At 37.7% G+C, this 72089-nt stretch overlaps 1 pseudogene; it reads left to right on the top strand.

The window, feature by feature from the left end:
- Window positions 1-27941: 27941 nt before the first annotated feature.
- LOC149748984 (ferritin light chain pseudogene) lies at window positions 27942-42907 on the top strand (annotated as a pseudogene).
- Window positions 42908-72089: the final 29182 nt, after the last annotated feature.

Here is a 72089-nt window from a genome sequence, read left to right as displayed (position 1 = left end):
AACCATTAGCCAGACTCATCAAGAATAAAAGGGAAAAGACTCAAGTCAACAGAATTAGAAATGAAAAAGAAATAACAACTGACACTGTAGAAATACAAAGGATCATGAGAGATTATTACAAGCAATGATATGGCAATAAAATGGACCAACTGGACGAAATGGACAAATCCTTAGAAAAGCACAACCTTCCAAGACTGAACCAGGAAGAAATAGAAAATATAAACAGACCAATCACAAGCACTGAAATTGAAACTGTGATTAAAACTCTTCCAACAAACAAAAGCCCAGGACCAGATGGCTTCACAGGTGAATTCTATCAAACATTTAGAGAACAGCTAACAGCTATCCTTCTCAAACTCTTCCGGAATATAGCAGAGGGAGGAACACTCCCAAACTCATACTATGAGGCCACCATCACCCTGACACCAAAACCAGACAAAGATGTCACAAAAAAAGAAAACTTCAGGCCAATATCACTGAAAACATAGATGCAAAAATCCTCAACAAAATACTAGCAAACAGAATCCAACAGCACACTAAAAGGATCATACACCATGATCAAGTGGGGTTTATCCGAGGAAGACAAGGATTCTTCAAGATACACAAAACAATCAATGTGATGCACCATGTTAACAAATTGAAGGAGAAAAACCATATGATCATCTCAATAGATGCAGAGAAAGCTTTCGTCAAAATCAACACCCATGCATGGTAAAAACCCTCCAGAAAGTAGGCATAGAGAGAACTTACTGCAACAAAATAAAGGCCATATATGACAAATCCACAGCCAACATCATCCTCAATGGTGAAAAACTGAAACCATTTCCTCTATGATCAGGAACAAGACAAGGGTGTCCACTCTCAGCACTACTATTCAACATAGTTTTGGAAGTTTTAGCTACAGCAATCAGAGAAAAAAAGAAATAAAAGGAATCCAAATCAGAAAAGGAGTAAAACTCTCACTGTTTGCAGAAGACATGACGCTATACATAGAGAACCCTAAAGATGCTACCAGAAAACTACTAGAGCTAATCAATGAATTTGGTAAAGTAGCAGGATACAAAATTCATGCACAGAAATCTCTGGCATTCCTATACACTAATGATGAAAAATCTGAAAGTGAAATCAAGAAAACACTCCCATTTACCATTGCAACAAAAAGAATAAAATATCTAGGAATAAACCTACCTAAGGAGACAAAAGACCTGTATGCAGAAAATTATAAGACACTGATGAAAGAAATTGAAGATGATACCAACAGATGGAGAGATATAACATGTTCTTGGATTGGAAGAACCCACATTGGGAAAATGACTATACTACCCAAAGCAATCTACAGAGTCAATGCAATCCGTAACAAATTACCAATGGCATTTTTCACAGAACTAGAACAAAAAGTTTCACAATTTGTATGGAAACACAGAAGACCATGAATAGCCAAAGCAGTCTTGAGAAAGAAAAATGGAGCTGGAGGAATCAGGCTCCCTGACTTCAGTAAGCTACAGTAATCAAGACAGTATGGTACAAAAGCAGAAATGGCACAAAACTGGCACAAAATCAGAAATATAGATCACAGAACAGGATAGAAAGCCCAGAGATAAACCCACAGACATATGGTCACCTTATTTTTGATAAAGGAGGCAAGAATATACAATGGAGAAAAGATAGCCTCTTCAGTAAGTGGTGCTGGGAAAACTGGACAGCTACATGTAAAAGAATGAAATTAGAACACTCCCTAACACCATACAGAAAAATACACTCAAAATGGGTTAAAGACCTAAATGTAAGGCCAGACACTATAAAACTCTTAGAGGAAAACATAGAACACTCTATGACATAAATCACAGCCAGATCCCTTTTGACACACCTCCTAGAGAAATGGAAATAAAAACAAAAATAAACAAATGGGACCTAATGAAACTTAAAAACTTCTGCACAGCAAAGGAAACCATAAACAAGATGAAAAGACAACCCTCAGAATGGGAGAAAATATTTGCAAACAAGCAACTGACAAAGGATTAATATCCAAAATTTACAAGCAGTTCATGCAGGTCAATATCAAAAAAAGAAACCACCCAATCCAAAAATGGACAGAAGACCTAAATAGACATTTCTCCAAACAAGATATACAGATTGCCAACAAACACATGAAAGGATGCTCAACATCACTAATCATTAGAGAAATGCAAATCAAATCTACAATGAGGTATCACCTCACACCAGTCAGAATGGCCATCATCAAAAAATCTACAAACAACAAATGCTGGAGAGGGCGTGGAGAAAAGGGAACCCTCTTGCACTGTTGGTGGGAATGTAAATTGTTACAGCCACTATGGAGAACAGTATGGAGTTTCCTTAAAAAACTAAAAATTAAACTACCATATGACCCAGCAATCCCACTACTGGGCATATACCCTGAGAAAACCATAAATGAAAAACAGCCATGTATCACAATGTTCATTGCAGCTCTATTTACAATAGCCAGGACATGGAAGCAACCTAAGTATCCATCGACGGATGAATGGATAAAGAAGATATGGCACATATATACAATGGAATATTAGTCAGCCATAAAAAGAAACAAAATTGAGTTATTTGTAGTGAGGTAGATGGACCTAGAATCTGTCATACAGAGTGAAATAAGTCAGAAAGAGAAAAACAAATACTGTATGCTAACACATATATATATATAGAATCTAAAAAAAAATGGTTCTGAAGAACCATCTTTATTGGTTCTTTATTCCAATAAAGAACAGACGTAGAATAAAGAATAAACATGCAGACATAGAGAATGGGCTTGAGGACACGGGGAAGTGTAAGCTGGGACAAAGTGAGAGAGTGGCATGGAAGTATATACACTACAAATGTAAAATAGATAGCTAGTGGGAAGCAGCCACATAGCACAGGGAGATCAGCTGGTTGCTTTGTGACCACCTAGAGGTGCAGGATAGGGAGGGTGGTAGGGAGATGCAAGAAGTAGGAGATATGGGGATATATGTATATGTATAGCTAATCCACTTTGTTATGAAGCAGAAACTAAGACACCATTGTAAAGCAATTATACTCCAATAAAGATGTTTTAATAAAGAAAGAAAGAAAAACATGGGACTCAGAACTGCCTCTGATTATTTCTAAGTCCCAAAGTGAAAACTACCACATGCCCATGAGCAGCAGAATGGATTAATAGATTGTGATTTTTACAAACAAGAAGGTAACACACAGCAATGAAAAGGTATCATCTTCAACTACACACAACAATGTGAATTTCTTAAATACAATATGTAGCAAAAAAGCCAGACACAAAAGAATGCATACTATATTGTCAAATTTATATAAAATGGAATGCAGTCAAACTAGTCTTTAGGTTAAAAGTCAGAGGCTGGAAATGGTCACACTTGAAGGGAATTTGTAACTGGGAGTATGGAGGACTATGTTTTTATCTGCATGCTGGGTACCTAGTTGTGCTTAATTTGTGATAATCTTTGAGTGAAACATTTATGATATTTGTACTTCTCTGTACATATAATATACTTCAATAAAACCTTTGAAGGGAGAATGCAGCTGGACCTCAAGATTGCATCTGTATCCATCATGGATACCTTGGAGCAACTAACTCTAGGCTTTTTCAAGCAGAAGAGCATTGGAAAAGTGTGGGCTTTCGATCCATTTGCCTGAGTTGGAAGTCTCCACTGCACTGTGACATTCATTCGCAGTGTGTCCTAAGGGAAGTTTCCTAAGCCTGTTTCTCCAGTAAATTTTTTTATGAATTTGCACCCCTCAATTACTTGATAGGGTTTTGTAAAGCACAAATGCAAACCCTGTAAACTGAGAGACCACAAACAAATTTATGGCGTTATTCTTCAACAGCCCTTAAGTATCCTGAGTTAGTACTATCATTGGCAAAAAAAAAGTCAAATTCTGTATTAGGAAGGTTAAGCAATATTTCAGTATGGCCAGCAATTCTCCATAATTCAGTGGCTTCACACAATAAATAATAGTTCTGAATCCTGTAAAGTCCAGTTGGGGTTTCCTGGTTTAATGGCCTTCAGGAATCCTGTCCTTGGCTAGGTCTTTGAGATCCCCTCATTTTTTATTTGGAAAAAGGGACCACAGGAAAGGTACATCTATTTCCTAGCTGCTTTGTTCCTGAAGATATATGCATTATTCTCATTTCACATTCATTTTGGGGGGGAAGTGGCCACATGGTCCCAACTCGTCCCAAACAACCTCAGGAAAGTATGAAACTTTATTAGTCCATTAGTCTGCCGCTTTGCCCTTATGTTCTCCTGCATAAACCACAGATAATTTTTGAGACTCTATCAGGTAAGCATTTCACACCAAATTCATAAAAATATGAAGATCATTTGATCTACAAACATATGTAACTCTCTGGAATATATCCTCCAAGTGGTTGACTTTAAACTCAATCTGAATACCATGGATTTGCTCACACTTCTGTGAGACAGTTTACATTCATGAACAAACGTTATGCCTAAGTCACAATTCCTAGGTGTCCGTTCATATAAATCTGAATTTAACACACTTTACTCTTTTCATCTTTAAGGTGAGAGGTATCTTGGTGTAGGAGAAAGCACCCAGCACTGATAACTGGGGTCATGGTCCACCTTCTAAATTTGTCATCAAATGTCAATACTTCAAACTAGAGAAAATTCTTATATAGGACTTATTTAACCTTCATAAACTTAATTACCAAAACCCATTGTTAAATATTGTCCTCTAAAACTCTGGAAATGAAAGCTTTACTTTTACAATAGAAGGCTTACATAAGATATGGGACTTATTCCAAATCACAAATTGGGACCAAACTTAAGGCTCTGTATTACCAGTCTGATACATCATTTACTTCTCAGTAAAGCAGGAAAATATCAAAAATAAAAATGTAATAATGTTTGCATGTAGGATACTCTAATGATCAAGTTTCAGAAAAGATTTGATAAATCTGGTAGAACTGTTTTACTGGTAAAATTCTCTCTGCTCCTTGATAATTGACCTAAGTAGTACCAGGAATTTTAATTATATCAATAATCACCATAAATTGTATTTATCCCTCATTTTTCGATCTTTTTTGTATTTGCAGACTTAGGATCACAAAACATAAGGCAAACGGTATCACTCTGGAGAGTTTTCATCATACAGACTTTTGCTCCCAGGAAGTGGTTATTTCATTTTAATAGTCCTGTATCTATCTATATATATATATGTAGGTCTCTCATGCCTGAAATGAATTTTCAAGACTCAATGTCTTTATGCTAAGTATTCAGCACTCCAAAAACTACTGCTTCTGAAAATATGTATAGGCCAGGAATGAAGTGTTCTATTTTTACAATGAGATGCAGATTTCCTATTAAAAAGTAAAGCTTTCATTTTTAAGGTTATAAAGGATAGTATTTGAGTTTTGGTGAATTAATTCAGGAGGCTAAAGAAGTCCTACACAAGAATTTTCTCTAGTCTAAGTATTTACCTTGATTATAAATTTGAACATTATTATTAGTGTCCAGCCCTTGACTCTGAATATTTGGGTCAAATAAATATCGGCAGCTGGTACTTATTCACTTTCTGTTGCACTGTTTTCAGTTAAATTTGATCTCAAAGCTATTTACACAGTCTCAGGCATCAATTATCAGAATGTATTGATATTATTTTTTCATTTGTCTCTATGTCTCAGAAATACTTTTTTTAGTTCCCTTTCTTCCTTAAAGCAAAAACCAGGAGGGACACGTAAGAAAATGAGGACATACTTCAGGGTTGAGGTAAGATGTAAAGAATTGTTCCTCTCTCTCCTCCAGTTTTAAAGTGTTTCAAACTCTATCAAGTAAGAATAGATGACTGTTATGCAATGTAGGGCATTGTGGGCCTCGAGTCTTCAATATTTCTCTGATCAGTTTGTAGATTCCATGGTCACAAGTAAGTACAGGTAGATAGTAAGCTCCATGCACCATCTTCACTAACCCTACACACCTATCAACCAGCACAACGCTTAGCACATAACTGATTAAATATTAATGACGTATGGTTGGTAGCAGTTCCCCCACCTCTTGGCCAGTCCTGACCTGTAACGTCGTACACACTTCTCTCAATGTTATAGGTAAGCCAAGTAGACAATCACCCTGAAAGTTCTTTAAATGGTCAAGAAAACTCCTAATGTCCCAAACTATACTCTGTCACCTGAAATTCCACTTTTGAGTTTCATTCATTTAGCTAAAAATGTCATTCTTGTTATAATCCAAAGCAAAGAAATATAAAACTGGAGAGTTAATAACATTTGAATCCATTTTAATTATTTACACACATGACAAATGAGTATCAGATTTTTTCCCCAGTGCCGTTTGGTTGGAGGAAGAAGTCATTCTGTGGTCTTGGAAGTAGGTTGAGAAAAACCCAAGTTAGTAAGATGAGTTTAGATGAGTTAGAATCAAGAAAACCTCTCCTTAACTCACACTCTTGTCTATGGATTACATAATACTAAAAGCATAGAGATTATCTGGTTATCACCAGTACCTGTATTATACATAATGAAAATGAGATCCACAGATGTGAACTGGTTCAACAGCTAATCACTGGTAGGGCCAAGCTTAGTTTTTAAGAGAACTGACCTTTAGTTTGGTGCTCCTCCTTTCAGAACTTTGATTTCTTACTTACAAAAGCTAATCCTACTTCAAAGTAAACTAAATCTTATAAAATATTTTAGAAATTCAAAAGAACCTTAAAGGAATATCAACAAATTTCCTGTCTCTGTAATTTTGTACAGTATATATAAATAACTACTTAGGCTCCTTTAGAGTCATTTAATTTTCCAAACATGTAAACTGATTAAGTGTGAAGATTTATGATTATGTAGTTAGAAAAACTGAGTTTAAAAAATATTCTCCATCATTTTCATCAATACTAAATCAGCTCATTGAAATAATCATTGGGATCTATGGCTATGGTGAAAAAACTTGTATTGCTGTACGTATAAAGAAAATATCTTTGGGATTTCCCTGGCAGTCTAGTGGTTAAGACTTCACCTTAGAACCAAAGAACCAAAACAGAAGCAATACTGTAACAAATTCAATAAAGACTAAAAATGGTCCACATCAAAAAAAGTCTTAAAAAAAAAAAGATAGTATCTTTCCCTCTATTTCAAAAATGTATTCAATAAATAAATTATGGTTATGCAAAAAATATGTATACCATGTGCAGTAGTGGAGTGCTGAGGTTAACAGAGTCAAAACTAAGTATATCAGGCAGTATATTAGAGTCCTCCAGAGAAGTAGGACCAATAGGATATGTATATATGTGTGTGTATACAGATATATGTATATATTTATATATAAAGATATTCATTACAGGGAATTAGCTCACACGATTATACAAGTGCAGAAGTCCCAATATCTACAGGATGAGTAAGCAAGCTGAAGACTCAAGACTCAAGTCTGAGTCCAAAATCCTGAGAATCAGGAAAGCCAATGATGTTCCATTCTGAAAATTAGCAGGCTTGAGATCCAGGAAGAGCAAATGTTTTAGTTTGAGTCCAAAGGCAGGAGAAAAGTCAATGTCCCAGTTCAAAGGACATCAGGTGGCAGAATTCCCTCTTATTCAGGGGAAGGTCAGCTTTTCTGTTCTATTCAGACCTTCAGCTGATGAGATGAGGCCTACCCACATTACAGGGGGCTGATTTACTCAATATACAGATTTAAATTTTAATCTCATCCAAAAACACCCTTAGAGAAATAGTGTCTTAATCCATTTGGGCTGCTATAAGAAAATACTATAGATTGGGCAACTTAACAAACAACAGAAATTTCTCAGTTCTGGAGGCTGTACATCAAAAGATCAGAGTGCCAACACGTTCGGATGCAGACTTTTCTGGACTGCAGACTTCCTGTTTTATCTTCAAGTAGCATAAGGGACAAGGGATCTCTGTGGGGTCTCTCTTATAAGAACACTAATCTCATTCATAAGGGTTCTAGTCTCATGACCCTTTGGTCAGCTTCCAAGGGCCCTAACGCCTAATACTATCACTCTTGGGGCATTAGAATTTCAACATATGAACTTTGGGGAGACACAGGCATTCAGACTGTAGAACCCAGAATAATGTTTAACCAAACATCTGGGCACTCCGTGGCCCAGTCAAGTTAACACATAAGATTAACCTTCACAGGCAGGCAGGTCTCATTAACTCATCACAGGCAAGCTACTCTTTCCAAATATCTTTCTGTATCACATTCTTTAATAGAAACACAAGAATTTCTTGGAAAAAAGGTTGAAACAATTCTACAGTTGGGATTAAGACATATGTAGGCATATATGGCAACTGAATATTCTGGGACAGATGATAGAATCAGACTTCAAAGATGTTAGACAGAGCTGCTAAGAAAGACATATCCTAAATGTAGACCAAGTCAAGCAACAACATTATTATCAGAGAGATGTGGCTTACTAGATACAGATTAGTGACTCTTTTACAAAATGGCCTGGGCCCAGCCACCCTAGCATCTAGTCCCACAGAACAGAAGGACTACATGTGAAACTAAAGCAGTTGTTCCGTTCAATCTGTGCTATTCCAGAGCTAGGCAACTTGGCTCTAGGACATCTTTTACAGAGCACAATAGAGAGAAAAGAGCTAACTCTGAAGATGATCCCCAAGTCCCATAGAATTGAAAAAGCTTTGGATAGCAGCAGAATTGGAGGGTACCAGAGGATGATGGGAGCCAAGCTTGCTATGTCACAGAAAGGGCAGCTGTGTCAATGGTAGCTGCCATCTACATTAACTAGAGAGCACTGTAAGTGAGGCCTCTGTGATACCCTGAAATGGTTGGGTGGAAAAGGAACATTTTTCATAGTGGGGTGACTTAGTGAAAATTTTATGTAGCCAAATACTCTACTGATAAATTTTCATTTTGTGTTTTGCTGCTCTAGACTCATAAAAACATATAAAAATGAGCTTCCCAACAATCCTCCATCCCCAATTCTCTTCCCTCCAGAGACATAGTCCCAAAAGTGTAGTTCTCAGCTCTACATATATGAAGGGGCATAGTAAACAGGCTTCTTTTTGCATTTCTTTGAAAGAAGACATACCGTGGACTGTGGGCCATGATAAGGACAATCCTTAAATGGCTCTTTGTGTTTGGAGGTTGAGGCAACTCAGAGAATCTAAGAAGAGAAGGACAAACAATAGTGTGCTAAATACAGCTCATACTCTCTCGCAAGAACCAGTTGTTTTCTTTTCAGGAATTTTCGGTTGTTAAACATAGCCATTATTAAAATTTAGATTATATAAACTTACTGTGAAATAAATTTTTTTAAAAACAATGTTAATGAATACTCAAAACTCATCACTTCCTTAGTTTACTACATTTTATTATTATCTATGCTCTTTCTTGAGGTTGTTTACCTGTTTTGAATTTGTATGGTGGAAATTGGTAACCTGAAACTGGCCATGGTGGGAGCATTCACACTACAGAAATTGTCAAACACTACAATTGTGACTTCATTTTTACAGTGAGCCAGTTGGGAAACATTTACTGGCACATCAGTGGGTTGACACTGTGAGTGTCAAGGTCCAATAATGCTGATCTGATCCTAAGTTATTGTGAGGTCACTGAGGATGAAGAAGAGGAATGTGGTTACAACTTCAATATGGCACCCATGCGGAGCAGGATTTCTAACTATGCTGTGTCTACGGAGAGTGTATTCTAAATCATGATATTCTGGAATGCCTCCTACCTTCGAAGGGATCATTCCTTTCTGATCAAAGAATATTGGCAGGAATGACCTTTGCCAACGAGGACCAAGTCTCTCTCCACTTTTTCTGGTGTAGTAGAAGCCTCAGATTTCTTCTACAAAATAATGGAAGGGTTTTCCACTATTGGATGGTATTGTACATTTGCAAAACTTGGTGGTTTGTGTCTGGATTCGAAATACAATTTATTTATATGAAAAAAATATCTTGAAATCTATGATATTACTGGTATCCCTAGTATTGTGTAATGATTCATACTTGTTATATCATGGGGAAAAATGCCTTGTTAGTAAAAATTGAATGTGGTAGTAGCATATCTCACAGGGATGATGATTATAAACTGTATTTGTTACCAGGTTTCATACAGACCATACATTTGAAATATTTATATTGTCATAGAACAAATAGTAGTGTGATTGATGCTTTAAATGTATGCGTCTAATTCCAGAAACTATGTCCCATAGTTATAATCCCCCTCCATGTCTCAGATTTTGTGAGGTTAAAAAATGATTTTACATGTGACATTGGGAGGAGAATTTATGAAGTTGTTAGAGAAGTCATATGACCCCTCTCAAGATCCCCCAAATCATGCTACCTTAGAGATACTCTAAGGATGGCTGAGATATTACAGTCAATGCAGCTAATAATCTAGTAAAATTAGGGTATTAATGTTACTGGGCATTTGTTGATATTCACTGATTAGTGAGTTAGTCATGAGAAAAACTGCCCTATCCATTGTATCCCAGGATCTAACCAGGGAAACAAAACCATTTTTCAAGCAAGAATAAAGGGAATTTAGTACAGGGGATTGGTTACATAGGTTATGGGAGAGCCATGAGACCAAACAAGGGATGTAAGACAATCCAGAGATTATCACCAGCAGAAGACTGCTACCTACCCTCTTAGGCTGGAGGGCCAAAGGAAGCAGGTGATATCACAAAAGTCCAGACAACATCCAGGTTCACCTGTCTGACAGGCTTTTTAGGACTTGGAGCCCCGTAGTTGAAGACACAGCTGCCAGAGATGCCATCAAGATAGAGAGGGAGACAGAAGAATACTCTGGTTTCCCCCTTCCTCCTGCTCCGCAATCTCATACCAGGGATTCTCATTAAACCTAACCATGTTAACAGTGGGCCATTGTATATGTAGCTTATAGGGGTCAGCAGAGAAAGAAAAGGACAAGGAATAGATCTGAGGGAAAACAGGTACAGGACTAATAAATCTATAAAATCCAAAATATGTATCTATATCTGGATGGATAGAGAGATAAAGACAAATTCCCCCCAATGTCCATTAATGTTATGACAAGGGGAAAAAAAAGAATTTTTTTCTTGCCCGGGTATATTATCTGAATGAGCATTTAATTAATTACTGAATTAGAAGTTTACACACTTCTAATTATTTACACTATTCAACTGCCATTTAGCTTCCTAAATGAGCACAAGATTGCCCAAATATCAAGAGCCTATTACTGATCCAAGAGACTCTTCTTTTCCATTATTCTAAAGCTCTCTATCTATACTCATACTGTGAGAGGTACTACAAAATGGAAAACTAGATTGATTTGACAGTTAACCCACTCTTTTTCACCTTGCCTTCTTCTCAGATATGCTGAGAAACATAAAATGGCCAAAAGGCAACAAGGAGGAGGAGGAAAAGTACAAGGATACTCCGCAAACTGAGCGATGGATGATTGACAGCTGACTCCCTTTGCCAAGTGCTTTTATTATCCCACATGTTATCCCTGCATCCCAGGAAACAGCCTGAAGTAACATGTCAATATTATTATGGCTACATCTTTGCCATATCCTCTTTCCACCACCAAAAAAATAAGAGCCCATCAGAAAATACATAATATTAGCCAAGACTTGGTTTTTCCTTCCTAGAGTTACTTCTGTTTTATGCAGATCCTCTTTACAAAGCTATTCTTAGAGTCCTTTTTGGTATCATAAACTTAAACTAAGGAAAACTACCTTTCCTTCCTTCCTGACGCATTATTTCATGAGGAGTGTGTGCTGTTACTTACATAGACAGGCAGAGTTTTTTCAAAGCAGAAAAGCCATCTATTTAGCTTGCTTTCCATGCGCTATCTATATACTACAATTAAGCATTTCAAGCACACAAATTTGTTCTAGAAAATAGGCAACTCAAAAATACAAACAAGCCTTATAATAGTATTCAAGTAACCCTTAAACTATTTGAAAAATAATCCTGCTTTAAAAGTTAAAGTGTGGAAAAGAAGAAGTAAAGCTGTCACTGTTTGCAGATGACATGATACTATACATAGAGAATCCTAAAGATGCTACCAGAAAACTACTAGAGCTAATCAATGAATTTGGTAAAGTAGCAGGATACAAAATTCATGCACAGAAATCTCTTGCATTCCTATACAATAATGATGAAAAAATGTGAAAGAGAAATTAAGGAAACACTCCCATTTACCATTGCAACAAAAAGAATAAAATACCTAGGAATAAACCTACTTAAGGAGACAAAAGACCTGTATGCAGAAAACTATAAGACACTGATGAAAGAAATTAAAGATGATACAAACAGATGGAGAGATATACCATGTCCTTGGACGAGAAGAATCAACATTATGAAAACGACTATACTACCCAAAGCAATCTACAGATTCAATGCAATCCATAACAAACTACCAATGGCATTTTTCACAGAACTAGAACAAAAAATTTCACAATTTGTATGGAAACACAAAAGACCTCAATTAGCCAAAGCAATCTTGAGAAAGAAAAACAGAGCTGGAGGAATCAGGCTCCCTGACTTCAGACTATACCTGAATTGTATAGTATAGACAGTATGGTACTGGCACAAAAACAGAAATATAGATCAATGGAACAATATAGAAAGCCCAGAGATAAACCCATCCACATATGGTCACCTTATCTTTGATAAAGGAGGCAATAATATACAATGGAGAAAAGACAGCCTCTTCAGTAAGTGGTGCTGGGAAAACTGGACAGCTACCTGTAAAAGAATGAAATTAGAACACTCCCTAACACCATACACAAAAATAAACTCAAAATGGATTAAAGACCTAAATGTAAGGCCAGAAACTATAAAATTCTTAGAGGAAAACATAGAACAATCTATGACATAAATCACAGCAAGATCCCTTTTGACCCACCTCCTAGAGTAATGGAAATAAAAACAAAAATAAACAAATGGGACCTAAGGAAACTTAAAAGCTTTTGCACAGCAAAGAAAACCATAAACAAGATGAAAAGACAACCCTCAGAATGGGATAAAATATTTGCAAATAAAGCAACAGACAAAGGATTAATATCCAAAATTTACAAGCAGCTCATGCAGCTCAGTATCAAAAAGACAAACAACCCAATCAAAAATGGGCAGAAGACCTAAATAGACATTTCTCCAAAGAAGATACACAGATTGCCAACAAACACATGAAAGAATGCTCAACATCATTAATCATTAGAGAAATGCAAATCAAAACTATGATGAGGGCTTCCCTGGTGGCGCAGTGGTTAAGAGTCCGCCTGCCGATGCAGGGGACACGGGTTCGTGCCCCGGTCTGGGAAGACCCAACATGCCACGGAGCAGCTGGGCCCGTGAGCTATGGCTGCTGAGCCTGAGCGTCCGGAGCCTGTCCTCCGCAACGGGAGAGGCCACAACAGTGAGAGGCCCACGTACCGCAAAAAAACAAACAAACAAACAAAAAAATACTGCAATGAGATATCATCTCACACTGGTCAGAATGGCCATCATCAAAATATCTACAAACAATAAATTCTGGAGAGGGTGTGGAGGAAAGGGCACCCTCTCGAACTGTTAGTAGGAATGTAAATTGATACAGCCACTATGGAGAACAGTATGGAGTTTCCTTAAAAAAGTAAAAATAGAACTACCATACGACCCAGAAATCCCACTACTGGGCATTTACCCTGAGAAAACCATAATTCAAAAAGAGTCATGTACCACAATGTTCATTGCAGCTTTACTTACAATAGCCAGGCCATGGAAGCAATCTAAGTGTCCATCGACAGATAAATGGATAAAGAAGATGTGGCACATATATACAAATGGAATATTAGTCAGCCATAAAAAGAAACGAAATTGAGTTATTTGTAGTGAGGTGGGTGGACCTAGAGCCTGTCATACAGAGTGAAGTAAGTCAGAAAGAGAAAAACAAATACCGTATGCTAGCACATATATATGGAATCTAAAAAAAAAAAAAGGTCAAGAAGAACCTAGGGGCAAGACGGAAACAAAGACACAGACCTACTAGAGAATGGACTTGAGGACACGGGGAGAGGGAAGGGTAAGCTGGGACAAAGTGAGAGAGTGGCATGGACATATATACACTACCAAATGTAAAGCCGATAGCTAGTGGGAAGCAGCCGCATAGCACATGGAGATCAGCTCGGTGCTTTGTGACCACCTAGAGGGGTGGGATAGAGAGGGTTGGAGGGAGGGAGACGCAAGAGGGAGGAGATATGGGGATATATGTATATGTATAACTGATTCACTTTGTTATAAAGCAGAAACTAACACTCCATTGTAAAGCAATTATACTCCAATAAAGATGTTAAAAAAAACCCAAAAACCTAAAGAGAATGTACCACAATGTTCACTGCAGCACTATTTACAATCACCAGGACATGGAAGCAACCTAAGTGTCCATCAACAGATGAATGGATAAAGAAGATGTGGCACATATATACAATGGAATATTACTCAGCCATGAAAAGAAATTAAATTGAGTTATTAGTAGTGAGGTGGATGGATCTAGAGTCTGTCATACAGAGTGAAATAAGTCAGAAAGAGAAAAACAAATACCATATGCTAACACATACATATGGAATCTAAAAAAAAAAAAAAATAGCTTCTGAAGAACCTAGGGGCAGGACAGGAATAAAGATGCAGATGTAGAGAATGGGCCTGAGGACATGAGGAGGGGCAAGGGTAAGCTGGGATGAAGTGAGAGAGTGGCATTGACATGTATACACTCCCAAATGTAAAATAGATAGCTAGTGGGGAGCAGCCACATACCACAGGGGAGATCAGCTAGGGGCTTTGTGACCACCTAGAGGGGTGGGATAGGGAGGGTGGGAGGGACATGCAAGAGGGAGGAGATATGGGGACATATGTATATGTATAGCTGATTCACTTTGTTATAAAGCAGAAACTAACACTCCATTGTAAAGCAATTATACTCCAATAAAGATGTTTAAAAAAAAAAGTTAGAGAGTAAAAAAATTCAAAAGAATTGGCCACACTCCTCCAACAGATTCTCTAACATTTAGCAGAAGAGAATTCACACTGATTCTGGTTTATGAGTAAAGGACAAGTCAACTTTAAAGTGGATCATAGATGACAATGTTTCTTTTCCACGTATCTGCTTTGGAGCCATATTTCTGCTGACCACTCAAAAATTTCCTCTTGAGTATTTTGTGATATATTAGAACCAGGAATAAGGGATGTTAGTGCTGGAAGGGCCAGCCAATGGTCTGTGATTTAATTCACATATCCTTTCTGCACCAGACTCTTTAAGATCATTGAGTTAGCCTAAGAATTTTGAAGCTGTAGAATTCAGGACAGTACGTTACAATAGGCCAATATTACTATTCTCCTGTTCTGACATTCTCCACTGATTGACAGATGAAGGAGAAGAAAGGGCAGTCACCATCTACTGAGAGTACATGAAACTGGAATGTTATAATTCAGGATCATTTGAGTGACTGAATTGGCCGGCAGAGTGTTCTGCAGTTAAGGGGGAGGAAAGATTAATTCTGCACACGACACCACTACTGTATTTATACAAGTCTACTGGGACAGTTGTTTGCCTTGAGTTGTTTTCTTCATTCACTTCAGTCAGACAGTTGTGCTGACTGATTTTCCTTTTTGATGTATGAAATGAATGTTTGACTGAATTTACCATTTAATTTCCACTAATGCACTGTAAAAACAATACATTAGTCAAATCAGATTGGCAGGTATGAAAAAGTTTACCCCAGAACTAGACAGAAATATAATATTGCCTTCTACACAAATGTAGGTCATATGCCCTGGATTTGGGAAATGTTCCAATTTTAACTGTTTTGCCACGTTTCAAAAATGTAGGGTGACTGATCCCATAGTAAATATAAGAAGATCTGTGAAGTCCAGATAAAAATAATTTTGTGTGAATCTGAGAATCACATAAAAGAAAAAACTATTATGAGATAAATTTTACTGAGTTTCATACCTATCAAGAGGTGTTTCTATGTTAAATTTTTGAGTCTTATTCTAGAAGTTCTTTAGGAACAAATACTTCAAATATATTCATAGAAAACTATTTATAATTTCATTCTTCCAATATTTATAGTTACTATGACAGGCCATTTCTCCATATCCCATCCCACAATTCTCTGCTCTGAACATTTGGAAATTGGTGGCATGAGCAGGAAAGTGCAGCAGTTTTTGAGATTGTTATTGAGTAATGCTGATTTTATAAAGACTGCTTTCTTCCATAGTTGACAAACTTATTATGGTACAGATGGTTGCATACTACTCTTAGAGATGAAAAAGTTCTTAAGGAATTTTCCATATCCCATTCACCAATCTGTGTTCTTGTTCAAAGCAAAATTAATTCCTTTCAAAATTAACGTATTACCTTAATAACAATTTTTAACCTTAAAATTATCTGTGAGAATGGGAATTTTTGGTAGGAAAAAGTGACAGAAGATGGGACAAAACAAAGAATTCATAGACAAAACAGAATTTTTTAAATGGTGGGTAAGAACTTCTGTTTCCAACTGTATCAGTTTACCTTAGGAAAACATACTAGAAAGGCCAGATAAATTGTAAGCAACATTTGACTGTGAGCGTTAGAAAGCTACTGAGGTAGCCATGACCTAGAAAAGTAAAACAGAGAAAGAAACTCAATGAAGTGAGAAGAATACTCTGCACATGCGTTTCTAGCCCAGTCACTTAGAAACCACTGATGAAGAGCAAAAGTCTGAGAAACCAAATGTGGCTCCTAAGAGGCAGAAATGCCAGTAGATCTTAGGACAATGTCATAGGACTAAGGAAACCAGAGTTGGAATTTAGAATAACAAGGCAGCTAGAATTTTAAGGACCAAAATCCCAGAGAGAGTAAAGATTCATAGGATTGAGCTGGATTCAGCAAGTGTTCCCTTGCAGTATTTTCCATGTATAATATAGGTAGACAAGGCAAGATGCTAAGAAGTCAAGCAAAAGCTAACTGAAGTCAAAGCAGAAGTCAAAAGCTAACTAAGTCAAAGGTTTAGTTGGCTTATAATGCTGAAGAGACAAAACAGGGGTTCAGAACCTATCAAAGAATTGTGGCCCAATGGAAAACTAATCATATGAATTAGGACACTGAAAGTCTCTGTGTGTGTGTGTGTGTGTGTGTGTGTGTGTGTGTGTGTGTGTGTTAGGAAAGTTGATGCAACATCTACATTGAACCTTATAAAGAAGGAAAATGAGTATGCAGTTTGTCCAGTGACTGAGGTGATCTTCCCCTCTGCTCCCTACCTGAGAATAGGAAATTCTCTCCTGAAGAAAATACAGTTGACCCTTGAACAATGTAGGGTTTAGAGACGCTGACTCCCTGTGCAGTCAAAAATCCACATATAACTCTGTGGTCGGCCCTTCCTATCTGTGGTTCTGAATCTGAGGATTCAATCAACCACAGATCATGCAGTACTGTATTACTTATTGCAAAAAAATCCATGTATAAGTGGATCTGTACAGTTCAACAAACCCAGGTTGTTCAAAGGGCAACTGTAATGCCATTCAGATTCTCTACAACTTGTCATATCCCAAGTCTAGTATTCACTGAAGAACCATCAAGACTACCAAGAAAAGGAGAATTAGAATAAAAATCAAAACAGGGGCTTCCCTGGTGGCACAATGGTTGAGAGTCCGCCTGCCGATGCAGGGGACCCGGTCTGGGAAGATCTCACATGCCACGGAGCAGCTGGGCCCATGAGCCATGGCCGCTGAGCCTGCGCTTCCGGAGCGTGTGCTTCACAACGGGAGAGGCCACAACAGTGAGAGGCCCGCGTACCGCCAAAAAAAAAAAAAAACAGAATCAGAATCACAGGTGACCTAAGTTCATACATATTTTGGTAAATATTATCAAGTTCAAGAAAACAGATGACAAGGTGGAGAATTTAACTAGATAACTGGAAGCTATAAACTGATTGAAGTTGAACTGATAGAATTAAACTTATACTAAATTTAAAACTCAGTAGTGGATTGGGCACATGTAAAGAGAGGTAAGTGAACTGGAAGACAGAATAGTAAAAATATTAAGACTAAAGCATGCAAAACAGGGCTTCCCGGGTGGCGCAGTGGTTGAGAGTCCGCCTGCCGATGCAGGGGACGCAGGTTTGTGCCCCGGTCCGGGAAGATCCCACAGGCCGCGGAGCGGCTGGGCTCGTGAGCCACGGCCGCTGAGCCTGCGCATCCGGAGCCTGTGCTCCACAACAGTGAGAGGCCCGCGTACCGCAAAAAAAAAAAAGCATGGAAAACAAAAAGGATATAAAGTACACAAAAGCGCATTTGAGACATACGGGCCACAGTAAATATCTTTATCATATATTTAAATTGGAGTCCAAAGATAAAAGGAGAGAGAGATTGGGATGAAAACAATATTTCAGAAATAACAGCTGAGAGTTCTCTAAAACTAAAAAGAATGTATCGAGCAATAAATTCAATAAGCACTAAAAAAATGCAACAAGAGTAAGTACAAAGAAAACCACACCTAAGATAACCACAGTACAATTCATGAATAGCAAAGAAAAACAGAACATCTTAAAACTAGCCAGAGGAAAAAGAGGGATACTACTTTCAAAGGAACAATAGGATTAAGATTACAGCTTACTTCTCAACGAAAATGACTGGATACTAGAAAATAATGGAATAACATTTTTAAGTGCTAAAGAAAATAACTGTCCTTTGAGAATTCTAGAGGCAGAGAAAATGTTGTTTGGAAGGAAAGATGAAATAAGGAAATTTGCCAACAAACAAAATTTAGAGAATATGTTCTCATCAGAACTGACTGAAATAAATTGTAAAGGGAGATCCACAGGCAGAAGGAAATTTATCACAGATGAAAATAAGGACTTTATAAAGGAATTATGTATAACAGAAAGGATAAATAAGTGGATAAATCTAAATAAAATCTAACTGCACAAAAGAGTAATAATAAAATATATCAAAAATCAGAATGCATTAAAACAAATGGAAGAGGAAAAAGTAGTAGAAGAAATTTAAGATCTCAGCATTGCTTGAGAAGCAGTAAAAGAGCTAATAAGTCATGGTACATGTGCAACTGCTACTTATGTAAAAGTAACAAGCTAATACAAGGGAAAATGGAATTTGAAGAATCTAAATGGAAGAAAAAAGAGCAAAAAGAACATAACAAGGTGGGACAAATAGTAAACAAGGAGTAAATGGTCTATAAGAAAATACATTAACTGTAAATACTCAAATTAAAGGACAAAGATTATTGAAACAAACAAAAAAACCTAATTCTATGCCACTTACAAGAGACAAGAGTCAGACTGAAAATTAAAGGATGAAAAAATTATGTCATAACAACAATAAATAAAATTGAAGAATTTTTTTTAATGTTAACATAGATTTGAAAGCAAAAAGTATCACTGGCGATAAGGCAGGATAAAAAAACCAGTGGTTACTTTATAAGGAATATAGTATAAATCTAAACTTCAATGCAATATACGAAGGGAAATTCCAAAAAACTAAGTAGAAATAGAAAAATTACCTAGATCAGTAACATAGAACCACAACAACAAATCAGCAAATTATAGAAGATCTGAATACCACCATTAAAAACCTTGGCCTACATTTACATAAAACACCGCACCAACAATGATGGAATATATATATTATATGCAAATTTTTAGGTACACATGGCACGTTTATAAAATTGACTATATGCCGGTTATAAAACAAGACTCAGAATAAGCAAGAAATTTAAAAATATATAACCAATATTTTACCAAATAGTTGGATATTGAAAACATACTTCTGATCATTATGTAAGTCAAAGATAAAGTTGCAATGGGAATTAGAATTTTATTAATTGAATGATAATGAAAATATGCCATAACAAAACCTGTGGGTTGCAAATAAAGCTGTGGTCACAGAGAAGTTTAAGTATTCAAATGATATGTCTCTAAATGTAAAAGGAAAAGGAATAAAGCAACTAGAAGATAACCTATCACCCTGAGGTAGGCAGCTCCTGAACTGGACCTGATGGGGAAGGCAGGGCAGAACTTCAGGATGCCAGCAACAGGCAGCATTTGGAAGCAGGATCGGCTTCCAAATGAGGCCAGCTGAGAGCACGGTGAACACCATGTCAGAAGCAGTCTCCAAGAAAGAGCATTTAATGTACAAAGGGATGACTAAAATATATTTAAGAGCTAGCACCCTGACTCCTCTTAAGGATGACTTACGTTGCTGGGGAAAAAATAAGAAGTGCTCGATGTAGAAGGTGAATAGCTTTATAATTCCCAGGAGAATCTTGGTACCAGGACCACACAATGAAGAACTTGGAGTCCCTGTGGCTAATCCAGCAGAGAGAGAAGGAGAAACAGAGATGGGAGAGAAAACAAAGGGAACTCTTGGTGCAATTTGGCGCTCCTGCAGACCCAAGTCCAGGTATACGCTCTCTATCTCCACATCTTAAATAGAAGCCACCACGTTTCTAGGTCTTTCAGGTACTTAGAATTTTTCTTTAGAACCTGAAAATGGGGTCAGGTTTCCTGTCTGGATTGCTACAGTACAAAATAGAAGCAGGATGTTTGAAATAGTTCTCCATCTGGCAGAGGAAGCCTTGAAGCTGTGAGCCACTCGCTGCGAACCAGCAGGACATGAAGGATTCCTGAGCAGATATGAAGCTACTGGGAGGCCTTTCAGGATTTAAGTCCCATAGTAAATACTGTATCTTCAATGGCCCCTTCTCCCTCTCTGTCCAGTCTTCCTCCACTCCCATGGGGGCCCAAAGAGGTTAAATGAGCACTCTTTGACTTGTGCTTCCCAGAACTTGGGCTTGGAGACGTTCATGAAAAGACGTCCATGAAAACTTGGGCTTGGAGACGTCCATGAAAAGTCTGCCTTCCTTCTACTGGTTTGGGTTTCTTGGTCTCTCTGCTCCAGGCTAATCCTTTCAACCTGCTTTTTCCATTTCTGCCAATAATCCCCCTCTCCAGACCTTCCTAATGCTCTTCTGGGGCGGGTGGAGACTTCCTGAGGGCAATGTTTATTTCTAGAGGGAGAGGTGACCACATGACTTCACAGTGGTCATCCCCTTGATTATTCAGCTTCTGTCTGGATTAGTCGTGGGTGTTTGTGCACCCCACCCCCAGCCCCAGGAGGCTTTAGAACACTGTCCTTATCTCAGCACTGAGCCTCTCTCTATCCTCCTTCCCTCTCTCTCCTTACCCATCTTTACCCACAGGACCTCTGAGGAAGATAAGCACTTCACAGAACCTCTGCTACAGAACCAAACATATTGAAATGACTCTTTACGAAGATATTGAAACAACAGAGAAAGAATACATAAGGATTGTTTCTCCTGAGGGTTCAATTACGTAGGGGGCCTTTAGCAAACTTTGATGATAAATCTAACCTTTCCTTCCTTGGCAATAGTTGATCACACTGTGATGAAAACAAGTTAGAGAATAGAAAAATAATATTTGGATTTCAACGAAATAATAAAAATGCAGGAACTATCTTTGACTTGCAAGGTGAGAAGAGAGTTCACATTTTGATTATGTGATGGCAGGAATCCCTTTTAAAACAGGGCCAGTCTGCATGATGCATTTAAAAATCAATCTTTGCAAATACAGCCACAACTCCCCCAAGATTTCTTGATTTCTCTGGGGTCAGATAAACCATCACATTTCACAGTGGTGCCCTGTACATGAAAGTGATAAACATAACCTGGAAGCACGGCAGTGGCTAAAAATATGGAGCTGGCAGCCGTTCGCTGAAATGATTTTTGCTTTTAATTCACTGCATAAAATGCTAAATGTCCAAATTCAGGCAGGTAGATCTTACCAACCATGAAGAGCTTCAGCCCTGCTAACAGCTAAGTATGCACTTTTAAACCGTATTTTGACTGTTCCAGAAACTTACTGGGTTTCTTTAATGCCTCCGTTACTATTTCCTTTGTGTCGTTCTGTGTTTCTTTAAAAACACAGCTGTGCGACCTTGGGGAAGTTATATTATTTCCTTGAGACTTTGTTGCCTTCTCTGTGAATATCTGGGTATAATTTTAGTATTGCTCAGAATTTTCTGTGATAATGAAAATATTCTATACCTGTACTATCCGATGCAGTATTCAATAGCCACATGGAGCTAATAAACATCTTTGAAGTATGGCAAATGCAAATGATGAACTGAATTTTTAATCTTGTTTTTAAATTTGTTTAAATATAAATAATGCTACATGGCTAGCATCTGTTGACAGTATAGATCTACATAATATGTTAAGGACATTCTCCACTCAAAAACTCTACCATTCATTAACTCAACCTAAATACTTTTGCCCTTTGACAAACAGAAAATAATTTATGCTTCCCTTGAAATTATTTTTCAAGACCTTTCTCAGTTTGGGGACATTATATTCTTAAAATTCACTTTGCTTTATGAAACTTTAATAATGTTGGAGTTTCCTGCCCTTGGTACCACCTTTGTTATTATGGTAAATATTGTGGATGATCAAGGACCATTTCAAGAGATCATGGAGAGAAACCTCCTTCTGGATTTAATTTCATTATGAGGATGTCAAAATGCTAAATTGCTTAAAATAAAACCCATATCGTTTTTATAGTAAGTTATATTCTACATGTAGCTGGAAAAATGTTAAAAAGATTTTTAAAGAACTGCACATCTATTTTTGAAGCTGATTTGGCTGTTCAAGGCTTGCTAGCGCTTTATCCATCTCACTAATATTTCACTTAGTAAACAAATGCAGTTGCCATAATTGCTGCATATGTGTCTGTGTTCCCTTCTAGGTTATATGTTTTTGAAGTTAGAAACTATATTTATATCACAGCCCCTATGTATAGCACAATATCCACTGCTAATTCAGATTGTGTTTTAAGATATGAGACAAAATTTAAGACTTTTGTTATAGTCATAAACATCTAGCAAACCAACCAGAAAATAAAAACTAATTTTCAATTGGTTGGCCAAGAACAAAAAAGAGAGGAATACCTAAGTGCAAAATCATATCTCTAATAACTACTGTTGGATTTAGAGCACACACATGCTAAACTTATTTTAAAATATCTTCTCATCAAAGATTTGAGGTTGTACCTGAAAAAATTATATCAGAAGTAAAAATAATCATGTGGTCTGACCAGTCTAGATCACACAAAGTAAGTGTATACTATACATAAAATAGATAAACAACAAGGTCCTACTGTATAGCACAGGCAACTGTATTCAAACCTTGTAATAACCTATAATGGAAAAGGATCTGAAAAAGAAATATATATATCTGAATCACTTTGCTGTACACCTGAAACACAACATTGTAAATCAACTATACTTCAAGTAAATAAAAAAAAAAAAGCAAAGTAAGTGTAAAGGGAAGTATAATTTTATAAATTCACTTCTGATATCCAATGGACCAACTGAAAGAAAACAGAAACTACAACTTTCTAGGACACAGGACATGGCCAGCAAACTAGGTCGTTACCCTCGGTAACGGTCATACCTGCCAAAAAATATACAGACTAGCCCGCATTCATGAATACGCAGGAATTCTTCATTTACCTGGCATTATTAGGCAATGAGGTATTGTATGTTAGGAGAATTTTTTTATATGACAAATTTAAGAAGAGTTATTTTAACCTTCACTCAGTAATTTTTTTCTAAAATTAAGAAATGTATCCACTGGTGTATCTAATGTTTCCGTGATAACTCGGGGTCATCAGTTCAGTCAACATTTGCATAAATAATGTGAATGGAAACAAGACAGGCATGCTTACTGAAAATGACATAATATTGGCTGGAATAACTGATGAGAGAGCAAGAAAAAAACAAAAATGAAAATAAACCGTGATCAAGAAACAATCAGTCAAGTTCTGACTTTCTGTACTTAGTTTCAAAAAGAGATACCACAAATCCCAGTGAGAGACTCCAGCATCATTAGCTGTCTTTCCCCTTTGTTTCCACCTTCCTTTCCTTTTCCTTCTACCCTAGATTGGTTCCAGGAAATGTTTATAGCTGCTTGCAAGACAAATTCTAATACTTGCTTTCTCTCACACAAACTTCACAATATGCCCATGTGATAAATAGTGTGGAGGTAAAAGACAATTCATCACAGGGAGATCTCCTATGAAAATAAAATTAGAAACTAGCTTCTAAACACGCAGAGAGTAGGGCGTGGTGTCAGGCACTAATTTCCTTGCGAATTCCTCTCCATTTCTAATAGACGTTCTTCTTTACCAAGATCCTTTTTTATTGGTGTCCTATTCCAGGCTGCTCCACCCCGCCCATCCTCATCCTGTAAAATACATTCACACTCTTTTGTGACCCTACTTATTTGCCCATTAAATAATCAATCATAGAACTGTCGGAATTAAATACAGAGTGAAATTAAAATACTGGAGTCAATTGGGGGGTTTAAGCAGCTCCCCCAGAAAATACTGGGCATGGATTTAAAGAGGCTGCGCTGGACTTGCTCATCTCCAAGTTCTTTCTCAAGAAGTATCTGAGATAAGCCTAAATTCAGAGTTAATCAGATTGGCCTGCTTTCTCAGGCGGACTGGAATTCATTGTTCTTTCCCCGCAACACCCTGAGGTCAATGTCACTTTCCGGAGACGAGGTGGACTGCTCTGCCTACTGCAGAAGCTCAGTTCCCCCCACCGGGCCCACTCCCTGTCCGAATCCCACACTCAAGGCCAGATGCCAGCCTTCCCAGAACATCAGTGGTCTCCTTTCAGTTTCTGACCTGCTCAGATTGAGTCCCTCTAGACTCTTTCTCAGCTGGAAACCTGATCTTCAACCCCTTTCCCTGACCTCGATGGTTACCTGCCTACTTTAGGCCTCAGGTGCTTTAGCTATAAAATGATATATTTGTGCTTAATTCTAAAGTCTTCTTTCTAAAGCTCTACAATGTGGTGGCTCCTTGAAACTGTTTCTCTTTGCTGGTTGTAATTTTGTAGAGAATTAAAACCACAGTTACTCTAAAACACAGTAAGTTACATTGGATAAGGAAAGTGTGCTTTTGTAGTTAGATTAACAGGGATGGAAGACGACTTAGTATGTTTTAAGATACTCATGATCCGTTCTCGTGAGAGTCGGGGGGAAGAAGGGGAAAAGAGTTAATAAAATACCAAACGACTGTGACAAATTAAGTTAACCAAGGTGTAGCTGGTAAGTTACTACTTGAATAAGCCACACAAATCCAATTCAAGTTTTCCTTTATTTTTCTAAGAAGGGATCCCAGTGAACTGAGTCCCATGTTCAGTAACTCCACGTTCAATGGCATAGTCTTTAAAAACTGTTATGTTGCTGGGAGAAGAAATGTTGCCCTTTAGTCCTAATTGCTGTTTCGCTATCAAGCACATTTGAAATAAATTTATTATTTTGCCTGATCTCAGTGTAATACATTCCAAAGGGGGAAAGAGCACACGAAAATCTATGGAGTCTCCATCTTCTACACTAAAGTGTACAATGAATTTCATATTATTTGGCCGTGAAATTCACAAGCCATAGAAACCACACCATTAGCAATGTATACAGTGGTAAACAGCAGGTAATGAGAATGATATAAAACAGACTGTGTATGTTGGCACTGCTGCCAATAAAACAATCATTAAATGCATTCATATGCATCTATGCTAGGTAAGCTCTTTAGGGCTATTGCTATGAGTTCTACATACCTGTCAGGATATTATATATAGCCCAGTTTCTATGGCGTTTATTCAAAGACTCTGAGAAAGGGTTACTCTGGGTAAATTCAGACCTTTTCTCAATATAGAATTTGGTCAAGATGCATTCTGAACAGCAAATTTTCACAGTATTTTCCTACGCTAATTGCCACCTCAGCAAATGCAGGATTAAGTATAATGGATTATAAGAAGTTAGAAAGGAAAGATGGAAGAAAAGAAGGAAGGTAGAAAAAAGGTGGGTATGGAGTACTTCAACATTTATGTAGAGTGGACCTAAAACTACCCTGAGATTACCCTGAACTATTAGCATATGCTATAGAAACTTAAATGAAAAAATAAAAAAAACCAGCAAGGGAAACTCAAAGATTCTTTGTTTTTTCACTTTACTGTATACACACGTCCATCTTAAATAATCTATATGCTTACAGCATTGTTTTGCAAGGCTATTTGGGTTCTATCAGCATGTAAAGGTCGGACAACTCAACTTTAGCAGAGTTAGCCTTCAGGTGAATAATTGCTTCTTTCAGGTTGTGAGCATTTTAATTTTCCAGAAATGCTTCCCAAAAAATGAAAACTAAAAGAGTCCTAGGACAGCGTCCTTTAGAAGTTTTATAGTATCAAGGTTTTTTGTAGGAAGAGTATCCTTGTTGATTATCAGCACAATGATTCCAAGCAGGTCAATTTATGCTGAGAATATTATATAACAGAACCCACTTCACCTCCATTATACTGACAATGATCTTCCTTACTTCTACCCTGTGCTTCTTAGTAAAGTTTAAAATACTGAGCCAAGGACAGTGACAATGCCAGAGACTCAGATGTACCTATAGGTGCCTTCAGACAAAATCAGCCACCCAGGCTAAAGTCCTGGTTTAAAACATCCCAACATGAATGAATCTCAAAAACCATATGCTGAGCAAGTGAAGCCAGATCAAAAGGGCGCCTACTGTATTATTCAACTTACATGAAATTCTAAAATGGGCAAAATTCATCTCTAAAGATAAAAAACAGATCAGCGGTTGCCTTGGGGTGGAAGGTGGGGATACTTTTGCAAAAGGCTAGGAGGAAACTTTCTAGGGTTTTAGAATTGTTATCTATCTTTATGGGGGTGGTAGTTATACAAATGTATTCATTAATGAAAAGTCACTGAACCGCTTACTAAAAATGTCTGCATTTTATTGTATGTAAATGATACCTTAATAAGGTTGATTACAAAATGAACCAAAACCAAAACAAAGCAAAAGAAAAACCTCTCAAGACCTCAAAGGAAATACACTGTTTTCTTCCAGGGTACCAGATTGGAATGAGGCATTGGTCTGTTCTACCCTCAGATTATCCCTAGGATTATCTAGTCTATTTTAAAGCACTAGAGCCCCCTATCAGAAAAACTCACCCCATGTTTGATTACCTTGATTTCTTCTCTGCCTCTTCTCCCAAACATAGTGAAGTCATTTATGGAAGAAAAACCAACTTTTTCCAACTTTGCATCATCACATATTCTTTCCAAAGCTATTATTTATGGAATAAAATTTGGCTACAGTTTGTAAAAATCTAGCTTTTTGAGGCTTACAAATCTTAACAGTTAAACTATTGCCTCCACTGGAATTTGGAAAAAAAAATATTTTGAAAATGAATAGCTGAGATTTGACGTTTTTGTTTTTTGTGATTTTCTCTTCCCCTGAGAAAGGGTAAGTGTGAAAATGAGTAGAAATGAGAAACACATACATAAAGAAAAAAAAAAATTATCTTGCTGCCTTTGCATGGTTGTAATTTATAGGAGGCCCTTTTCAACAATAATCCATTATCAGAATCAATAAAATATAATCTCCATGAAGTCCAGGCCAGGATATTCGTCTCTTTTTCAGCAGACTGCAATACAAACTGCATTCATGGATATGTTTCTTGATGATCTTTGTAATACTGTAACAGTTGACCATTTCCTCATGCCTCTTCACCTTAACTTCAACCTGGTTTTTCACTAATGACCTCACATTTCCTTCTCTATCACTTGGCTTTTGGCCTCTTTTCCAACTCCAACTAGCACTTCACTCTGGAACCAAAGGAAGACTCACACCTTCCTGCTTTTTAGTGATACCTCAAGGTCATTACCATATTGTGATCACCCTGAAGAATAGCCAGACAATTGTTATTTCATAGCCATCTGACAGTTTGTAGCTCTAAAAATTAACCAAGGACCGCATTTGTCAAAAATATCCTAGTTTAAGATTTTGGTAATACAGCAACAGTAATTCCGAAGTCATTTATGACAATGAGTGTGGGAAGCACCCTCCTTCGGGAAGACCCTTTGCCATACAATACTCTTTCCCTGTCAGGTAAAAAGGAATCATGGTGTGGAAAGTAACCTTTTGTGGAAAGAAATACTTGGCTTCAAGAAGGTGTGAAGTTCATACATTTTTCTTGAATTAGATTCCCCATTAATTATTTTATCCACAAAGAGGTAATTATGAGAATTATGTAAGCAATTAAGGAGATGCTACTCCACATTCTTTCACCTTGTTGACCTTTCCCACTTTATTTCATGTGGCTATCTGAAACATCAGTGATTTACATGTCTTTCTTTTTTTAACAGATTTGTGTGTGTCCCCATGATGAAAACATCATTAAAATAAAATATCATGAATAGACTCTTAAGAAGCAGAGTCTACTTAAAGTCCTGGAAAATGTGAAAGCACTAATATTCACGGACAACTCTACACTCTGAAATTTACTCCAAATTTTATTGATCTCTATTTTGTCTAGGAGTTTTTCAAATTTTCTACCATCACCATTTGTTAGTTTTATAATTACATAATAAAGGCATTAAATCATACAGTTTTAAAACTATTCCTTTCTTTGTCCTCAGCAGATACGTCATAGATTAGTACACAAGCAAAGACTTTCAACATAACAGTACTTTACAGTGACAAGAACTATACTGAGCTATCTCTATTCTAAGACAATGCACTATAAAAGCCCTAGGAATTCTTAAGCATTAGGAATACAGAGACAATCAAGGGGCAAGGTCCTTGCCTTCAAGTATACATAATCATTATAGCAAATGCTTAAATAGCACTTAGTATATGCCAGGCATTATTGTAGCTCATCACAGAAGTCTTACTATACTCCTTTTCTAATAGATAAGGAGAGGAAGCCACAGGGAAGCCATAGGGTAAAGCCAGAATTTGAACCTAGGTAGACTAATACACTCTCCACAGCTTTAACTACTACGTTAAAATATATATATATAAAAGTTATATAGAGATAACTCCAAGTATTCCAAAGTTACAAAACACTTATCTACCAAAACTCAAAAAAGAGCACACAAACTTGCATAGAAAATAAACATGTAAAAGTTCATAAATAAACCACAATATAACCTGCTCCACATAATATACTGACTGCAGTGTCCTGGGCCTCTCCCATCCTTAGGTAGGCAGAAATTACAACAAAATGCTACTTTTCACCTTTGGAAGCCACACCATCTCTCATACCAACCAGCCCATTACTTCCTTAGAGAGAACAGGAAATTAACCTGAATATCATGAAAAAAATATATACATATATATAGCATTACTGATGTAGAATCTTTGTTTAAAGACAATAACTTCAATAACAGAGGGAACTTTACCATTGCAGGCTTCAGATAACCTCTATATTTCTCAGATTGCATGCTAAATCATAAAATGCCATATTGTGTCTGAAGCTATTTTTTCAATAGTCCATTTTCTAAAATGGACTAGCAAAGCAGTAAATACTGAGGAACATTTTGGCTCCCAAATCCTAAAGCCATTCTGATTATGTCTGGGTGACCATGGGGATGTCATCGGAACTACCAAAGGACTGGCTGAAATACCAGTGTTCTGGCCAGCTTACAAATTAGAAATTATACAGAATCCAATTTTATTTTTTTGTTAATTCCTATGAGGCTTTTGGGATATCAATATAAAGTCCTATGATGTGTAATCTTTATCCATAAGATGGGGAACAATGCCAATCCCCATCATAAATACTTTCACAATCTGACACTGAAAATCCACTGTAGGGCGTAAGGACCTGCAAATAGGATATGAATCACACACATCCACTCATTCAAACAATCTGAAAATATTCATTTTTAAGTCTAATATGCCAATAATGTACCGGGCTCTAAGATGCTAAACCATGCTAAATGCTGAAACACACATACGCAGTTCGGGCCCTCCTGGAACTTACTACCTACAGAAGTGCCTTCGTTGTAAATGGTCAGGTCTCAGCCAATGCTATTATCATCAGCAGGTGACCAAGTGATACAGCTTTTGCTTTCTAAACAAGCTCCACACTCTTTGCTTTCAACATTTTTCCTTTCCTTCAAGGCACATAATCCAGTGGTCAATTTCTCTTAGTCAGTGAGGTTTGGGGAGAATTTACCCAGTGAACAATTCCTTGTGGCCTCACTCTTTCCTCACACTCTGGAGCTAGAGAGACCTGGATTAAAGTCACTTGCTCTAATCCTATTATTTTAAAACACAGCTGCTCCTGCTTTGAGGATTTCTACTGGACCAACACGCTGGCAAAGCAGCACTGAGGCAGAAGCAGGTAAATTTCAAAATGACAGCTCTAAACACATCCACTCCCCTTTTGTTCTCCTCCTAGCCCTTTGCTCTGAACACCTCTGCCCTGAGGCACTGCCTTTACCCTTCTCTGATTACTGCTCCAAAAGGGTTTCCAGGAGCGGGGAGTATTTATGGTTTCATTTGCTCCCAAGTCCTTGGTGGAAAAGGATGCTTGCTTCCTGATTCTTACTAATTCCACACTCACATCGTTAACACAAAAATCATCATTTTTTAAAAAAATATTTTCCTCAGCTTCATATTTCTTCTGGGCCAACACTGAAAGAATATTTTCAAAGAAACAATATCCTCCCCCCATTGCCCTTCCGAGTTTCTCGTTCTTACCTCTAGTCTCATTTTCAACACTTATTAAGGGATGCATCACAAAAATATAAGAAAGTTCTTTGTGCTTTCCCTGTACCAGCCAATTATTCTAATTTGTTCTGTCTCTAAAGAACAGAATGCAAAATCAACACAAAGCCTGATTATGCTCTCTCTTCCAAGGGAAAGATCTGAGAGTTGTCTATTTACTAAAGAAGCTCAGTGTGTATTAAGGGTTGACTGAAGCAATCATCAGGAATTTTCATCCCTTAAATTAGTGTTTTCCACCACATGCACATCTTTCATTTTGGATAATATATCTTTTAAGTTCAGGATACAGCTGGACAAAAGAAAATAAGGTAACCAATACAACATTTGCAGTAATAACGCAGTAACGGCTATCATCCTTCCCTGAGGAATTCAGCCTACTTTATGGACACAATTTAGTACAAACTCATAAGAAAGCTAACAAAGCCCAAAATCACAATAGCGTAGAGAGGTAAAGGTCAAAAATTATTACTGCCAGCCCCAGCAGACAATGGCACCTACCGGAAAGAGCACAGGACAGGAAAACCTGGAAGCCTGTGTTCCAGTTCCGGTTATTCCTGTAAGCATTAGTATGATCTGAGTGAACTCAGCCTGCCCTGCTTTTTCTGTTTATAAAAACCTACATCATCCTCTCAGTAGAATGAAATACCACATCTGAAAAGTTGCAGATCTCTTTAGGAAAGAAACAAAAATCATGCTTTCCAACCAAAATGGAATAGTTCAGTCAATGGAGACTTAATAAAAATCTGCCATAAAGCAACTGTTTTCTTGAAATCTATCTTTTGTGGTATATTTATTGGGGTAAGGAATGTTAGGAAATCATAAGTAGAGCTACCAATTTTTCCAGAAATCAAGGTCATTGAGTTCAGATTCCAACTATGACCTCGACCCAGGCTTAGAGAAATGTAAGATGTCCCAATACCTCATATCCACCATACATGTGAGAAACAAGGTATGCAGACAGGTCCTCTTAGAAATATCCCATATGTAGTGGTTTTATTGCAGGGTCTCAAATTCGTTGCCATTCTTCCCATCCAGATGCGGGCACTGTCCCTTGAATTTGGGCAGGCTTTCCAGGGCCTCAAACAGTAGAGCAGGGGTCAGTAAATTATGGCTGGTGGGCCAAATGTAGGCCTCTACCTGCTTTTATAAACAAAGCTTTATTGGAACACAGCCATGTTCATTAGTATATGTATTGTTTGTGTCTGTTTTCACATCACAGCAGCAGAGCTGAATAGTTGCAAAAGAGACTGTACGGCTTGTAAAGCCTAAAATATTGACTGTCTGACACTTTATGGAAAAAGATCTCCAACTCCTGCAACAGAATATACTGAAAGTGATGCTATGTAGTATCTAAGACCAGGTCATAAAAGGTCATGCAGCTTTTGCACGATTCTCTTGGAATGCTTGAACTCTGGACACTCATTCTTGGGATACTCTATCTTGAATCCTAACTACCACGTTATGAGAAGTCCAAGCCACATGGGCAGCCATCTGTAGGCACTCCAGTCAACAGTCCTTGTTGGGCCCAGTCTTCAAGTCATCCCATGTCAGGTGCCAGACATGTGAATTAAAATTATCTAGGGGCTTCCCTGGTGGCGCAGTAGTTGAGAGTCCGCCTGCCAATGCAGGGGACGTGGGTTCGTGCCCCTGTCCAGGAAGATCCCACACGCCGCGGAGCGGCTGGGCCCGTGAGCCATGGCCGCTGAGCCTGCACGGCTGGAGCCTGTGCTCCGCAATGGGAGAGGCCACAGCAGTGAGAGGCCCGCGTACCGCAAAAAACAAAACAAAACAAAACAAAAAAAAAACCTTATCTAGATGATTCCAGCCCCAGCCATTTGAATCCTCATGAGCTGAGGTTTCAGACATCAGTCATGGAGTAGGGATAAGCCATCTCCTCTGTGTACTGTTTGAATTGCTGATCCACAGAATCTGTGCACATATTAAATTTTGTTTATTTCACCACTAAGTTTGGACTTCTTTATTATGTAGCAAGAGATAAGCTATAGCAGCGAAGCTATAGTGAATGTTGACTGCTCAATTTCTGTTATGGGAAGAATGTATACACACATATAGATATAAAATGTTTATGTATATGTAAATATTATACCTATATAAACTAAATTATATTATCCATAAAATGAGGGGCCTTTGATAATAGCTAACATTTTTTTTTGGTATTTATTATGTTCCAAGAACTGATAAATTCTTGCATTGTATGAATTTTCTCTTTTAACCCTCATAGCAACTCCCTGAGAGAAGTAATGTTATCTCTATTTTATAGATGAGAAAACTGAGGCAAAAACAGATAACATGCTCAAGAGTACTCAACAAGTAAATTTTAGAGTCAAGATTTGAACCCAAGTTCTCAAGTTTTAGATCCCTTACTCTTAGTCACCAAGCTATAGACTGAGGAAGGGGATGAAAGCTGAAGGCATTACCTCATGTTCAAGAAGTTAGAAAGAAATGTAGCAGGTATGGTTGAAAGAAGATAGGACTTGGAGTCGTAAGTCCAGGGCCTCAGTTATGCAATAACTTCTTCTCTCATCTAGATATAGGTTTGTTTTTAGAAAATGAAGAAGAGCACTGCATATTTTGATTGTTAATTTCTGTACTTAATGATTACCAAAGAATGGAATTTTACCAGGGAGTTATTTTGCAATGGCATAAATTATTGATACAAAATCAAATCTTTATTAAGTCTCCATTGCATCAGAAGTCTTTCCCACTCTTCATTTTTTTTAATCCCTTTTTTGTCTACTCTTGGCCAAAGCTTGAAGCCTAATTTAACATTTGGAAATAAAATAATGAAACAGTCATACCACAGAAATTCCAATGCCTACTGAAATGGAAGCTCTAAATAATTTTCAGATAACGTAGGCAATTAAAAATATTTACATCATAGATGCAAAGACAGAAGTTACTTGTGTAATAAGATAACTGGTAAGACAAAAGTTTCTGGTCAAGTAGGTTTGTTTAAATATGAACACTCATCTGAGTTCTACCCCTGTGCTAAAACCCAGTGACAGGCTGCATACAGCTTCTAAAGGGATATTTCAGTGCATTGGGTCAAATTCATCCCATAAAATGTGGTATTATTAGTAGTACTAAAAGACAGAGTGTGACTGTTTTCTTCAGGACATAGATGAAGACCCCAAGATAGACAATATCAAGGACAAATCATGTGGAATAAGATATTATCTCAGTCCTTGGAACATGTCATCCAGGATAGAACAAGAAATAGATTTATTATCAAGTACATGAAGCCAGAGCCAGTAAGCAATGAGTGGTGGATGGTTAAAATAGACAGGTTTTAGAAATAGAGGCACAGATGTAGAAAACAAATAGGTTACCAGGGGACTGGGGCGGGGGGATAAACTGGGAGGTTGGGACTGAAATCTACACACTACTATATATAAAATAGATAACTAATAAGAACCTGCTGTTCTTATTAGCACAGAGAACTCCACTCAATACTCTGTAATGGCCTATTTGGAAAAGACTCTAAAAAAAAAAAAAGTGGATATATGTATAACTGATTCACTCTGCTGTACACCTGAAACTAACACAACACTGTAAATCAACTATACGCCAATAAATTTTTTTAAAAAAATAGGTTTTAAGAACCACAGTCAGGGAGCAGTGTGGATTGGAAAGACCTGGCAAGAAATATTTCTGCATCCTCAGATAATCCTCCCCAAATTGGCTACTGCAAGGGTGTGCATTTAAGAGATCTTTGACCTAAGGAGGACATGAGATTAACAATCTAACCCAATGTGCACGAATTATTCTCCTCGGTGCTATCAGAAATCAGATGGCATCCTAGAGCAAGGATCAGCAGATGTTTTCCGTAAAGGGCCAGATAGTAAATATTTTGGATTTTGTGTACCCTACATCTCTGTTGCAACTGCCCATCTGCTGCTGTAGCACAGAAACAGCCATGCACAGTACGTTAATGAATGAGTGCAGCTGTCTTCAAGCAAAATGTTATTTACAAAACCGGGAGTCAAGTGAGATTTGTTCAGTGGGCGAGAGTTTGCTGACCCCAGTTCTGGGTCAGTGTTCACAGCTGAATGAGTCATGAGGCCTTAAGTTCCAGTTCTCATTGTACTACTTTTTACCTGGGTGAACCTGGGTTCATCCTTTTATTTATATGGGCCACTATATTAGTCAAGGTTCTCCAGAAAAACAGAACTAATAGCATGTGTATACAATGTGACCATATATATTGACAAATATAGACCTAGATATTGATATTGATATCTATATCTATATCCATATCTATATACAGATAGAGAAAGAGAGAGAGAGATTTTAAACAACTGGTTCACACAATTATAGAGGCTTGGTAAATTCAAAATCTGCAGGTTAGGCATTCTAGAGACTCTAGGAAGCGTTGCAGTTCAATTTCTGTTAAGTCTTCTGGTAGAATTCCTTTTTGCAACAGGGAGGTCAGTCTTTGCTTTATTAAGAGCTTCAACTGATTGGATGAGGCCCACCCATATTATGGAGGATGATCTGCTTTACTCAAAGGCCACCAATTTAAATATGAATTTCATCCAAAAACACCATCACAGGGACTTTCCTGGTGGCACTGTGGTTAAGAATCTGCCTGTCAATGCAGGGGACACAGGTTTGAGCCCTGGTCCAGGAAGATCCCACATGCCGTGGAGCAACTAAGCCCGTGCACCACAACTATTGAGCCTGCGTGCCTAGAGCCCACGCTCCGCAACAAGAGAAGCTACGGCAGTGAGAAGCCCGCGCACCGCAACAAAGAGTAGCCCCCGCCTGCTGCAAACAGAGAAAGCCCACGTGCAGCAACGAAGACCCAACGCAGCCAATAAATAAATAAATAAATAAAATATAAAAATTAAAAAAAAAAACCCAAAACACCATCACAGAAATATCCAGAATAATATTTGACCAAATAACTGGGCATGGTGGCCCAGACAAATTGACATGTAAAATTAACCACCTAAGCCATAGTTTTGTCATCTTTTAGTGAGAAACTTGATTTATCTGAGCTATTTTGATACCTTCTAGAGATAACACCCTCAGTTTTTCACATGGTAGGCAGCAGAGGGAAAGAGCCCATTTGCCCAGTCAGATGACACCTAAAAGGATAAAATTCTGTCTTCTCTCTCCAACCCACAAGGATGAATGCCAAAAATACATCACTTATATCTGCTTTAGCTAACATATGATAGGTCTGAAACTGACCTATGCTCCCAGTAAGTCCCATGAAATACTGTTTCATTAAGGGGAGACTTTACTTGCTAAGATCAGAAACAAAAGAGGGCGGTGGATGAAAAACTGCCCAGGGATATAAGTTCATGCAAGGCAGCAGGAGAGAGAATGGGTATCCGAAGATGTGCGCTCTGAGCCAACACCAATTCCACAGCATCAGCTTGTAATTCAGGGAGCCAAACTGCTGGGGGGGGGGGTTTCCCCCCAAAGAGGGACAAATGAAGGATACTGGCAAAGGAAGAGCATTAGTCACCACAGATAAATTCTTTTTTAGAGGTGATCTCGCAAATGATTTGGCTCAGTGTAGACTATGATTTGGCTCCAAAAACCATAAACTAGAGCCTTTCATTCCAGGTCCCTCCTCAAATATCCATGATAGGTAGAAATCTGGCATCAGTAGGTTTTGAAATCTCCCCAGGTGATTATAATATGCAACCAGGGCTGAGAACGAGAGATGTAGAGAGACTTTAAATTGAACTTTAAACAGTAAAACAAGCTCTGACTCTACTGGCTGGAGCTAGACAAGGGATATGGATTAAGTGGGATGAGAGGATAAAGAACACCAGGGAGTAAATCAAATGCTTTGCACCTGTGCATAGCTAACTGTTACTCAGATAATTCAGACAATCTTACAGCATCTGAACCCTGAAATGCCTTAGCCCTGTTTAAGAAAAAGTAACTGTTCAAGTAACTGAACTCTGAGAATTATGTAAATCATAAAGAAAAAGAAGAAGTCTTATTTTTTGAATTAGTTGATTTCATATATACTGTTTCACTTTCATGATATAAACTAGATATCTCTCCATTTTATATTTGAGGAAACTAAGGCTTTAAAAATCTCAGTAATTTTCTCAAGGTCACTTTTTAAGGGTGTGGTAGGCAGCATAATGGCTCTTAAAAATGCCCTCACCCTAATCCTAGAACCTAGTAATATGTTACCTTACATGGAAAAAAGGACTTTGCAGATATGACTGACGTTATAGACCTTGCAGATATGACTGAAGTTATAGACCTTGAGATAGAAAGATTATCCTGGATTATCTCATGGAACAAATCTAATTGCATGAATCCTTAAAAGCAGAAAACCATTCCCAACTGTAGAAAGAGAAAGAGAGAGATGTCCTAATAAAAGCAGGATCAGAGAGATGCAACATTTCGGGTTTTGAAGGTGGAGAAAGGGGACTCTGAGTCAAGGACTGCAAGTGACCGCTGGAAGCTGATAAAGTCCAGGGAACAGAAACACCCCTAAGAGCCTTCAGAAAAGAATGTAGCTCTGCCAACACTTTTTTTTTTTTAAACATCTTTATTGGAGTATAACTGCTTTTCAATGGTGTGTTAGTTTCTGCTTTATAACAAAGTGAATCAGCTATGTATATACATATATCCCCATATATCTTCCCTCTTGCGTATCCCTCCCTCCCTCCCACCCCCCCATCCCCCCATCACCCCTCCAGGTGGACACAATGCACTGAGCTAATCTCCCTGTGCTATTCGGCTGCTTCCCACTAGCTATCTCTTTTACATTTGGTAGTGTGTATATGTCCATGCCACTCTCTCACTTCATCCCAGCTTACCCTTCCCCCTCCCCGTGTCCTCAAGTCCATTTTCTATGGCTGCGTCTTTATTCATGTCCTGCCCCTAGGTTCTTCAGAACCTTTTTTTTTTTTTACATTCCATATATATGTGTTAGCATACAGTATTTGTTTTTCTCTTTCTGACTTACTTCACTCTGACAGTCTCTAGGTCCATCCACCTCACTACAAATAACTCAATTTCGTTTCTTTTTATGGCTGAGTAATATTCCATTGTATATATGTGCCACATCTCCCTTATCCATTCATCTGTCGATCCTGCCAACACTTTTACTTTACCCAATTGAGACCAATGTCAGACTTGTAAGGTAATAAATTTACGTTGTCTTGAGTCACTAAATTTGTGGTGATTCACATGAAAGCAGCAGAAAACAAATACAGAGGTCCTACAAAAGCCTGTCTATGTATTTATATTTAAGTATTTCTAAAATGAATTTAACCTTGTGATTGACAGCAGCAGCAGCTTCAAAGGGAGCCCACCACACACCTGAGGCAAAAGTAGCCTAATACAAAGCAGTAACAGCAGCAGGTCACTGCCCCACAGTTGGGGTAGAGGGGGACTTGATCTACTGTAGCAGCAGCATAGCCTGAAGGGGAACCCATCCTCCTGTGGCACTAGTCCCATCAACACTAGTCTAATCTAGCATCTGCTGTGCCAACAGGCCCAACGTATACAAGCCCTCCAACTCAGTAGCATTAAGTGAGCCAGGCTCAGCGTTTCCTGAAACTCATATCCAATGACACTGGAAAGTTCAGAAAGAGACTGACATAAATACATTTAACTTGTTTTTGACAATAGTGCAAAAGCTATCAAGGAAGAATAGACTTTTCAAAACAATGGTACTGAAACAGTTGGACATCCCTCAACAAAAAAAAGTGAACCTTAACCTAAACCTCCACACCTTATACAAAAATTAAATCAAAGTGGATCATAATCTTAAATGTAAAAGCAGGACATTTTTAGAAAAAAACATAGGAGAAAATCTTTGGCATCTAGAAGTTAATAAGTCTTAGACTTTACACCAGAAGTATGATCAATAAAAGCAAAAACTGATAAACTGGGTCTCATCAAAATGAGTTAAAAATGCTTCATAGAAGATCCTTTTAAGTGGATAAAACTAAAATTACACACTGGGAAAACATACTTGAAAATCCCATATGAGACAAATGACCTGTATTTATAATATACAAAGAACCCTCCAAACAACTTTAAAAAATCCAATTAGAAAATAGGCAGAAGACAGGAACAGACATTTCAGGGAAGAGCATATACACATGGCAAATAAGCACGTGAAAAGATGTTCAACATCATTAGCCATTAGGGAAATGCAAATTAAGGCCATAATGAGATATCAGAGAAAAACTAAAATTAAAGTATAGTGACGACATCAAATGCTGGCAAGTATGTGGAAAAATTATATCACTGGTGGGAATATAAAATGGTTTAGCCACTCTGAGAAACAGCTTGACAGTCTCTTTTAACCCTAAAAGTAGATTCACCCTACAACCCAGTAATTGTATTCTTTGAGCATTTATCCAAAAGAAACAAAAAATTAAGTTCCCACAGAAACTTACACATAAATGTTCATAGCAGTTTTATTTATAATAGCCCCAAACTGGCAACTACCCAAATGTCTTTCAATGGGTGAATGTTTAAACAAACTGTGATAAAATCTTATGATAGAATACTACTTAGCAACAAAAAGGAACAAATTATTAATATATGCAAAAATTGAAATGAACTTCAAGGGAATGATGCTGAGGGAAAAAATTTAAAAAGCCAATTAAGTAATTCACGATTATGTTTACATATTATTCTTAAAATAACAAAACTGTGGAGATGGAGAACAGATTAGAAGTTGCCAAGGGTTAGAGATGGGGATAGAAGGTACAGTGGGGGAATTTTGTGAGGTTTTTGTGGTCCCAGTACAAATAATACAGCAATCTTGGTTTTAATCCCTAAAGATTTTTAAAAGCAATTCCTAATAAGAGGTGTCCAGATATTTGGCAATGGCAGCAGATTAGAGGTATAGCTCCCCAACATGACAACTTCAAAACAGATCATATTAACTCAATACATATGTTAGTTTTAAAAAGGCCAGTCACAATACTGAAATGGTATATATCTTAACGATATTATTCTGGGTATCCAGCTACACCAGATGGACTAGCAGGATTTTCTGTACATTCAATCTTATTTAAGACAGTAAATCTTATAATAAAACAGTTTAAAAAAAAAGAAAAAAAAACAAACCTCAACTACAGTTGGATATTCTCATAGGAAGACGAGGTTAAAATAAGTAGCAGCAGTTCAAAAGCTTAAGCAGTGGCACCTAAATTTGGCTGCACATTAGAATCATCTGAAGCACTTTTTAAAAACCCTCACACCGACGGTTGGTCATCCTAGACCCATAAAATCATTTTAAATCTCCTCAGACGATGCCAACGTCTAGCCAGAACTGAGGACCAGCGGACTAAGCAGAGGGGACGTTTCTACAAAGATCTCTTAACAGTAAGTCCTTTCACCCAGTCAGATTTACCTCCCCGCAAAGGGCTAAAGAAGGCTAGATGTTGTCCATACTTGCTTAGCTTCAATTAGCACTGGTGACTTGCCCAAAACCTAGATCATGTTTCCCCTAAATTTCATGTTATTCCCTACGTTTTTCAAACCCAGGGCTAAGGGGCTTGCCAGGATGAGATTTCAAGTGCTCACACAGGAGAAGTCCCTGGCAAACCAGGACAGCGGTCGCTCTACACTGAAATGTAAAGCATCCTAAATAACCCTGCCACTGCTCCCAGATACCAGTCTGTGCCAACCAGTGGAGAAAAGGCATTCTCCATTACTACCACGGCAAATGCTGCTGTACTTGCCTTGGCTGGTCCCTATCTTTTCCAGGCGCCACTCCCCTTCACCTGCTGGTGGACGCTTTGGCCAGCTGACAATGCAGATATTTTCAAACTTCAAGGTGAATACGAATCATCTGGAGGGCCCGTTGTAACAGAGATCACTGAGCCCCACCAGAGTGGCTGATTCCATAAGGCTGGGACAGGGCCCTGAAACTTGAATATCTAACACATTATCAGGGGATGCTGGTAAAGCTGGTCAGGTTGTTACCGAATGCACGTTTGTGTGCCTGAAGCACAGTGCGGCCAAACAAACCTAAAGGTTGGAGTCTGGAGCAGAGAAAGGTTTATTGCAAGGTCGAGCAAGGGGAGGGGTGGCTCGTGTTCCAAAAACCCCGGAAATCTCCAAAGGGTTTCAGCAAAGCATTTTTAAAGGCCAGGTGAGGGAGGGGCGTTCCTAGGGAATGTGATCAGCTCGTGCACAATTCTCTGATTGGTTGATGTTGAGGCAATAGGGCAGGTAACAATATCCATCCTTAGGTGCCAGAAGGTCTGCGGGCTACGTGCTCATGATCATCAAGGAGTTAATTTCTTCCATTTGGTGGGGGTTTTTAGCATCTGAAAACTCAAGAAATATGCCTGAGATACTATTATCTGAGTACTTCAGAGAGGATCTACAGCAGAGGATATGGGGGATGGGTCTGTCCTAGGAAGGCCCCATAGGGTACTGCTTAGTTACAAGGTGACCATACTTTGAGAGCCACTGTTCTACTGGCTGGGAATGTTAAGAAAGCAATGTTAGAATCCCTTCCCAGATCTAGATTCCAGTATCGCCAGCTATTTTGGTGGGGGGAAGGGTAAGTTTTGTCCTTGGTTGCACTTCTTGTTCATTTATATCAAAGCCTATTTGAGGCAGTGCGCTCAGCGGTCCTGCATATCTTGTCTTTTGCTTCAACAGTATTTGGAATGAAGAGACCCAGGGACGCTCCTTGCTCCAGCCCCCGACCACCCTCCAACCTTTCTTCCAGTCACAACCTTTAGAATCAGCCACTCAGCTACCCTCAGCCACTCAGCTATCCTCAGCCTCCAGGACAGGCCAACACCGTTTTTTGAGCTTAGCTCCTTATCACTGAGCAACCACGAGCTCCCAGATTCGTCGGAATTATTCCACCGTGGTGGACGCCACCGTCCACCGCCTGTTCAACATGCATCTGTGGACACTTACCTCTCTCTGAGGTTCTATTTCGACAGCAACAATTGGACTCTGGACGGTGTGGGCCACTTTTTTCGCCAATTGGCAGAGGAGAAGTGTGAGGGCGCCCAGCGTCTCTTGAAAATGCAAAACCAGTGCTGTGGCCGCGCCCTCTACCAGGATGCACGGAAGCCTTCTCAAGATGAGTGGGGTAAAACCCAGGACGCTGTGGAAGCCGCCGTTCTCAGGGAGAAGAATCTGACCCAGGCACTATCGGATCTGCGCGCCCTGGGTTCCGCCCGCGCAGACTCCCACCCCTACGACTTCCGGGAGAGCCGCTTCCTGGAGGAGCAGGTGAAACTCATCAAGAAGATGGGCGACCACCTGACCAACCACCGCAGGCTGGCTGATCCGCAGGCTGGGCTGGGCGATTATCTCTTTGAAAGGCTCACCCTCGAGCACGAACAGAAGTCTCTGAAGTCCAGCGGCCTCTGAGGAGCCCCTCTGGCGTCAGAGCTTTTCCTGAAGCCCCACTCTGCGGCCACCAGGCAGCTTTTTAACCGCCCTTGACCCCTCTCCCAAGCCTTGGGCCAAATGGAAACAATAACGCTTTTTGCAGGGGGAAAAAAAAAAAAAGCTTATTTGAAACACAAACAGAATAAAGAGGAAAAAATATATATATAGATGTAGATAGAGAGATACACGTTCTTTTAACACACGAATTGCCCCACTTTATCTGTGTGAAATAAGTTTGTTCCCGTTTGGGGCTGGTTCTCAAGCTTTGCTGCTTGTTTGAATTACCTAAAGAGCTTTTAAGGAAAACATTGGTGTCTGGGTCCCAGCCCCAGAGATTTTCATTTAGTAGATCTAGGGAGGAGCCTGGGCATAGGGAGGTCGCAGAGATCCCTAGGTGATTCTAATGTGCAGCAAATTTGTGAATCACCTCTTGGCTTCAATCCAGCTAGTGATCAGATATTAAATCTAACACACATGGGCTAGTGCGTGAGCTCTGTTGCTAGTTGTATTCCATTTTCTTCCTCCTGGAAGATTCATGCCAGGGAAAATGATTGATAGTTGTGTTACTTCTCCGAAATGGATTGAAATTTCCAATTAGCTTGAACAGGGGAGGGTGAACGGGTGAATGCAATAATGTGTATCATTTACGTATTGCCCTATGTGTATGGCTAGAAGCTTTTGCAATTGAGCTCTGCTCCACTCTTCATGCTAATGGTAATGCTTGTCCTCCTAGTGCAGCTGTAAACTTTATAAGCCCATAGGTAGACAGCATCACTAAATATTTACCCCTCCCCACTGGCCCACTCTCAAGCTTCACTCCCCTTCCCCAATACACAAATGTACATCAATGTGCTTGAGAGCAATATAAACATATTGACCTTCAATTCTTCTGCTTTGCAGCTTCCCTCTTATCAGGAGATGTCAGCATTTAAAATGCTTGCCTCTTGGTGAGTAATGTAGACAATGCCTCCAAGAGACAAATAGCCCTTAGGGAGGGGGAAAAAGTCTTTCAAAAAGGTTGACGCCCAGAGGAGGCATTTTCAGTCATCTCAGCTTAGAGGTCAAATATCCAAAATAAAAATGGTTAAAAAAAAGAAGAAGAAAGGAAGGAAGAAAAGAAGGAAACAATTTTCTTATCTCATTGTAATAAGGCAGTTTTCCTTAAAAAAAAAAGACTTAAACCTTAAATTCTCTTTCCTAATCAAAATGTGCTTTTCCATCTTTAGACTATTCCTCCTATATCCTGTATTATTCATGATGTTTGATTCTTGAAATAGCACATGGCTGAAAACAGAAGCTAACCTATTGTCCACTGTGAATTAAATCTTCTTTTCCTAGGACCCATCTACAATGTACAATTTGGGGTTTGCCAACATAATTATTTTCTCTGAAATAAGTTACAGCGTTTTGCCTTTTCAATATACACTTATACAACCTATTGTTAACACAACATAGTTAATATAGTCAGTATAGTAAATACAACTCTAACACACGTGATATGATGCCACTTTGGTGATTTTCTTCATCCATGTAATTCTGAAATTTGACAGTATATTTTTCATATTCTAATGAGCTGAGTATTACCTTTGCAAGGATAGAAAAATAAAATAAATTCATAATATTCTTGTGTGGTTTGTCCCTGGGGTGGATTACCATAATGGGGGGATATTTGAGCCTTTCCCCAAGTCATTAAAAAATCTCCAGCAAGCAGCCCCTTGTCCTCTCCAGGGAGAGGGGCAAAGGAACTTTAATCATAATAATCCTGGGGGGAGAAATCTCGGAAATAAGACATCTGCTTCTGTGCCTTGTTGTTTTGCAGAATAGCAACGATTGCTTTAGCAGCTTCTATTGCCATATGTGTACAATAAGTAAATGAACATAAAATTGAATGAACGCATAAAAGAAGGATAAACCCACCCAGCTTAACAAATCCACTCTCTTACCTGCTCTGCCCTGAAACATGAAAGAAAGAATCACGGGATCATAAGGATTAATAAAATAACAGTCTTTGTTAACAATATTGACAGGAGGTATAAGGATAATTTGTCTGATGTGGGACCAACAGCTTAACTGCTTAATTCTTAACCCTGCCCTCTTCCACCACTTTCCTCCTAATCAGGGAATAAAAATTACCTATACATTTGCATTAGAAGAAATGAAAAGTCAGTAGTCCAAACATTTTTTAAAATTTTGTTTTCTGTCCAGTTGGAAATTAAATACATGATTGAGTTTTCTTCATCATTCATATAGTCAATGTGGAAAACACCAGGGCCGTGAATTTCAATATAGTAAGAGAAATTTTTAAATTGGTCCTTCCCAAACCACTAATAAGTAACCAATATTGTATATAATGCTAAAATCTTAGAGACTGAGTTTGATATTTTAAAAGTTCTGAAAACATTAGCTAATTTCTCCTCATCATATTTCTCATGCCTCAAAGCTGGGTATTACTTTTTTAAAATAAATTTATTTATTTTTATTTTGGCTGCATTGGGTCTTCCTTGCTGTGCACCGGCTTTCCCTAGTTGCGTTGGGCAGGGGCTACTCTTTGTTGCGGTGCACAGGCTTCTCATCACAGCAGCTTCTATTGTTGTTCCACAGCTCTATGGGTTCCTTTTTAGGTCCTAGGAAGAACCCTAGAAATTAGTTCTTGTAATTATATGTTTTTTCAAAACTGTCAAAAGAGATATTTTAACTTCAATCAGGTAAGACCAGCGTCTCTTTCTTTGCCAATTTTCCCCCTATCATATTCCGCTATGTTGGATCATATTGGAATGGCCACAGGCTTTTTTGAAATCTGGCTAAGGAGATGTTTTAGGTGAGGCTACTATGTGATTTTCAGACACCACCATATGTAATTGACTATATACTATCCCATTACAGGAATAACTTCCAGTACTCCTACTGACTACTATACTGACTTAACTAGCACAAGACACAGAAGCATAAAGACAAAAACCACCTTATAGTATAGCCATGTCCTGCACTTCACAGCTCTCAAAGCATGTGTGTTTGAAGAAGAAAAAAAGAACTGAAAAGTATAAAGCCAGAAGCTATTCTGTGGAAAATTATTTCAATCATCAGGCATGTGGAAGTTAAGTCAATGATTCAGTTCTCATCAATGATTAGTCAAAACAGAAATTTTCTTCTGTCAAGGATATACTCCATCAATAACAGTGTGTGTGTGTGTGTGTGTGTGTGTGTAATGGAATGGTGTGAAAGAGTATTTTATCAGAATTCCTGTAATGCACAAACCTATAGCAGTACTGAAATCAGTAATGCATTTATAATAGTAAATATTTAGGAAGAAGTAATCCATAGAGATTTTCTCAAATTTAACAATGAAAATTAATGTGACATTTTCAATAATAAATTGTGAAGCTGAAATAAACTTTTCTAAACTATTAATAACTACAAACAAATTCTAATCAACCATGTTAAAAGAAATCTATGTCTATAAACTACAAAGTTTATTTCTTAAAATTTTATTTCTAAAATACATAAACTGTCATATGAGGAGGCAATTGAAGAATATATAGCTAAAAGAGTGGGGGAAAAGTTTTATAGAGATACATCTGGCAGTAGTTAATTTTTAAATGTCATTTTTCTAGATTTTGTGATACCTATCATATTGATATTTGACAGCATTTAAAAAATTGTCATTTTAAGATTTGCTACTTCCAGGTAGAATAAAATATTTTGAAGCCAAACAACATTTCCACTGAGAAAAACAAAAACAGCCAAATAAAATAGCCAGCATTCAATCAAAAAGTTCTAGACAAACCAAGAGATAGAATCATATGACTAAAATTCTAAGAAAAGCACAGATAATACAAAAATATATAAGATATTGTGTATCTTTATCAGGAAAAGTCTTTATCAAGAAAAGACTTTTGGGCTTCCCTGGTGGTGCAGTGGTTGGGAGTCCGCCTGCCGATGCAGGGGACACGGGTTCGTGCCCTGGTCCGGGAGGATCCCACATGCCGCCGAGCGGCTGGGCCCGTGGGCCATGGCCGCTGAGCCTGCGCGTCTGGAGCCTGTGCTCCGCAGCGGGAGAGGCCGCAACAGTGAGAGGCCCGCATACCTCACAAAAAAAAAAAAAGAAAAGAAAAGACTTTTAAATCACCAGAATTAATATTTTATTTATTTGTATATTTTATTTATATATAGATATTTATATTTTTATATATAGAACTTAAAGCCCTAGTTAAGGCAGTGACAATAGCAGTAGCAATGGGAGTGAAAAGAAATGGTTATATTCAAGCATATTTTGTCAGTAAACGTCCAAGATCAGATGTCTGACTGGCATACATGGGACGGATAGAAAGAGTGGGAAAACTTAAAGTTAACTTTAGAGGTTCTAGTGAAGATGGGGTTGCCATCACCCAACCCAAGGGGTTGGGATCATCCCCAAGGTCTAGGAGACTCAAAGGGAAGGTCATGGTCAGAGGAAAAGATAATTGGTGGGAAAATAAAACTCCCAGTATCTCCATCTCCTTATACCAGCTTTGTTCTTCTGCTCATATACATGAAAGCATTTCATTCAAGGGGAAAGTCATTGATCTGATTGGTCAAATTAAACAACGTAGTTCAAGGTACATTTACAGTGGGTAGTTCCTCCATAATTTAGAAAGTCATGTTCACAATTTCCCTCTTCATACACCCTGGAACACACTAGCCATTCCTCCAAAGTTTCCACTCCATACAGCGGACCAGAGATGACATTAGCCCAGAATTGAGAGCTTGGCATGAGATGGTGTCATCCCCACGTAGAGCTCTGGCATAAGTTATAACCCAACCCAGCTCTACAGAGAGCTCTGCATGGAATCTTGGGAGTACACTCAGCCATAATAATGTGATTCTGTTTTTCACTTGATTTTCTTCCTTGCTTAAACTTTCCCTGGCCACTCTGAAAAACAAACGTTCAGGCATTCCTGGGCCACTCACTAACTTTATTCCATTTAATGTCATCCAGATTCCCAAGAAAATTACTAACAATAAGGAGGGAAATTTGGAACATGGTGAGTTTTAGATGCCTGAAATATACAGGTCATTGAATCCAGGAAGTAGCAAATTATCTGGATCTCAAATAGGCCAGTAGAATAGCAGGCTAAGCTCAATTTAATGTACTCTTACTGGAGACACACGTAAATTCTGGGTGAATTTTGAAAAAGTTAAAAGCACATAGCTGAGATTAAAAGAAAGAAAGGAACACCTGCATGTTTCAGAAAGTAACAGAGAAATTAAATCCAGAGAAAGAAGAGCGGACTGATGTCTATGGGTTCTGTTCCTTAGTATAGGCCTTATGTAAATAGGGGCTGGAGCTAGAAATCTAACGTTACCTTGAGGCCAGGAATTTAGACTCAGGATGGAACAATACTGAGAAGCTGGTACAGATATCCTACAGAAATTTCATGAGGAACTACTTAGTCCATTAAGAGGGCCAAGGGCGGTGGTGAGGAAGATTGATATCTCTTGAAAACCTTCAGGTAGAGAAAACATCAACACCTCTGAAAAGTAGGCCTGTCCTTCCCAGAGTTGTGATGGCCAGGTTGTCACTAACCTGTAAGGCCCTGTATGAATCAGAAACTGCAAGGTGAGTAATGCAAAGAGAAACAGGTGCAGGATGGGTGTGGCAATAAATCCTAGGACCCCAATCAGAGACAAAATTAAAACCACTCTAAAGGGAAATTTTAACAAACCAGAGCAGACAGTATCCTAACCAGAATAGAATAATAATTCTGAGGAAGTTACTTTAGTTATTTAAATAATATTCAATGCATTTCCATGGCCAGGCCATTTTGAAGAATTCTAAAACATATACAAACAATTCATTTACATCTTACATATCCCACCATCCAGAGCAAAATTCACTTAAGAACTGTACTGGTGGAAACTGGGCAGCACTATGGAGAAAATAAAAAGGTGTTTACCATAAAAAAAGTGAAGGTAAGGGGCTTCCCTGGTGGCGCAGTGGTTGAGAGTCCGCCTGGCGATGCAGGGGACACAGGTTCGTGCCCCGGTCCGGGAAGATCCCACATGCCGCGGAGCAGCTGGGCCCGTGAGCCATGGCCGCTGAGCCTGCGCTTCCGGAGCCTGTGCTCCACAGCGGAAGAGGCCACAACGGTGAGAGGCCCGCGTACCGAAAAAAAAAAAAAAAAAGTGAAGGTAAGAAAGATAATGTCTAATTTTTAATTATCCTGTAGTTTATTTAAATCTTTTGGAACCCCAAAATAGAGAAAACCTATGAGGAAATAAGATTTAAATATTTAGAGATTTATCAACTCATCTATAAAAGTTTTATTAATCTCTTCTTTTAAAAACATTCATGAGAGGTATAAATGTGTCTAGTGATAGGGTTGAATAAGCCTGAGAGAATTTCAATTGTTTACTATTCTTGGTCAGCTATTAAGACCTTTCAAGAGCATCTTGATTTTCATGGCATCATCCAACAAAAAGCAGGATATTTTACAGAAAGTCCTGGTCCACTTTTTGGCTTGCTTTTGTGTTTATGTTTTTGCTTTTTTCATATTGGGTGGTACATTAGGCTACCTATTGCATACTCCACTCCCTCATTCATGCATGCATTCATTCAAACAATATTTATTGAGTTGAGATATTTAATTAACACTCAATAAATGATGCTTAGATGAATGAATGTGCTTTTTATCAAAGTAAGTGTAAGTACCGAGAAAAATTACAGAATGTATGATCCCAGCCCCACAAAAGCTTATAAATGTGTTGAAGATATAGCATATGCTGATGAAATAACTAATATATCATATTGGACAGTTTCTAAGTTCAAAAATGAGTTTTTATAAATAATCAGAGCCTAAGGAGGACAAAGAAAGGACAGTTCATTAGGGGTTGAATATATCAATAAATGTACATTTGAGATGAGATTTGAGATTGACCTTAAAGAAAGAAGAGGACTTAGATATATGAATAGGGAACAAAAAAGGCATGGTGATAGCATGTGCATAGATAGTGTGGCCAATATTTATGTTCTTCATTAAAGATAGTCATAGATAACCCAAATGTAACTGTTTCCATGGGTCCATTCTCAGTATCCAAACAAAATGGCAAATCCTATCTTAGTAACACTAATGAAAAACAGTCTTTAACAAAGAGATTGTGAAGGAAAGGGGGAGAGAAAGGCTTGCATCCCACACCACACAACAAAACTTATTTAATTATTTGTTTAATTTTCTCCCTCTGCAAATTTCCTCTCCTTCTCTCTGCACACCTCTCCTCTCTCACATCCGGCCACACTCTACCAGCCATCTTTCCAGATCTTTCCAGATCTCTCCATCCTAGTTTCATTATGCCACAATTTAAACATCTCACAGGTCTCCAGGATGCATCCCCATCACTTATTCCACAAAGACAAACAAAGGACACTTCTCAGGATCACGTTTCTTTGAGGGAAGAGGTGATGAGGAGTGATTATAAATAATATAAGGTGGAGAGCAGTGACTTAAAATACCATTTTTCCTCTTAGAATGTGAATACAGGGAACTTTGGGAAACTAGAAAATCTAGAAAGGATTCATTGATAATTATTTATTTTCAATGAATAAAATAAAATATAATAATAAGGCTAAACTCTGACAGATTAACTTTTTCAAAAGTTGCTTTCACACACCTTCACTATTGGGATGTTTGATAAACACATCTTTCCTTCTTTACTTTTTTCTCTCTTTGCAGATACTGGCACCAAACTTTCAAACAATAAGAACCTGCCCATAAGTTCCTTGCCAGGCAAGATTAAGGTATAACAATCCAAACAGATTTTTGAATAAGATAACTGGTTGAAAGCACAGGAAAAGAGCTGGGTTGCTCTTTTTCAACAGTCACATAATGAGTAATGTGGGAATTGGTTTAAAAAGTCTATCTCCATGAGGGGATAAGGTTAAGATTAGACCTTTTGAGGCCAGAAGAGCAAAATAACTACAACAATCCACATATTTTCAAGAGCAGCCCTTTGGATCGGAGGGATTGATTTTTCCCAGTATTTTTTCAGCAACCCAACTGGTGTCTTTATTAAATGACATAAGAGAATATGGTGTGGCTGAGAAGGCTTAGATTTCCTTAGCCCCAAGTCAGATATTCTCAATTTACTGTCCACTCAAGTTAAAAAGAGAGTTTTACAAGAGGAAACTGGATACAACTGAGTGTACTTTTATTTCAACCCTTTACCTGAATTTTTTGTTTTGTTTTCAATTCTCCATTGAAGTGCCTACATTAAAATATTTTTACAAACATTTCATTAAGTTGAAGTATTCATTCAGTATATTCATTTACTATAATTTGGAAAAGCCAAATCATTTAGCCAAATTCATTTCTATATTGCCACAGCAGTGTATTGTGAACTAAATGATACTTGGCAGTTCTTTACTCAGATACTAACTCAATTAGAAGGCAGAACAAGGATACCTACCCAGTCAGGGAAGGAAAGGTCACTTAGCCTCTGTAGCTGTCTTAGGTCTCTTATCATCACATTAATAAATTGAAGACTAAAAACCATATGATCCTCTCAATAGATGCAGAAAAAGCTTTTGAAAAAACTTCAATATCCATTCATGGTAAAAATTCTCCAGAAAGTGGGCATAGAGGGAACATACCTCAACATAATAGAGGCCATATATGACAAGCCCATAGCTAACATACTTAATGGTGAAAAGCTGAAAGCATTTCCCCTAAGATCAGGAACAAGACAAGGATGCCCACTCTCACCACTTTTATTCAATGTAGTTTTGGAAGTCCTAGCCACAGCAATAAGACAAGAAAAAATTAAATAAATAAAAGGAATCCAAATTGTAAAGGAAAAAGTAAAACTGTCACTGTTTGCAGATGGCATGATACACAGAAAATCCTAAAGACAACATCAAAAAACTATTAGAGCTCAAAAATGAATTTGGTAAATTTGCAGGATACAAAATTAATATATAGAAATCTATTGTATTTCTATACACTAACAATGAACTATCAGAAAGAGAAATTAAGGAAACAATCCCATTTACAATCGCATGAAAAATAATAAAATACATAAGAATAAACCTGCCTAAGGAGGTAAAAGACCTGTACCCAGGAAACTATATGACACTGATAAAAGAAATTTAAAATGACACAAACAGCTGGAAAGTTATACCATGGTCACGGATTGGAAGAATTAATGTTTTTAAAATGACCATCATACCCAAGGAAATCTATGGATTCAATGCAGTCTGTATCAAAATATCAAGGGCATTTTCCACAGACCTAGAACAAATAATTTTAAATTTTATATGGAAACACAAAAGATCCTGAATAGCTAAAACAGTCTTGAGAAAGAAGAACAGAACTGGAGGAATCATGCTCCCTGGCTTCAGACTGTGCTACAAACCTACAGTAATCAAAACAGTACGCTACTGGCACAAAAATGTAGATCACTAGAACAGAATAGAGAGCCCAGAAATAAAGCCATGCACTTATGGTCAATTAACCTCTGACAAAGGCGGCAAGAATATGCAATGGAGAAAAGTCTGGGCTTCCTTAGGGATGGTTTCATCAATTAATTTGTTTCCTTAAATGGTCCATACTTTTCCATGTCTTTGTATGCCTTGTGATTTTTTTTGGTTGAAAATTTGGCATTCAAATATTATAACGTGGTGTCTATGGAAATCAGATTCTCTCACTTTCCCAGGGTTTTCTGTGCTTTTGATTTTTGAAGGCTATAGTAGTCTGTTTGTTTAGGGACCTTTCCAAAGTAGTTTTGCAATGACTGTATTCCTTATCATATGTAGGCACTGAAGTCTCTGTTCCTTTAGTTCATGTTTAGCTAATTTTTTGACAGAGATTTCCTTGAATTCCTGGACCTAAAACAAACAAAAACAAATATACACATGCACATCCACATGCACACTCAAAACCACACACCTCTCCCCATTTTGCAGATTGCTGGATCACTCCTTCAGCATTTAGCTGTCCTGCAATGAGTTCAGGGTTCCGCCCAAGGTAAATGCTTAGAGGCTTCTCTGGTGTTTTCAGAGCATGCATCTTATCTTGAGTATGCATGTGGCTTTCTTAATTTCTCTGTACACATGTGTACTTTTTGTAAGTTCTAATTTCCCAAAGAATCTCCCCCAACTTTTGCTCCTGGATCTTATGTCGTCTACAGTATTTCAATTAACAGTCTTTTGCCCCAGCCATCTGTGCTTTGTTAGTTCACCTTGCACTTTTTTTGAGCAATGACCGCTGCTTTTCCAGATTGTGTTCCAAGTTAGGTAAAACAGAGATAAGCATCTTGTGTCAGTCCCAGACAGATTAGAACAGATACACATAATAATCTGAGAGTAGGGACTCTTCTGCTCCCTCCTGAACCAGGATTGAGGGTCCCATACTAGGAACATGGTCTCCTGCTATTTTAAGACTGTCATTGCATTAAGACTCCACCACTTTAAGACCATCACTACACTAAGAGTGGATGTGGCAAGGGCAAGTAAAAATGCCACAAAGCTTTCCTGCCATTTTCAAGTTGCCTCTTCCCTGGTTCAGTATGTGTTTGGTTGCTGTAAATCTTTGGCTGATTTCAGGACTAATATAAACTCAAAGAACCCCACAACAAGAAACAGTATAATCAAACTCTCAGAAGCGAAAAGACAAAGAAAGAATCTTTTCTCCAAAAGGAGAAAGAAAAAAGAAATTTGTTACAAAGAAGCGATCCTCAAAAAGATTAATAGCTAATTTCCTATCTGAAACCATGGAAGCCAGAGGCCAGACATATTTAAAGTGCTGAAAGAAAAAAATTGTCCACCAAGAATTCTATATTTAGCCAAACTGTTTTCAAAACTTACGGAGAAATTAACACTTTCCCAGATGAACAAAGGCTGAGGGAGTTTGTTACAACTTCCTACCACTGCCCTATAAGAAATGCCAAATTGAACCTTCAGGTAGAAATGAAAGGACACTAGACAGCAACTCAAAGCTGTATAAACAAATAGAAATCTCCAGTAAAGATAAATACATGGGCAAATATTAAAGCCAGTATTGTGTTATTGGCTTGTAACTCCACTTTTTATTTCTTACATTATTGAAAAAACAAATGCATAAAGTAATCATAAATCAATGTTACTGGGCTCACAATGTATAAAGGTGTAATTTGTGACAACAGTAATGTAAAGAGGAGGAATGGAACTGTATAGGAACAGAGTTTCTGTAGGCTATTGAAGTTGGTTTCAATTCAATTTATATTGTTTTAACTTTAGAATGGTAAATGTAATCTTCTTGATAACCACAAAGAAAATATCAATAGACTATATGCAAAAAGAAATGAAAAGGGAATCAAAAGAGTTCACTACAATAAAATCGACTAAGCACAGAAGAAGTCAGTAATGGAGTAAATGAGGGGCAAAAAATGCATAAGACATACAGAAAACAAGCAGGAAACTGACAGAATTAAGTTCTTCCTCATCAGTAATTTTTGAAAAAGTAAGTGGATGAAGCCCTCCAATAAAAACATAAACATTGGCGGAACAGAGTTAAAAAAAACCATAATCCAATTATATGCTGCCTGCAAAAAACTCATTTGATATCAAAAGACACAAGTTGGTTGAAAGTTAAAGCATAGAATAAAATATCCCATACAAATAGTAACAAAAAAGAAAGAAAGAAAGAGAGAGAGAGGAAAAAAAAAAAGAAAGGAAGGGAGGAAGAAAGAAAGAAAAAGCAAGAAAGGAGGAAAGAAAGAAAGATAGATCTGGGATGGCTATGCTAATATCACACAAAATAAACTTTAAATCAAAAACTGTCACAAGAGGTAAAGGAGGGCACTATATATTGATAACAAGTTCAATCTATCAAAAAGATATAACAACTATAAACATATATGTACCAAACAACCCCCAAATATATGAAGCAAACATTGACAGAATTGAAGTAAGAAATAGATAGTTCTAAAATAATAGTTGGAGATCAATACCTTGCTTTCAATAATGGATAACACATCTAGGCAGAAGATCAGTAGAGAGGTAGAGGGATTGAATAACACAGTTAACCAACTAAACCGAACAGCCACATATAGATCACTCCACTCAACAACAGCAGAATACACATTTTTCTAAAGTACACATGGAACTCCAGGATAGACCATATGTTAGGCCACAATACAAGTACCAATACATTTTTAAGAAATTGAATCATACAAAGTATCTTTTTTTTTTTTTTTTTTTTTTGCGGTACGCGGGCCTCTCACTGTTGTGGCCTCTGCCATTGTGGAGCACAGGCTCCGGACGCGCAGGCTCAGGGACCATGGCTCACGGGCCTAGCCGCTCTGTGGCATGTGGGATCTTCCCAGACCGGGGCACGAACCCGTGTCCCCTGCATTGGCAGGCAGACTGTCAACCACTGCACCACCACGGAAGCTCCAAAGTATCTTCTTTAGCTACAGTGAAATGAAGGTAAAAATCAATAATAGAACCATTGGTAGCCATTTCCCATCATGCCTGCCACACATGATATAAAGCAATGAAGGGAAAAACCTGATTTGCTATTCAGAAAAGTGGGAAAGAGGGCATACCATTAAAACAGAGTGTGTGCTGTTGCCCATTGTTAGGGATAGAAATAAATTAGCATCATTTATTCATTAGTGTGTTAATTTCTTGTCAATCATTGGGCAGGGCAGCCAGTGTTGCTGCCTGATGAGAAGATATCCTATACTAAGTATTGAGTGGAGCCAACCTTGAAAGGGACATTTAAGAGGATTACACTGTGATGGGCTTTGCAGTACCCTTCCTCATGTGCCAGTATTTAGGCTGGGGTATTTCCATGGAGTGTGTACAATCATAGGACCCAGGTCACCAGAATTTAGTTTGATTTGTTTTGTTAATGCATTCCCTGAGTGCTTTGTCTTTTGTATCCTTTTGCACTTACTTCATTTTTTATTATCACTGCGAAACAACTTTGTTTTCCTGTTCAGATGCTAAAAAGTGGCTATCAATACCTCCTGAGTTTTACACATAACAGATCAGTTTTTTTGTTTTTTGTTTTTTGCGGTATGCAGGCCTCTCACTGTTGTGGCCTCTCCCATTGTGGAGCACAGGCTCCGGACGCGCAGGCTCAGTGGCCATGGCTCACGGGCCCAGCCGCTCCACGGCATGTGGGATCTTCCTGGACCGGGGCAAGAACCCGTGTCCCCTACATCGGCAGGCGGACTCTCAACCACTGCGCCACCAGGGAAGCCCAACAGATCAGTTTTATATATCAGGGTCAGAGACAGCAACTATTTCCAATGACTTTGAGACATACTTTGAATATGTGATTAACATGTTCAATGTTGAAATGTGTGTCAAGCTCATTATACTTGCTCTAAAAGGTTTCAAACTGCAAAGATTTTAAAATCTTTATCTTTGAATAGTTTTCCTGTGCTGTCCCTTGGTGTCAGACTGTTAATGTGCAGTCTGGCACCTTCAAATAATGTGGCTTTGTAACCAATTATTTACATGTTGTTTTATCCACAGAGAATCCTAAAGTGAAAACATACAACTCAATTAACTACACTTCCTCCTGTTCACATTTCCCTCGTCTTTTCTTCATCTTCTATGTTTCCTTGGCCCTGTTTATATTAAGTGCTTTTGCCATTATATTTGATTGTGTGTATTCTGGTGAGTTACCACAATGCTTTATGAGACACAGTAGGATATAAATGCATGTAAGAAGGGGGGATGGCGGAAGAGTAAGATGTAGAGATCACCTTCCTCCCCACAGATACACCAGAAATACATCTACACGTGGAACAACTCCTACATAACACCTACTGAACGCTGGCAGAAGACCTCAGACCTCCCAAAAGGCAAGAAACTCCCCACGTACCTGGGTAGGGCAAAAGAAAAAACATAGGCAAAAGAATAGGGACGGCACCTGCACCAGTGGGAGGGAGCTGTGAAGCAGGAAAAGTTTCCACACACTAGGAAGCCCCTTCGCGGGCGGAGACTGCGGGAGGCAGACGGGGGAGCTTCGGGGCGCGGAGGAGTGCACAGCAACAGGGGTGCGGAGGGCAAAGCGGGGAGATTCCCGCACAGAGGATCGGTGCCGACTGGCACTCACCAACCCGAGAGGCTTGTCTGCTCACCCGCCAGGGCGGGCGGGGCTGCGACCTGAGGCTCAGGTTTCGGTCGGAGCGCAGGGAGAGGACTGGGGTTGGCGGCTTGAACATAGCCTGAAGGGGTTAGTGCACCACGCGTAGCCGGGAGGGAGTCCGGGGAAAAGTCTGCACCTGCCGAAGAGGCAAGAGACTTTTTCTTCCCTCTTTGTTTCCTGGTGCGCGAGGAGAGGGGCTTAAGAGCGCTGCTTAAAGGAGCTCCAGACGGGCGCGAGCCGCGGCTAAAAGCGCGAACCCCAGAGGCGGGCATGAGACGCTAAGGCTGCTGCTGCCGCCACCAAGAAACCTGTGTGCGAGCACTGGTCACTATCCACACCCCTCTTCCGGCGAGCCTGTGCAGCCCGCCACTGCCAGGGTCCCGGGATCCAGGGACAACTCCCCCGGGAGAACGCACGGCGAGCCTCAGGCTGGTGCAACGTCACGCCGGCGCCTGCCGCCACAGGCCCGCCCCGCACTCAGTGCCCCTCCCTCTCCCCGGCCTGAGTGAGCCAGAGCCCCCGAATCAGCCGCTCCTTTAACCCCGTCCCGTCTGAGCAAAAAACAGACGCCCTCCAGCGACCTACACGCAGAGGCAGGGCCAAATCCAAAGCTGAGTCCCTGGGAGCTGTGAGAACAAAGAAGAGAAAGGGAAATCTCTCCCAGCAGCCTCAGAAGCAGCGGATTAAAGCTCCACAATCAACTTGATGTACCCTGCATCTGTGGAATACATGAATAGACAACGAATCATCCCAAATTAAGGAGGTGGATTTTGAGAGCAAGATTTATGATTTTTTCCCCCTTTTCCTCTTTTTGTGAATGTGTATGTGTATGCTTCTGTGTGAGATCTTGTCTGTATAGCTTTGCTTCCACCATTTGTCCTAGGGTTCTATCCGTCCATGGTTTTTTTTTTTAATTTTTTTCTTAATCATTTTAATTTTAATAACTTTATTATACTTTTTTCTTTCTTTCTTTCTTTCTTTCCTTCTTTCTTTCTTTCCCTCCTTTAGACAACGAATCATCCCAAATTGAGGAGGTGGTCTCTGAGAGCAAGATTTATGATTTTTCCCGCTTTACCTCTTATTGTGAGGGTGTATGTGTATGCTTCTGTGTAAGATTTTGTCTGTATAGCTTTGCTTCCAACATTTGTCCTAAGGTTCTATCCGTCCCTTTTTTTTTTCTAAATAATTATTTTTTAATTCAATAACTTTATTATACTTTATTTTACTGTATCTTCTTTCTTTCTGTCTTTTTTCCTTCCTTCCCTCTTTCCTTCCTTCTTCCCTCCCTCCCTCCTTTCTTTCCTTCTTGCCTTCTTTCCTTCTTTCTTTCTTTCTTTCTTTCTTTCTTTCTTTCTTTCTTTCTTTCTTCCTTCCTTCCTTCCTTCCCTCCTTTCTTTCTTTCTTTCCTCATACTTCTACTAATTCTCTCTACTTTTTCTCCCTTTTATTCTGAGCTGTGTGGATGAAAGGCTCTTGGTGCTCCAGCCAGGAGTCAGGGCTCTGCCTCTGAGGTGGGAGAGCCAACTTCAGCACACTGGTCAGCAAGAGACCTCCCAGCTCCACATAATATCAAATGGCAAAAATCTCCCAGAGACCTCCATCTTAACACCAGCACCCAGCTTCACTCAACGACCAGCAAACTACAGTGCTGGGCACCCTATGCCAAACAACTAGCAAGCAGGAACACAACCCCATCCATTAGCAGAGAGGCTGCCTAAAAGCATAATAAATCCACAGACACCCCAAAACACACCACCAGACGTGAACCTGCCCACTAGAGAGACAAGATCCAGCCTCATCCACCACAACACAGGCACTAGTCCCCTCCACCAGGAAGCCTACACAACCCACTGAACCAACCTTAGCCACTGGAGACAGACATCAAAAACAGCGGGAACTATGAACCTGCAGCCTGCAAAAAGGAGACCCCAAACACAGTAAGATAAGCAAAATGAGAAGACAGAAAAACACACAGCAGATAAAGGAGCAAGATAAAAATGCACCAGACCTAACAAATGAAGAGGAAATAGGCAGTCTACCTGAAAAAGAATTCAGAATAATGATAGTAAGGATGATCCAAAATCTTGGAAATAGAATGGACAAAATGCAATAAACAGTTAACAAGGACCTAGAAGAAATAAAGATGAAACAAGCAACGATGAACAACACAATAAATGAAATTAAAAGTACTCTAGATGGGATCAATAGCAGAATAACTGAGGCAGAAGAATGGATAAGTGACCTGGAAGCTAAAATAGTGGAAATAACTACTGCAGAGCAGAATAAAGAAAAAAGAATGAAAAGAACTGAGGACAGTCTCAGAGACCTCTGGGACAACATTAAACGCACCAACATTCAAATTATAGGGGTTCCAGAAGAAGAAGAGAAAAAGAAAGGGACTGATAAAATATTTGAAGAGATTATAGTTGAAAACTTCCCTAATATGGGAAAGGAAATAGTTAATCAAGTCCAGGAAGCACAGAGAGTCCCATACAGGATAAATCCAAGGAGAAATACACCAAGACACATATTAATCAAACTGTCAAAAATTAAATACAAAGAAAGCATATTAAAAGCAACAAGGGAAAAACAACAAATAACACACAAGGGAATCCCCATAAGGTTAACAGCTGATCTCTCAGCAGAAACCCTGCAAGCCAGAAGGGAGTAGCAGGACATATATAAAGTGATGAAGGAGAAAAACCTGCAACCAAGACTACTCTACCCAGCAAGGATCTCATTCAGATTTGATGGAGAAATTAAAACCTTTACAGACAAGCAAAAGCTGAGAGAGTTCAGCACCACCAAACCAGCTTTACAACAAACGCTAAAGGAACTTCTCTAGACAAGAAACACAAGAGAAGGAAAAGACCTATAATAACGAACCCAAAACAATTAAGAAAATAGGAATAGGAAAATACATATCGATAATTACCTTAAATGTAAATGGACTACATGCTGCCACCAAAAGACACAGATTGGCTGAATGGATACAAAAACAAGACCCATATATTTGCTGTGTACAAGAGACCCACTTCAGACCTAGAGACACATATAGACTGAAAGTAAGGGGATGGAAAAAGATATTCCATGCAAATGGAAACCAAAAGAAAGCTGGAGTAGCAATTCTCATATCAGACAAAAATAGACTTTAAAATAAAGACTATTAGAAGAGACAAAGGAGGACACTACATAATGATCAAGGGATCGATCCAAGAAGAAGATATAACAATTGTAAATATTTATGTGCCCAACATGGAAGCACCTCAATACATAAGGCAAATACTAACAGCCATAAAAGGGGAAATCAACAGTAACACATTCATAGTAGGGGACTTTAACACCCCACTTTCACCCATGGACAGATCATCAAAAATGAAAATAAATAAGGAAACACAAGCTTTAAATGATACATTAAACAAGATGGACTTAATTGATATTTATAGGACACTCCATCCAAAAACAACAGAATACACATTTTTCTCAAGTGCTCATGGAACATTCTCCAGGATAGATCATATCTTGGGTCACAAATCAAGCCTTGGTAAATTTAAGAAAATTGAAATTGTATCAAGTATCTTTTCCGACCACAACGCCATGAGACTAGATATCAATTACAGGAAAAGCTCTGTAAAAAATACAAACACATGGAGGCTAAACAATACACTACTTAATAATGAAGTGATCACTAAAGAAATCAAAGAGGAAATAAAAAAATACCTAAAAACAAGTGACAATGGAGACACAACGACCCAAAACCTATGGGATGCAGCAAAAGCAGTTCTAACGGGGAAGTTTATAGCAATACAAGCCCACCTTAACAAGCAGGAAACATCTCGAATAAACAACCTAACCTTGCACCTCAAGCAATTAGAGAAAGAAGAACAAAGAAACCCCAAAGCTAGCAGAAGGAAAGAAGTCATAAAAATGAGATCAGAAATAAATGAAAAAGAAATGAAGGAAACAATAGCAAAGATCAATAAAACTAAAAGCTGGTTCTTTGAGAAGATAAACAAAATTGATAAACCACTAGCCAGACTCATCAAGAAAAAAAGGGAAAACACTCAAATCAATAGAATTAGAAATGAAAAAGGAGAAGTAACAACTGACACTGCAGAAATAAAAAAGATCATGAGAGATTACTACAAACAACTCTATGCCAAAAAAATGGACAACCTGGAAGAAATGGACAAATTCTTAGAAATGCACAACTTGCCAAGACTGAATCAGGAAGAAATAGAAAATATGAACAGACCAATCACAAGCATTGAAATTGAAACTGTGATTAAAAATCTTCCAACAAACAAAAGCCCAGGACCAGATGGCTTCACTGGCGAATTCTATCAAACATTTAGAGAAGAGCTAACACCTATCCTTCTCAAACTCTTCCAAAATATAGCAGAGGGAGGAACACTCCCAAATTCCTTCTACAAGGCCACCATCACCTTGATACCAAAACCAGACAAGGATGTCACAAAGAAAGAAAACTACAGGCCAATATCACTGATGAACATAGATGCAAAAATCCTTAACAAAATACTAGCAAACAGAATCCAACAGCACATTAAAAGGATCATACACCATGATCAAGTGGGGTTTATTCCAGGAATGCAAAGATTCTTCAATATACGCAAATCTATCAATGTGATACACCATATTAACAAATTGAAGGAGAAAAACCATATGATCATCTCAATAGATGCAGAGAAAGCTTTTGACAAAATTCAACACCCATTTATGATAAAAACCCTGCAGAAAGTAGGCATAGAGGGAAATTTCCTCAACATAATAAAGGCCATATATGGCAAGCCCACAGCCAACATCGTCCTCAATGGTGAAACACTGAAAGCATTTCCACTAAGATTAGGAACAAGACAAGGTTGCCCACTCTCACCACTCTTATTCAACATAGTTTTGGAAGTTTCAGCCACAGAAATCAGAGAAGAAAAGGAAATAAAAGGAATCCAAATCGGAAAAGAAGACGTAAAGCTGTCACTGTTTGCAGATGACATGATACTATACATAGAGAATCCTAAAGATGCTACCAGAAAACTACTAGAGCTAATCAATGAATTTGGTAAAGTAGCAGGATACAAAATTCATGCACAGAAATCTCTGGCATTCCTATATACTAATGATGAAAAATCTGAAAGTGAAATCAAGAAAACACTCCCATTTACCATTGCAACAAAAAGAATAAAATATCTAGGAATAAACCTACCTAAGGAGACAAAAGACCTGTATGCCGAAAATTATAAGACACTGATGAAAGAAATTAAAGATGATACAAATAGATGGAGAGATATACCATGTTCTCGGATTGGAAGAATCAACATTGTGAAAATTACTCTACTATCCAAAGCAATCTATAGATTCAATGCAATCCCTATCAAACTACCACTGACATTTTTCACAGAACTAGAACAAAAAATCTCGCAATTTGTATGGAAACACAAAAGACCCCGAATAGCCAAAGCAATCTTAAGAACGAAAAACGGAGCTGGAGGAATCATGCTCCCTGACTTCAGACTATACTATAAAGCTACAGTAATCAAGACAGTATGGTCCTGGCACAAAAACAGAAAGATAGATCAATGGAACAGGATAGAAAGCCCAGAGATAAACCCACGCACATATGGACACCTTATCTTTGATAAAGGTGGCAGGAATGTACAGTGGAGAAAGGACAGCCTCTTCAACAAGTGGTGCTGGGAAAACTGTACAGATACATGTAAGAGTATGAGATTAGATCACTCCCTAACACCATACACAAAAATAAACCCAAAATGGATTAAAGAACTAAATGTAAGGCCTGAAACTATCAAACTGTTAGAGGAAAACGTAGGCAGAACACTCTATGACATAAATCACAGCAACATACTTTCTGACCCACCTCCTAGAGAAATGGAAATAAAAACAAAAATAAACAAATGGGACCTAATGAAACTTCAGAGCTTTTGCACAGCAAAGGAAACCATAAACAAGACCAAAAGACAACCCTCAGAATGGGATAAAATATTTGCAAATGAAGAAACTGACAAAGGATTAATCTCCAAAATTTACAAGCAGCTCATGCAGCCCAATAACAAAAAAACAAACAACCCAATCCAAAAATGGGCAAAATACCTAAATAGACATTTCTCCAAAGAAGATATACAGACTGCCAACAAACACATGAAAGAATGCTCAACATCATTAGAGAAATGCAAATCAAAACTACAATGAGATATCATCTCACACCAGTCAGAATGACCATCATCAAAAAATCTAGAAACAATAAATGCTGGAGAGGGTGTGGAGAAAAGGGAACACTCTTGCACTGCTGGTGGGAATGTGAATTGGTTCAGCCACTATGGAGAACAGTATGGAGGTTCCTTAAAAAATTACAAATAGAACTACCATATGACCCAGCAGTCCCACTACTGGGCATATACCCTGAGAAAACCAAAATCCAAAAAGAGTCATGTACCAAAATGTTCATTGCAGCTCTATTTACAATAGCCCAGAGATGGAAACAACCTAAGTGCCCATCATCGGATGAATGGATAAAGAAGATGTGGCACATATATACAATGGAATATTACTCAGCCATAAAAAGAAACGAAATTGAGCTATTTGTAATGAGGTGGATAGACCTAGAGTCTGTCATACAGAGTGAAGTAAGTCAGAAAGAAAAAGACAAATACCGTATGCTAACACATATATATGGAATTTAAGGGAAAAAAATGTCATGAAGAACCTAGGGGTAAGACAGGAATAAAGATGCAGACCTACTGGAGAATGGACTTGAGGATATGGGGAGGGGGAAGGGTGAGCTGTGACAGGGCGAGAGAGTCATGGACATATATACACTACCAAAGTAAGGTAGATAGCTAGTGGGAAGCAGCCGCATGGCACAGGGATATCGGCTCTGTGCTATGTGACCGCCTGGGGGGTGGGAAAGGGAGGGTGGGAGGGAGGGAGATGCAAGAGGGAAGAGATATGGGAACATATATATATGTATAACTGATTCACTTTGTTATAAAGCAGAAACTAACACACCATTGTAAAGCAATTATACCCCGATAAAGATGTTAAAAAAAATAAATGCATGTAAGATATATATATATATATATATATATATATATATATATATATATATATATATATAGTTTGCTTGAGTGCGGTGCTTTTTGTTTTCTGTACTGAATTCATTAGCATGGGCCAGTATAAAATTTAGCATAGGCCGATATGTAACTTGTAAACTAATAATATAAAGTCTTAAAAGTGGAAATTAAGTCTTTTAAATTTAATTATTTATTGTAAAGAGCAGAATAGCATACATAAACAGGTGCCTAATGAAAACCTGTATTCTAATTTGGAACTCTCATGAACACATATTTTTTTTCTTCTAATGGTATGATAGTAGGCCTTTTGATTATTGTTATTTTTATTGCTTTAACTTTAGAACAATGAAGTATTCGTAAATTTTAAAAAGTATTTTTCTTTATTTGATGCGGGTGGGATACTGGAGAAATGAAAGGTCAAATACCTCTTGAGGAATCCATACTTGTCTATATATTGTGCACTTTTATTTCAATAACTGATTTAAAATTCCTAAAACATAATACACACATAATAACATAATAAGTTATTATGTCATTTTACAGACTGAATTAAGTGAATTTCAGGGAGGTATGAAACTTGCCTAAGGCTATCCAGTTGCCAAGTGGTAGAAGTGAGAATTAAATCCACGTATATCTATTGCCAAAGCTTCTGCTCATCTCTTTACGTCATCCGCTTTTAATAGCCAATGTTTTCCTGCTTACAAATATGACTGAGATTTCCAGACAGTCAACATTGCTTTTTAATCAGATAGAAAAATTACTGTTGATTCTCTAAAGACATATTCTTTTTCCATTAAGTGACTTTAGTTGTTCAAATAATACTTCCAGACAGTGGTAATCATACATTTGGAGACTAAGAACAGAACTCAGGGATGTGTCTAGCAGTCAGTAAAGTCCAACTGGGCTCACTGATGATATTTACGGTCATTTCCTCTAGACTAACCTAATCTTATTAATAAGACCCTAATACTTCACAGTATTGCCCTTGCCTGATTGTCTGTTCTTCTCCCTCTATCACTCTCTCTTTCCCCATATTATTATTATTATTGACAATTTTGGTGAATTAAACTCAGGGATTAGTATTCAAGAGTACTAGTCACAGAAGCAGAGAATCCTAGATCACACCAAAGGAAGAAAATAGAGAAAAATTATAAATTATATGAATACACACACACACATACACACATGTACCAACTATACGTTGCACTTCTCCAAAATCTATTCAGTATCTACACATTTATTGTGTATTAGCAGTAAGGCTAGAAATGAGCATAACACTCTGTTTACAAGATATAGAAAACAGACCCAAATATGGAAATTATTAGCAATGAGAATGGGGAAGAAAGACTATAACAAGGAATGTAGATGTTATTTTTGTTTCCTAGCTACGATGCCAAATATTCAACTTTCAACTTGAGACAAGGAGGCCATAAAAAGTTGTGTTAGTTTCCTAGAGCTGCCATGACAAAGTACCAGAGACTGAGTAGGTTAAACAACAGAAATTTATTTACTCACAGGTCTAGAGGCTAGAAATCTGAGATCAGGTGTCAACAGGATTGGTTTCTTCTGAGGTCTCTCTTCTTGCCTTGTAGATGCCATCTTTTCCTTTTGTCTTCACATGGTCTTCTCTCTGTACATGTCTGTGTCCTAATATTTTCTTTTTATAAGGACACCAGTCATATTGGATTAGAGCCCACCCATTTGACCTCATTTTACCTCAGTTACCTATTTAAGGGCCTTATCTCCAAATACAGTCATATTATGAGGTATTGGGGGTTAAGACTTCCACATATTAATTTGAGCAGGACACAATTCAGCTGATAATAGAAGATAAGAGTAATTTAAGCCAGTAAGTAACTATTTTTTACAGCGAGTTGCTTAAGGATATGAATTTACTCAAGAAAAACAGTAAGAAGAAATTACATAATACTGTACGTTATACAAAGATATTAAATTAATCATCATAACATCCTGTGAGATGGGCATTAAATTAGGCTAAGCAAGATTAAGCAACTTATCCAGAATTGTACAGTTAGTACTTTCCAGAATTTAAACCAGGTATTCTCCCAGTTCCATTCTACGTTATACATTCATTTCATTATTCGAAATGAATTTTGAGTCTTCATTTTGCTTAGTTTCAGAAGTTATATGGGGATAGAATGGAGTTGGATATTTTCAGTGACATTCACACAAGAGGAAGGAAATTGAGTCCAGAAGCTTCAGCGATATTTCCATGTAGAAGGCTAACAAGAGAACCAGAAACACCATTATCCTTTTGGTTCAGTGATCTTTCCCAAAGCACTACAAGAATCAATTTTAAGAAGCCCAATGTTTTCCAAACTTTCACCAATGGGCTCTGTAGTGTCCTCTAATAATATCTAAGAGACTTCTTAGTTTCACATTCCAAGCCACTTAAGATCAGGAGTTCTGATTGTTCTTTGTGAGGAAATCAAGTGACAATCATAGCTGGTAATTTAGGATAGTTTCTTCAGGGCCCAGGCAAAACCTAATACACAGTAATAATCATTGTTAATTGCATCTTTGACAATGATTAATCAGGTATCAAAGAGCTGTATAAATTGGGAGAAATTATGGTCAAAGAGAAACAGACCACAAATATTTAATTAATGCTCAATTATTTATGAGTTTAACTTTGGTTAAGCTAATTTTCCTTCTTCTAGACAATTTCCAATTCATCTCCACAAAGAGACCAGAATAATCACCTTCCAATACAAGATTTATTGTGTTCATTTAATTAAAAGCCTACAGTGACTTCTACATTCATTCCACCAAGTTTTGCTATGAGAGAAAAGTAGCCATTATGTTTTGTCTTGAATTAGATATGCCACCATACTTTACTTAGCTCATCCTACTGAAAGCACTTTGAGGGTAGATCCTACAGTCTTGTCTTACATTCTCTACAGAATCAAGCCAAGGGAATCACACATAGTTATAGCTGGAAAAACATTTTTTCTGGGTTGATATTTTTAGCCTTTAACACCAAGACTTTATCACCAAGACCTATCTTTACAGTCTCTAAGCAGAAGACCTTCTTGCCTTCCATTTTCATATTGACTAGGAATGTAAAGGGAAGAACTGAGAAGTAGCCATAGTCTGCTAGCAGCCAGCACAGATAAATCATCTATGGAGATATTGTTTCTTTCAAAAGATATAAACATAAGAGGAAGTCCTAGAGCGTGAAACAATTGTGCATAAATAAAATTCCACAAAAACCTAGAAATCCAGATGCAGATCAGTAACATATTGATTAAATAAGCTGTTATGGGACTTTCCTGGTGGCACAGTGGTTGAGAGTCCGCCTGCCGATGCAGGGGACAAGGGTTCGTGCCCCGGTCCGGGAAGATCCCACATGCCGCGGAGCGGCTGGGCCCGTGAGCCGTGGCCGCTGAGCCTGCGCGTCCGGAGCCTGTGCTCCGCAACGGCAGAGGCCACAACAGTGAGAGGCCCGTGTACCGCAAAAAAAAAAAAAAAAAAAAAAAAGCTGTTATGTTCATGCAATGGAAAAGTGTACAGACATTAAGAAGAACGAGATACTCTTTTCTATGAGATTCTCTTTTCACTGAACTCATCAGTACTGCAAAAACAATGTTAAATAATAGTTTTTCTTTAACATGATATCAGGCATCTTCATCTTGTCCTGCATTTATTGCCAGTGTTACTAAAGTTTATCATTTACCTCTTTCTCTTTTAGACATATAATTTCTTCTTATTTTGGAAGCATTCATCAATCCCTATTTTACTCTTTCTTTTAAATTAGAGATGAATATTGAATTTTATAAAATATCTTTGGGGGATATTTCAAATGACTGTATAGTCTTGCTCTCCTTTGACCTTGTTATATGGTAAATTATATTTTGTTATTTTATATTATGCTATTTATTATATATTGTATTATGTTTACTAATTACATTTATTATATTATAATTACATTATAATTAAGGTAGCATTTTGTTTCAGATAGACAAAACAACCAGTGGAATAGGAAGCATCTTAAGATTAGATTCAAGAGCATAAGGGAATTGAGATTAAAATAAAATTGACATTTTGGATCTGTAGCAAAAATTATTCAACAAAAGTGGGAAAATATGGCTATCATTAATAAATTCTAGATATAGCAACTAGTTAAAAGTAAAAAAAATAATGAAACTGTACAAGTATCAGAAACCTGGGAGACTTGAAATAAATTATTCATGAGGAATACCTCTCTAAGATACAAAGAAAAAAGGATACATTTAATTATGTAAGAATTAAAATTTTCCTCATGGCAAAATGCACTACAAAGGTCGGAAAACAAGCAAAAGAAATTGGGAAATATATTTAGAAATAGATATGCTTTCTTTACAACTTTTGAGAGAAGCACATGTTTCTTTTTCCTTTAACCTGTTTTGTGGGTATTAATCTATAATGTAAATGCATGGTTCCTTTCCTTTAACCTGTAATGTGAGATTTAATCTATACTGTAAGTGCGTGCTTCTTTTCCTTTCATCTGTAATATGAGCGCCAATATGGGGCACTGTTTCCAAGCACAGACTTTGGATGTTCCTGTACGGGTCCCATCACTGACCATCCACAAAAACTTGCAAATGTTACTTTACTTTCCTGGGGGTTAGAGTCCTACCTAAGAAATGGAAGCAAAATAGAACCTTCCCCCAGGGATGATATAAGGTTTAAAGGAGTAAATTTGTAAATGACTTAGGACAGTGCCTAGTACAAGAGAGATCAATATAAGTACTTATCAATTTTTTAAAGAGACAAATGAAAGAGATAAAATGTAGTGATTTAAATCTATTGATATACATTCTCGACATTAAACTACCTTTTCATTCACTGGATGACCTAACTTGGTCATGCTTTTTCTTACTCTAGTGAACTTGGGTAGCTAATATAATAGTTTAAAATTTTTGTTTTTATATTTACAAGTAAATTTGACCTGTAAAATTCTTTTTCCTTACAGTCCTAATCTCTTTTCAGTATTAGGATTATATAGACTTCATAAGATGAATAAAAGAGCATTCTCCCTTTGCTACTCTCTAGAAGTTTTTCTTTATGAATATTGATGTTATCTATTTAATAGAAGTTTGATAGAATTCACCTCGCAAATGATCTGGGTGGGTCTGGTATTTTCTTGGTGAAACATTGTAAACTATTGACTTAATTCCTTTACCGGTTAAAGAACTCCAGCTATAAATTTCCTCTTGTGTCAGTTTTGGTAAACTTTAGGAGCTAGGAAATTGTCCACCTTACATAAATGTTCAAACTTACTGGCATTTCATATATTCTCTGTTTGTACTCTCTGTTATAACATTGTCCTGATTCTTTCTGTATATTATTTACCTATGTGGTTTTTTTTCTTAATCAAAGTGTGTTTTTTAAATCTTTTCAAAGAATATTATTTTGACTTACTAAATCACCTCAATTTTATACTTTTTTCTGTTTTATTAAGTTCTGCTCATATCTTTATTATCTATTTTTTCTATGTTCTCAGGGTTTATTGTTTTGTTCTTCTGAGGTAAATTAAAACACTTGGTTATTAATTTTAATAAATCTTTTTAGTTATAAATATTTGAACCTTTTTGAAGGTTCCACCTTAGTTGTAAGTATCTAAGGGTCAGCTCCTCCACATTGTTGCTGGCCTAAGGCTTAGTTCACCCTATAGCAATGTATATATTGACATTTTTTCCCCTAGACTTTCTGTGTTTTGCTACTTCTCACTTTTCTTTGGAGAGAAGCGCTTTGAAATATCCTTTACTTATTTTACAGCCAATAAGTCTTTAAAATAATGTGCATTTTTTAAAGATAAATCTACTTATATAATTAGGCAGAAAATCTGATGTGCCATATTTTTAAAAACAGCATAATTTCACTCTTCTCCATGATTAATCTGCTGCTTTACACAACCTTTGATTTTTTAGCTTTATCAATGACATGTACTTTAAAAATTTTTTAAAGATTTTACCCAGTCTTTTAAAACATCCTTGTTCCTTGTTTCAGTTCTAGTTTTATGTATATTTTCCGCCTTGCACCTGATAATTCCAACATCTGATGGATGGCCTTGGGAATCTAATTCTGGTATTGATTGTTTTTGCTGATTCTCTCCAATTGTAGCTGATTTCTTCATTAATGTGTAAATTTAGATCATGAGCTCACGTTTAGCTAAACTTTATCTGTGGGAACGCTATAGGCCTGGATTGAAGGTCTACCTCTCCAGAAAGGGTTTAGCTTTGTGTTTGGAATACCACCTATTTGGGAGCATTTTAAGTTAATTTCTTACCTTCTGTTTGCAAGATCACAAATAAATTTGCAACCCAAACACTGTGAACACAGATTTGGGGTTCAAAATTCTCAAGATTTCCTACTTGTTACCTACCGAGAGCAGAGGCCAAGAGAATTTGGTCTTAGTCTCCCTTTGCCAGCAGATATTTTTTCTCCTGGAACACCCTTTCATCAAAGGTGAAGCTAGGGATAGATAGGTTTAGTTCTAACTTCCCATCTAGTAGGGATGGAGTCTTACCTCCTGCCTCCCATGTGGTCATGGCCATTTCAAAACAAGTCTCTATGTCAGGTGTGTCATTAAACTACAGCCTGTATTCCAAATCCAGACAGCTGCCTATATTTTATGGCCTATGAGCTATGAATAATTTTCACATTTTAAGTGGTAAAATTTTAAATGGTTACCTAAGTACCTAAATAATATCCTCAGTTTTGCCTCTTTGGTCCACAAAGCCTAAAATATTTGCCATTTGGCTCCATAAAAACAGGATTTCCAGCTTCTGTTCTAAGCTATCAAGATCTTCAATCCACTCTTAATGTAGCTATAACTCTCACACATGTACCACCCTTCTTTCATGGGTCCTGGAAATTTCTATTGCACACTTCAAAACTCAACCACACACTTAAAAATAAGTTGTTTACATTTAACCTAGCATACTTAACTGTTTTCTTTGAGGAGAGTCTTTCAAGTAATCTTGCCTACCGTATTCTTCATAGCTTCATTAATAACGGCAAAAAACTAAAACAGTTTAACATTCAACAAATGGGAATTGTTCATACCAATTATAGAAGCAAATACAGTAGAAAACTATAAACTGTTATTGAAACAGTGAGACATAACTATTTTTATTCTTAGAGAACTATGTTTATTTAGGTCCCTTTTGTTTAAATAAGAATATTTCTGTGTATGTATGTATATAGTCATGTATTTATATACACATACATTATTTGTATGATATATTTATATAAACATATGAAATACATACATATACACATACCTTTGATTTATATTTGTATACATACACAGGAATATAATTACATATATCATATATTTATATACATTGAACCGAAAACTGGTAGTATACATACATATTATGTATAAATGTGTGTATATGTGCATGTGTAGAAAAACAGGTTGAGAGATATGTAAGCATGATTTAGACAGGGTTCAAGATTTTAAAAGTAGTTATGTGTAGGTAGTGAGATTATGGCCCATCTGATTTAAAATATTGCATATTTTTATATCAGTTGTTATGATGAACAGATTCCTATGTAAATAAAATTATAAGTAGCTATACATACTTGTATGTGTAGTGTATAATTAAAATATAGCTTTATATATGTATTATATATTATATAGTTGTCTTATAATAATACATTATATATTGTGTTATATAGAATATATTACATATAATGTATTATATCAGACAATAATTATATATTTATATATTGTGATATAATTATTTTATAATCAATATTATATGATATATCATATTAATATTATGAACATATTAAACATATAAATACATTACATTAGCCATATATATTTTGTATATAATATGCTATGCAAAATTATATATTAATATAATACATAATTATTATACATTAATATAAATATTAATATATTACATTTATACATCAATATTTAATATTGGTATATTTATATTATATTTAATATATACATAGCTAATGCTCTTTAAAGCCATCTGCTACAAGAAGTAGAATGATACCAGGAGTACAGCCAAAGCAAATTCTAAAAATATAAGATTATTTATATTCATTTATATGTCATTTTCCTGGAATCTGCAAATAGCTATTAGAGAGCACACACAGCAAAATCACCAAAAAGTGCCCAGGAGGACATGGAATCCTTTATTTATTGGAACCTCAAAGGAAACATAGTGCTATTCGGTCCCCCGTCAGAGAGCCAAGAGCAAATCTTGAAGCACCCAATAAAAGCCAATTCAAGTTAAAAAGCTTTTACACTTAAACTTGAAAAAGTTAAGTTCCCAAGAGACCCCCTACATTAACCACTGAAGCTCATTTGGCAGTAAAAACAATAACATTCACAGAACAACAAGAAATCTACAACAACAGTTGTTTTACCAAAAAAAAAAAAAAAAAAAGCAGCTAATTAGTGTCTTTCCTGTTTGAAAGAAGGGGGTGGGAAGTGGGCAGAAGACCTGAGAGGAAAGATAAAAAGAAAAGGAAAAGGAAAATAAAAGTTTCCAGTTTGACAATCAAGATGTCTTCTGCATCCATTTCGTCCCAAGACCACAAAGCCAATGTGGAGGCTTTTTCCTCCTTTCCTTTTCTTTTCATGAGACTGATCACAACCAGCACTGCAGAGTCCATCGAATTAAGGAATGCTGTTGCCTACATGTGTGAGTGAGCTGTGAGTAAAGTACTGAAGTAGAGGACACCTAAAGTGAAACGTCTTCATGAATGTCCACGTGGCTGAGCAGCAAGTTAACCTTTCACAGATGCGCTAAAGAAGAAGAGTTGGGTTTTATTTTATTTACTTTTCCCTGGACTGTGTCGAATGACTGTCATCGAC

This window comes from Delphinapterus leucas, chromosome 6, assembly GCF_059928025.1.
Source record: "Delphinapterus leucas isolate spDelLeu-1000000601 "Yukka" chromosome 6, BTC_Dleu_Yukka2, whole genome shotgun sequence".
NCBI classification, from domain to species: domain Eukaryota; kingdom Metazoa; phylum Chordata; class Mammalia; order Artiodactyla; family Monodontidae; genus Delphinapterus; species Delphinapterus leucas.
This window is presented reverse-complemented; position numbering and strand designations above follow the sequence as displayed.